Source organism: Pelodiscus sinensis, chromosome 31 (assembly GCF_049634645.1).
Source record: "Pelodiscus sinensis isolate JC-2024 chromosome 31, ASM4963464v1, whole genome shotgun sequence".
Taxonomy (NCBI): domain Eukaryota; kingdom Metazoa; phylum Chordata; order Testudines; family Trionychidae; genus Pelodiscus; species Pelodiscus sinensis.
Window position 1 is genome coordinate 14,148,561 of NC_134741.1, and position 70,573 is coordinate 14,219,133.

The following is a 70,573-nucleotide window of genomic DNA, read 5'->3' on the forward strand; positions in this document are numbered from 1 at the left end:
CCCTGGCTAATACCACTCCATGGACCCAGCCTCTATGACTTGATCTCACGTCCCTTTCAACTCTGTTCTAGTTCTAGCCTTCACAGCCTCCTGCAGCAAGGAGTTCCACAGGTTGACTCTTTGCTTTGTGAAGAACAACTTTCTGTTACTAGTTTGAAGCCTGCTACCCATTCCATTCCTTTGGTGTCCTCTAGTCCTTCTTTATGGGAACTAATGAAGAACTTTTCTGTATGCACCCTCTCCACCCAACTCCTGCTTTTAGAGACCTCTATCCTGTCCCCCCACCGTCTCCTCTTTTCTAAGCTGAAAAGTCCCAGTTTCTTTAGCCTCTCTTCATATGGGACCTGTTCCCAACCCCTGATCATTTTAGTTGCCCTCCCCTTTCCCACCCTCTCTCTTCCCCTCTCCCACCTTCTTTTCCCAGTCTCCCAGTTTTGTTCAATAAAGAGAGTTTCTATTTTTAACCACACGTTTTCTTTATTTTGTACATCAGGAAGGGGGGCTAGGGAAGGGTAAGTGGAAGGAGGTGAGGGAGGAATGGGGTACGAGCCCCCAATTGGGAGGACTGGGCTGGCTCTGTGGGCTTCTGGGGATGGAAGCTCTCCTGCAGCCCCCCAATTGTCCCCTCTCCCCAGATGGCAGCCTGCGGCAAGTGCAGCCGGGCTGATGGCCGAGTGGTGTGATGTGCCCAGTGTGGGTACTCCGGGCACTCCAAGCCAGGACTGCTTTGCAAGCGGGGCACCCCTGAGAACTGTCTGTCCGGGGTGGGGGTCGGGACCCTTTAAGCGCAGCCCTCGGCTAGCCTGAGACAGCATCTCCACACTCTAAGTCCTCCTCTGATGCCCTGCCAGCACTGCTTCCGGCCATCTTTAAGCCCGGTTCAGGGTCCACTTAATGTGGACATGCTAGTTCGAATTAGCAAAACGCTAATTTGAACTAGTTTTTAGTTCTAGACGCGTTAGTGCGAATTAGCTTAGTTCGAATTAACTAATTCGAACTAAGTTAGTTCGAATTAGCGCTGTAGTGTAGACATACCCTATGGTATTAACTGATATATATTTATTTTTCCTGTATTTTGTATTTGTATTGTATTTGTAAGTATTTGTATTAATTTTATTCTTTCCAATGAAGATGATTCATTAAATGTATAACTAAATGTGATTTAAATTTTATACTTTTGTAAGACTTTTCATATACATAAATTCACAAATCAGAAAAAAATATTTTGTCAGATCATGAGTCCCCATGGTCAAATCCTTGGGGCAATCCTACTATGAGGTCCAAATCCATTCTGATTGGTAGCGGGTGGTGGGAGGAGTTCTTCTACACAGCTGAACCGCTATTTCGAAATAGCAGATGGCTTATTTCAAAATATGTAAATCTCATTCTATGAGGAATAGCACCTATTCTGAAATAGCTATTTTGGAATAGGCGCTACGTAGACAGGGAATAGGAGCTAATTCAAAATAGGGGGCCTCCAGCTCTTCCCAGGGTGCCCTGCTGGCCACTCTGGCACATATGCAAACCGCTAGTTCAAACTTAATTCGAACTTGCGGAGCTCTTAATTCAAACTAGGTAAACCTCATTCTATGAGGAGTAATGCCTAGTTTGAATTAAGGGCTGTGTAGACACTTAATTAGAACTAGTGGGAGGCTAGCCTTTCCCAGGTTCCCCCTGGTGGCCACTCTGGGCCAAACCAGGAAAACACCTCTCCTCTCCCCCAACCCCGGGGTCCTTAAAGGGGTAGACTCTGGCCAGACGGCACTTGCCAGAGAAAGCCGTGCCAGCAGTCTCTGCCCCTAATCCATGGCCCCACAATGAGCCAGGGAGCCAGTGCCAGCGAGCCGTCCCCCACCCAGTCCCCCAGCATCCAGGGGCCAGCCAGGGGCCGTAGACGACACGCGCCCTCCTGGACTAGTGCGGAGGTTATGGACCTCATTGAGGTTTGGGGGCACGCCCCCAACCTCCATGATCTCCGCACTAGGTGGAGGAATGCAGCCGCATAGCGGCTGCCATGGCCCAAAAGTGACACAGGCGCACCCAGGAGCAAGTGCTCCTGAAAGTAAAACAGTTGCGGCAGGCATACGCCAGGGCCACCAGGGGCGGCGCCGCAGAAGGGGCTGCCACCTGTCCCTACTTCCCCGCCCTCGACCGACTCTTGGGGGGTGGGGCGGTCCATGCCAGCCTGGATGGCAACGAGCCAGGATCAGAGGGCCCTGACCCGGGCGCACCAGAGGGGCCACCACCAGCTGCTCCAGCACCGGGGAGGCCTTACCAGGTAAGTGCCAGCACTGTCCCCTGCCTGGGGGGGAGGCGGGGAGGGAAACCAGGGACTGCGTGCATGGGCCATGCCTCCCACGGATCATGCAGCCACCTGTGCACATGCGAGCACGTGCCATGCCACCCTTGGGCAGGTGGCTCCAGCTGCGTGACACCCATTGGCTGTGGCCCAATAGGCACATGCATGTGTGAAGAGACCTGACATGCTCCCGACTCCGGGGTAGGACCCAGCAGGGTGCTCTCCCTTCACACGCCCCCTCTACACAGAGGCAGGGGACATCTCCCCCCCGCCCCGCCCTGGCCACACTATACACAGCATAGGAGCATGCGGTCTTGGGGCAGTCTTGGGGCAGCTCCCAGTCCTGGGGAGAGCCAGACATCCTGACCATGGCCTCTGTACAAGCACAACAGCTCTGACAGTGCAGGGCACAGTTGCCCTCACGTCGCGGGGGGAGGGGTCTAGGCATTATCCACTGTGTCCCCAGGGAGAACTGACCACTTCTCTTTTTTCTCTACAGCTGCACCAGCTGCTCGTGCAGGGCGCACCACCCTGCCCGGGACATGCTCCCACGCCCGCGGCCTGCTCCGGACCACCACCACGGAGCAGGAGTACTGGGACCAGCACCTGGGGTCCCTGCGAGCCCTGCACCGCATCATGGAGACCTGGATGCAGGCAAACCTGCAGCTCCACTGAGAGCAGCTGGCTGAGGACCGAGCCAGAAATGCAAACCTACGCTGCTGCAGAGCATGGTGCCCTGTGCCAGTCCTGTGCCTGCTGCCCCCCCAACAACTGTCCCTCCTCCCACTCCTGCCCCCCCACCTCACCTCATCCTCCTCAACCTCTACACCCTCCTCCTCAATGTCCACACACCCCACCTCAACCTCCGCACCCTACACCCCATGCCCGGGGATGCTGAGGCCCCCTCCCTCGCCATGCTGGGAGGCGGTTGGCCCAGTGAGACCCCCTTCCCTGATCCTTGAGTTTCCCCTCCCCCTCCTTCCCCTTGCTTCCCTGTTCCAGCTCCCTCCTTCCAGTTTTCCCCCTCCCCTCTCCCACCCTCTCTCTTCTCCTCTCCCACCTCCTTTTCCCAGTCTCCCCAGAGGTTAATCCCCCCCCCCAGTTTTTGTTAAATAAAGAGAGTTTCTATTTTTGAACACACGTGTCCTTTATTTTTTACATCAGGAAGCGGGGCTAGAGAGGGGTAAGTGGAAGGAGGTGAGGGAGGAATGGGACACGAGCCCCCTGATGGGGAGGACTGGGGTGGCTCTGCAGGCTTCTCGGGGTGGAAGCTCTCCTGCAGGGCCTCCTGGATCCTGACAGCCCCCCGATTGAGCCCCCCAGATGGCACCTGCGGCAAGTGCAGCCGGGCTGATGGCCAAGTGCTGTGATGTGTCGAGTGTGGGCACTCGGGGCACTCCAACACAGGACTGAAAGCAAGCGGGGAACCCTGAGAACTGTCTGTCCAGGGTGGGGGTCAGGTCCCTTTAAGCACAGCCCTCGGTTAGCTTGAGGCAGCAGCTCCACACTCTTAAGTCCTAACCTGATGCCGTGCCGGCACTGGTTCCGGCCAGCCTTAACTTCGGTTCAGGGTCCACTCAGTGTGGACATGCTATTTTGAATTAGCAAAACGCTAATTCGAATTAGTTTTTAGGTCTAGATGCACTAATTCGAATTATCTTAGTTCAAATTAACTAATTCGAATCAAGTTAGTTCGAATTAGTGCTGTAGTGTAGACATACCCCCTGACATCTGTTGGCAGACGAATACGGCAGTACAGACAGTCCAGGAAGTTTTTGGAGAATGTTGGGGATAACTTCTTGGTACAAGTGCTGCAGGATCCGACCAGAGGCTGTTCGCAGCTTGACCTGCTTCTCACAAACAGGGAGGAGCTAATAGGGGAAGTAGAGGTGGGTGACAACCTGGGAAGTAGTGATCACGAGATGGTAGATTTCAGGATCTTGACCAAAGGAAGAAAAGAGAGTAGTAAAATACACATCTTGAACTTCAGAAAAGCAGAGTTCGACTCCCTCAGAGACCTGATGGGCAGAATCCCCTGGGATGCTAACATGAAGGAGAAAGGAGGCCAGGAGAGCTGGCAGTAATTTAAAGAAGCCTTATTGAAGGCACAGAAAGAAACCATTCCAATGCGTAGCAAGAGAAGCAAATATGGTAGGAGACTGGATTGGCTTACCGGGGAAATCCTTGGTGAACTTAAGCAAAAAAAGGGAGCTTACAAAAGGTGAACACTTGGACAGATGACTAGGGAGGGGTATAAATGTATAGCTCGAGAATGCAGGGGAGTTATCAGGAAGGCGAAAGTGCAATTAGAATTGCAACTTGCAAGCAATGTGAAGGATAACAAGAAAGGTTTCTACAGGCATGTCAGCAAGAAGAAGGTGATCAGAGAGTGTGTGGGGCCGCTACTGGATGAGGGCAGTAATCTAGTCACAGATGATGTGGGGAAAGCTGAAGTACTTAATGCTTTCTTTGCCTCTGTCTTCACGGAAAAGGTCAGTTCCCAGACTAATGCACTAGGCAACACAGTATGGGAAGAAGGTGGACAGCCCTTGGTGGGTAAAGAACAGGTTAGGAACTATTTAGAAAAGCTAAACGTACACAAATCTATCAATCCGGATGTAATGCATCCAAGAGTACTGAAGGAGTTGGCAAATGTCATTGAGGAGCCTTTGGCCATTATCTCTGAAAACTCATGGAGATCGGGAAAGATCCCGGATGATTGGAAAAAGGCAAATGTAGTGCCCATCTTTAAAAAAGGGAAGAAGGAGAATCCAGGGAACTACAGACCTGTCAGTCTTACCGCAGTCCCTGGAAAAATCTTAGAGAGGATCTTCAAGGAATCCATTTTGAGGCAGTTGGAAGAGGGGAAAGTGATCAGGAATAGTCAGCATGGATTCATGAAGGGCAAATCGTGCCTGACCAATCTTATTAGCTTCTATGATGAGGTAACTGGCTCTGTGGAGATGGGAAAGTCAGTGGATGCGATATACCTTGACTTTAGCAAAGCTTTTGATATGGTCTCTCACAATATTCTTGCCAGCAAGTTAAGGGAGTATGGATTGGATAAATGGACTGTAAGATGGATAGAAAGCTGGCTAGAAGGTCAGGCCCAGTGGGTAGTGATCAACGGCTCGATGTCAGGTTGGCGGTTGGTTTCTAGTGGAGTGCCCCAAGGATCGGTTTTAGGATCAGTTTTGTTCAACATCTTTATTAATGAACTGGATGAGGTGATGGATTGCACCCTCAGCAAGTTTGCGGATGACACTAAGCTAGGTGGAAAGGTAGATACACTGGAGGGCAGGGATAGGGTCCAGAGTGACCTAGACAAATTGGAGGATTGGGCCAAAAGAAATCTGATGAGGTTCAACAAGGACAAGTGTAGAGTCCTGCACTTGAGACGGAAGAATCCCAAGCATTGTTACAGAGTGGGGACTGAATGGCTAAGTAGCAGTTGTGCAGAAAAGGACCTGGAAATTACAGTGGATGAGAAGCTGGATAAGAGTCAACAGTGTGCCCTTGTAGCCAAGAAGGCTAATGGCATATTAGGGTGCATTAAGAGGAGCATTGTCAGCAGATCCAGAGAAGTAATTATTCCCCTTTATTCGGCTCTGGTGAGGCCACATCTGGAGTATTGTGTCCAGTTCTGGGCCTCCAACTACAGGAAGGATGTGGACACATTAGAGAGGGTCCAGCGTAGGATGACCAAAATGATTAGGGGGCTGGAGCACATGACCTATGAGGAGTGAATGAAGGATATGGGTTTGTTTAGTCTCCAGAAGAGAATAGTGAGGAGGGATTTGATAGCAGACTTCAGCTTCCTGAAGGGAGGTTCCAAAGAGGCTGGAGAAAGGCTTTTCACAGTAGTGACAGATGGCAGAACAAGGAGCAATGGTCTCAAGTTACAGTGGGGAAGGTCTAGATTGGCTATTAGGAAAAACTATTTCACTAAGAAGGTGGTGAAGCACTGGAATGGGTTACCTAGGGAAGTGGTAGAATCTCTAAAAACCTAGAGGTTTTTAAATCTCAGCTTGACAAATCCCTGGCTCATTTAGTTGGGATTGGTCCTGCCTTGGGCAGGGGGCTGGATTCGATGACCTCCTGAAGTCTCCTCCAGCTCTATGATTCTATGAGCTGGTGGGAGCAGCTTGCACAGGGCCACTCTCTCTGTGCCCATCTGCATACTCTGGTGCAGAGCATGCTGCCTCCTTCTGCTCCAGCCTCTGCTGCCTCCCCAGTGATCGCTTTCCCTCCCACTCCCTCTCTCCCTCCCACTTCCCCCTCCACACCCTCCCTACACCCCCAGGGACATCGAGGCTCCCACACCCACAGGGCTGGAGCTGCTCTGACCCTGAGCCTCTCCTGGCCATCAGAGCTTTCTTGTGCAAAAGCACATGACAGTGTGGACGTACTCTTGTATAAGACCTTTTCCACAAGAACTCTTGAACAAAACAGTTTTTGGGCAAAAAGCCTGCAGTGTAGACATAGCCTTTGAGAAAAAGCTCCCAGGCCAGCTAAGAGCACAGGGGAGCAGACTGTTCAGCCTCTCGCAATCTCCATATAAGCCAGGAAAAGACAGTAGGGAGAGAGCATAGCTGCAAACAGAAATGGTGACATTAAAACAGGCAGAAAATAGAAGTGCAGCAAAGTAGCTGAAGCAGTAGCGAGGACACAGGCAAAGAACAGCGCTATTCCTCTTTCTTTCATAGTGTCTATGTCTACACTGCAGGCTTCTTGCACAAGAACTTTTTGAGCAAAAGTTCTTGTGCAAGAGCACGTCCACACTGCCATGTGCTTTTGTGCAAGAGACGTGCTTTTGTGCAAGAGCGCCCATGGCAGTGTGGATGCTCTATTGCACAAGAAAGCTCTGATGGCCATTTTAGCCATAGGGGTTTCTTGCACAAGAAACGTTCATTCCTGTTCCCATCCACAGTAGCCAAATTCCTTAGATTGAGAAAGTCAAGAAACACAAAGTGGAATTGAGCTAGAGAGGAAAAAAGGCAAAAAGCACCAATTCTCAAGGATTTGCAACAAGCTAGTCTCACACATTGAGATTTGAACTCAGATTGCAAGAGTCAAAGGCCTGAGTGCTGCCCTTTACACCATGGGACCCTCGCAGTGCCAGGATGCTGAGGCTCTCAGCTGGTAGCTCTGTGCTCCTTTCATCCCTTCAGCTGCTTCACTTCTCCACACCCTGCCCATCTTCCAAGAGAGGAACGCAAATGCAGACAAACAAAATTGCAAATGAAGCGCAAATGAAGCGCGGATTTGAATTTCCCGTGCTTCATTTCCATAATTGTGGACCACCGCTTTTCTAGAATAGCATATTTCGGGGAAACAAACATGGTCCCTGTGGGGTTATTTCAAGAAAAAACCCTTCCTTCAAAATAACTCTTACTCTTGATGTTATTCGGAAATAACAAAGAGCGCATCTTCAATGCGAGCTTTTATTTCACATAACATCAAGCTGGAGGACTTCTTACTCCAACATCCCTCATTTCACAAGGAGTAAGGGAAGCCAAAGGAGGAGGGTTTTCCTTCAGCTTATCCTAAATTGTGCTATGTTGACTTAATTGAAACACTGGAGGAACCTGAATTTAGCTTTAGCACTTCAGCATAGATGTGCCTTAAGGGACAAAGGTTTCTGCCAACCCTGGGATTGATGCAGGGAACCCTTTAAAGCATCCCAACTGGGCTATTTTGGCACATGTGCTTTTTATTCTGAGGCCGCCATTTCTCTCTCAGGGTGTTTTTCTCAGTAGCAGCACATAAGAAAGAAGCTATTGCAAGTGACCCTGTGAAGGATAAACTTAATTTGTTGTCAGTATGACCTCTGTGTGACCTGGATGCTAAGTCTGGTCTTTGTAAAGAGGTATGTGCTTGGACACAGGTATACAACCGGGAGGGGATAGGTGAAACTGGTTTGAACCTGTTGTAAGGCCTGAAAAGGGACTGTGAGGGGGAAGATAATGATTGGAGGAAATGTGATGCAAAGGGGCATGACCTGTTGTCAGCCGACGGTCAGGGCAGTGTGTGTGGGTGTGTCACATTATCGAATTTGGGGGAAGCTGCCAGATCGCTGCTGCACCCCTAGGTGAGGGTGTTGGCCCCAGAAATTGGTATAAAAGGGAGCCATGTGGGGTATTGAATGGGAGCTTATTGTTTGCTGATCTTATGTACGCTATTTATGTGAATGTATAATGTCTGTGTGTGTAGCTAGGAATCTGTAATCTGTGTGGAAGCTGAATATTTCTCTGAATGTGGTTAAGCATTGCTATGGACAGGCTGATTAGCCAGGCCCTGTGGGACAATGGCACTTGATGGGCCAAAGACACACCCAAAGAATGGGGGCTGTCACCTGAGAGCAGCCAGCAGGAAACACAGAGATTGGCCTCTGACCAGGTGACCTGCTGCATACAAGAAGAGGCCAGGAAGGAGGTATAAAGAGGCCATGCAGTCAATGCCATTTTGTTCTCAGCACTTCATCCCAGAGGCAGCACTGCAGGGATTGAAGAGCCCGGAAGACCTGTGAACCCATCCTGACCCTAGGATGTGCAACAAGAACTTTTAAACCAGCAGCTGTAACATCTCTGCTAGAGCCTGCATCGAGGACTGGGAGATTCGGTGCATGTAACGTACTATTCTTTAATAACCTTACTCTCATGCTTTTCTTTATTGTAATAATAAACCTTTAGATATAGATTCTAAAGGATTGGCCCAGCGTGATTTGTGGGTAAGGTCCAGAGGGTAAATTGACCAGGGATCTGTGGCTGGTTTCTTGGAACCGGACAGAACTTGTACGGGGTAGGTGGGATTGGGTGCTAGGACCCCCCCACCTGTGTATAGGCCCGGGGCCATCTGGGGCACGGATATTGCTGGGGTGTCGGAGGGGTTTTGCTCGGGAGGCTTCAGGCAGGCTGCTGAAGCGGTCTATGGGACTGGTTTGTGGCCTGTTTGGAGAGGTCACCAGTCTGGGGGCTGTAAGGAGCCCCGGATTTGAGCAATTCGCCCTGAGCGGATGCCCTCAGTTGTGCCCAGATACGGCCCGATCCGTCACAGGGTGTGTCTCCTAAGTCTTTAACTGCTAAGACACGAAGTCTCGTCGCAGTGGGCAGCCCAGAAGGCTGAAAGGAGTCCCGAGAGTTTAACGTCCGTGACTTTACTGCTAGGACCGAGGTCCCGTTGTAGAGGGTAGCCAAACAGGCTAACAGACGCCCCAGTGTGTAGGAAGAGCTTATTACACCTTAGATTTTAGCTGCTAGAACACAAAGTTCCTTCGCAGCGGGCAGCCTGGGAAGGCTGGAAAGGTGCCCCAACGGATTTTGTCACCTGGGAGTGACACAGATCCAAACGCCCAAGCTCTCCCTATGTCTGTCCCTTTATGACCGGCTGAAGTTCTTTTAAATTGTGCTTGGTTCTATTACAGCAACTGAAGGAGTCAGGTTAAAACTTAAACAGTTACAGGTTTATTAAAGGAACTTATAAATCATATGGTTACAATGGCTATTGCTCTATTTCTTAAATGCTAGCAAAATATAGATCTTAAAATGGTTACAGGAAAAAGGTAAAGATAGAAAATAGAAATAATGGTACCAAATGACAGCTTAATCTTTAAAGAGCTCTAACACTATGTATATACAGGCAGTCCCCGGGTTACGTACAAGATAGGGACTATAGGTTTGTTCTTAAGTTGAATTTCTATGTAAGTCGAAACTGGCTCCAGATTCAGCTGCTGCCACTGAAACTGACCAGGGACTGACTACAGGAAGCCAGAGGCAGAGTTGCTCTGCCCCCAGCTTCCTGGAATCAGCCTGATCAGCTTTAACAGCTGCTGAATCTGGAGCCTGGGACAGAACAGCTGGGGCGCTGCCCGGTAGGTTCCCACAGGACCAACCCGGCAGGACCCCAACTGCTCTACCCGAGGCATCCCGCAACAAAAGCCTGGTCTGCTGGGGGGGGGGGGGGCGCACTAGCTGCGCCCCCTCCCCCCCCAGCAGACCAGGGAGACCCGAGCAAAGCCGCCACCTGGGCAGCTTTGCTCGTTTGCCCGGGAGCAAAGCTGCCCAGACGGCGGGGGTCCTGCCGCCTGGGCGGCTTTGCTCCCGGGCAAACGAGCAAAGTCACCCAGGCGGCGGCTTTGCTCGGGTGTCCTTGGTCTGCTGTGGGGGTCCAGCGGCTTTGCTGGACCCCCCCAGCAGACATGGGAGCTCCGGGGCCAGAAAATCCCCATTCGTAAGTCGGGGACTGCCCGTATACTTAAACAAAGGACCACATCCAGGTACAATTTTTACCCCCTTCTGTGCCTCTCGACTCCAGCGTGTCAGGCCAGTGTCGGTCCCTCAATTCCTCGGAAGGACGAATACGAGGTGGGCGTCCCCTCTGGAACCTCGGGAGGTCAAACACCAAACCCGACCAGCAGATAGGTGGTAGATTGACACACAAAGCAAGTGTGCTGCTGGACTCATCTTTATACCCCTGGGGGCCCGTATTCTCTTTCTTATCTTAACAGGCCAAATTTTACTGGTCCGTTTTGTGGTGCCAGTTCTTACAAGCAGGTTACAAGTTAATTTACACTTGTAAGAGAGGAAGATAGCTAAATTAGGACTGCCGGATATTCTTGTTGGGCGGGAGATTCCTCCCCCGGTTATGTGTTCGTATCAGTATGGGTTAAGTCAAGGGCACGATGTACAGCCTTTTAATTTGACCATCCTCTTATCTCTGCTTACAGTTAGTCATGGTCACTGAGCCAGCATATCTAAACCTCTTGCTCCAAGGTTTTCAAAGGATATGCTGTTTTCCTGCTCTTATGTGCCCTGCATGGTTTCAAGCAGACAAAGATGGATGTAAAATGGGGGTTCACGTCTGGCTACACCTGTGTATGCATGCAACTATAAGTGGTCAGTGGGGAAAAGGTGATTTCCATGTAAGATAGTACAAAAGGCATTGCCTTTTGTTTGAGAAGTTGCAAAACTTTTCCTGAGAGTATCCTGGAGATTTTTGCCCTGGAATGCATTCCTGAATAAAGCTGGTTGCTTAAGAAGGGTGTCTGGAATGAATTGAGATGGGCTTGGACCCACATCTGAACCCTCGGATTAAAATTCTCCGTCACCTGCAAGGCAAGATGAGCTTTGCCTGCTCCCTAAGCCTGACTCCCTACTTTTCCCCCATTTCCTGTCTCCCTTCCTGGGCTGACCCAGTGGCCAAAAGGGACTGCAGCTGCCGATCATGGAAAAGTAGATGGGAGGCAAGGTGCTGGCAGCAAGGGATTCCAGCTGCCTCTTTGCCCTGGATCTGAGCACATCAGGCCAGCTGCCAATCATTTGGGGAGGGGAAGGAAGCAGGCAGGGCGGCCCACAAGGGAAGAGGCTCCGGTCACCTCTTTGCTGCCCCTCTCCAGGCTCGACCTGCAGGCTGACAGTCATTTGGAGACACAGGGGTGGGTAGGATAAGCCTTGGCAGAAGCTGCTCCCACTCTCAGCAATTGACTTGAACTGCAGAACCCATTTCCCTCACACCAATGTCACTGGGAGAGCTCCAGTCCCCTCAGCCTTGCCAGTGCCTCAAGTGAGTCTCTGTTTGCCCCCCTCCATCCCCATCAAGTCCCTGGAGGAGACCCAGTTCCCCTGCCGTAGCTTCCTGCTCCAGGGAGGGACATGGGTCTGGTGTCTAGCTCATCTTGCCTTGCAGGGCCACTTGCAATAGCTTCTCTCTTGTGTGCTGCTACTGGGAAAAACACCCTGAGAGAGAAATGGCGGCCTAAGAATAAAAAGCACATGTGCCAAAATAGCTCAGTTGGGAGTGCATTAGACTGAAGCTTTAAAGCAGTGGTTTTCAAACTTTTTGGGCTCCGGAGCCATTTACATGAGTAAAAATTTATGCGGAGCCCCAGCGGTCCACTGATTGTTTGTGTTGTACCTATCGAGGTTTCCAGTTTGTCATCCGCGCGGAGCCCCTGGAGATGTCTGACGGAGCCCTAGGGCTCTGTGGAGCACAGTTTGAGAAACACTGCTTTAAAGGGTAAAGATCTTACAGATAAAACATTAAAGTTTTTCATATTTTTCATTTTAAAAATATTTGAAACAGTTGTTCAATGTGCCCCAGGCCTGGAATTGTGCTGCAGCTGCCTCCCTCACTATGATCACTGGCTCCTTGTAGATGGGCCTTCTGTCTGGGTGCTGACAGGGGGGTGAGATGGTGGCGGGTAATGATGGGTAACAGGTGCCGAGGCTCATGCAGAGAAGCCAGCGCCTGCATCTTTGCAAGTGACCTCACTTTGGACACCTCAGCTTTTAGCAAACACTCCCCTCCTAACACCAGTGTTGGTGTTTGCTACGGAGGGGTCCACCCAGCTCCTGTCTGGGGAAGATGGCAATTTTGGGGGATTCTCGCCCAGTGATCAATCTCACAGCTGCCATTGCAAAAGGGAAGCATACTGGTTTTTTGCATTTGCTAGGAAGTATGCAAATTGTGACCCCCAGCTAGGGGGTCACAACCCCTGGAGTAGGAGACAAATGCCTTATCCATTAGGCCACTCACTAGGGCACCCAAGGCAAAAGCTACAGAGAGAAATTCTGTCTTTCAAAGACACCTTCCCCAACTTTTAGGTGCCTTATTGGAGCCCTTGGAAGGAGCCAGATACACAGGAAGGGCTGACCTCACCTCCGGCTCCCCCAAAGTTTGGGTCACCCCACACTAGCCATGGGTAAAACTTGATACCTTGACGTCTTGCCTCCCTCCCATAAAATGAGGTTTAAGGGTTATTTCAGAAGAAGGGTTTTCTCTCTAACTGCATCTTAACAGCGTATTTTATTTCGAAATAAGGTATTTCAAAATAGTGGCTATCCGCGATTATGCAAATGAAGCATGGGATATTTAAATCCCTGCTTCATTTCCAATTTTGGATGTCTACATTTGCATTCCTCTCTTGAAAGAGGAATGAAGTGTAGACATACCTCCAGAGACCAAGGGGTTTACAATCCAGATGATCAATGTTTGCCGCACTTCTCCCTCCCCCCAATCCAGCCAAACCTCAAGGCCAAATCTACAGTCACAGCAGCTGGGGGAGATGTGCATGTTAGAGGCTCTGCCCACTGAGCCGTAGCTTTGGCTACGTCTAGATTGCAGTCTTCTTGTACAAGAAGTTTTTTGTGGACAATGTCTTCCACAAAAACTTCTTGTTCAAGAGCACATCCACACTGAAAAAATGCATTGAAAAAGTAATGAGCTTTTGCACAAGACAGGGTCCACACTGCATGAACATTCTCTCAAAAGGAAACTCTGATATCTATTTACAGAATGGACTCTAGGGCACCTGCGCATTTTTTCATTGTCTCTTTTTGTGCAAAAAATCCCTGTTCTCTGTCCACACACGCCTTTTGGAGCAAGAGCTCTTGCTCAAAAAGGAGTTATTCCCCATAGAAAGAGAAATACCTATTGTGCAAAAACCTCTCTGTTCTTTTGATTCTTTTGCACAAAAATGTACTTGAGGTGTGGACATTCTGCAAGTTTTTGTGCAGAAACGTCTGTTTTTCCACAAAAACTCTGTAGTATAGACTAGTGTTTCTCAATTAGTGGTACAAATACCCTTAGGGGTACTCCAGAGAAATCTGGGGGGTACATCAACACAACTGAAACTTGGAAAAACTGAATTTTTGTTTTAAGTTTTAAAGAGCTTTATTATTTTTGGACTTTTTACACCCAAAAATTTCATTGCCTGCCCAGCTACAATTAAACAAATGTGTTGCAATGGTAGAAAAAAAAATTGTGCATCTGAAAACTGTAGGTCCTGGGGATATTTATATTTTTTTAAAAGGGGGGTACTGTATAAAAAAATGTTGAAAAACACTGTTGTAGACATAGCCTTTCTGTGCCCAGGGAGCCAGATGCAGCTGGGGGTGGAAGGCTGGAAGGGAATGGGGGAATGGCTGCACTTCAGGAGTCAAAGGTGTTGTCTGGAACCATAAAATAGAACAGTTTCATAAGCACTTCAGTGGAGGGCACCATGGCTTAGCTTGCTTAAAGCCCCTGCCTTATAAACAGAAGATCCTGGGTTCAACTCCTAGTGGTGCCTTGTTGTAGCCATTCCTCACATTGTTCTATATCCTTCTAGGACACAGGAGGAGGCCTCCCCTGGCCACTCATGGAACTGCTTGTTCAGGAAAAGGATGCTTGGAGGAGAGCATTGGAAAGAAGGAAACTACAAGCCTGGAGCAGGTACAGAGGCTTCTCTTACTGGCACTGGCAAGTCAGGGCTCTGAGTGCAATTGCTGGGATTGGAAAGCCAGTGCCACACGCAGCTGGGAGAAAAATCCCCAGAGAGGAGCCCCATGGCTCCAGATATGTACTGAAGAATGGTGGGAAGAGCAGACACATTGGCCAGGTATCACTGGGGGCTGCATCCCTCACCTCCACCGTATCTGGCAGGAGGCTTAGCCAGCTTAGCAATGGGGTCACTTTCTGGGACTTTCCTCCCAGATGCTCCACATGTTGCCATTGCCTGTCACAAGGGAAGGGAGAGAAAGTAACTCTCCATGGCTGCAGGAGCTGCACTCTCAGGATCTCTGGGTGCTGACATCCCCAGGGAATGACAAGGGTGCGTGGCACCGGCTCTCCTGTCCCAACAATTGCAGTCAGAGCCCCGCCTTACCAGTGCCAGGGGAGGCCTCTTTTGTGTCCCTGAAGGACATAGGAAAATGTGAGCCAAAACTACAACAAAGCTCGACTGAAGGTAAAGCTAACTCCAGCTACATATGGAGAAATGGTGGGGAGAACATTTGCCAGGCACCACTGGGGGCTGTATCTCCCATACTCTCCCACATCCTGACCCCTTACCCATAGCCCCCACCCATCAACACGCTTCCCCAACCCTCTGCACTGAGCCTCCAGCACTCTGCTCCATACTTTAACTTCTTACAGGTACTGTAAGAACCCCCTTCTGCCTTGAGTGTTTTTCCCACCCAAGGAGGGTGTCTTGCAGATCCAACAGTCTTACTTTCACCCATAGGAGCAGCTCCAGCATGCAGGGGGATTGGCATGAGCAGGACATTAGGGATTGGTAATGACATCATAACAGCCTTTTGCAGCAGCTCAGCTTATTGGCTAAAGAAGGTTGGAGGGGTGATGACCTCACAGAGAGTCCATGACAACAGCCAGGTGGGACAGACTGCAGGGAAAGAACAATCTCAGAGACCCCTGTGGTTTTGCTGCAGAGATTTCTAGCAGGCAGTGGCAGTCTTTTGACAGCATGACAATGCACCAGGTATTCCTTGGGTGAAGAACAGGTAATGTATATGCTGCGCTGTTGTAAAAGTCCCTATTTGCTATGTATACACAGGGAAGCTAGGGAACAAAGACAATATAAGTCATACAACTTCCTGCAATATTTTACAACTTTCATTTTAAGCTTCACTGAATCCTCCACAATAAAAATATAATGTACATAAGAATAAGAACAGGCATACTGGGTCAGACCAAAGGTCCATCCAGCCTAATATCCTGTCTGCTGACAGTGGCCAGTGCCAGCTGCCCCAGAGAGAGAGAACCGAACAGGTTATGATCAAGCGATCTCTCTCCTGCCATCCATCTCCAGCGTCTGACAACAGAGACTAGGGACACCATTTCTTACCCTACTGGCTAATAGGCATTAATGGACTTAACCTCCATTAATCTATCCAGCTCCCATTTAAACCTTGTTATAGTCCTAGCCTTCACAGCCTCCTCAGGCAAGGAGTTCCACAGGTTGACTCTGCACTGTGGGAAGAAAAACTTCCTTTTGTTTGTTTTAAACCTGCCACCCATTAATTTCATTCGGTGCCTCCTAGTTCTTATATTATGAGAACAAGTAAATAACTTTTCCTTATTCACTTTCTCCACACCACTTGTAATCTTATATACCTCTACCATATCCTCCCTTAGTCTCTTCTTTTCTAAGTTGAAAAGTCCTAGTCTCTTTAATCGCTCTTCATATAGGACCTGTTCCAAACCGCTAATTATTTTTGTTGCCCTTTTCTGAACCTTTTCTAATGCCAGTATATCTTTTTTGAGATAAAGAGACCACATCTGTACACAATATTCAAGTTGTGGGCGTATCATGGTTTTATAAAAGGCAATAATATATTCTCTGTCTTATTCTCTATCCCTTTTTTAATGATTCCTAATATCCTGTTTGTTTTTTTGACTGCCACTGCATGGATGTTTTCAGAGAACTATTCACAATGACCCCAAGATCTCTTTTTTGAGTAGTTGTAGCTAAATTAGCCCACAGCATATTGTATGAATAGTTGGGGTTATTTTTTCCAATGTGCATTACTTTACATTTATCCACATTAAATTTCATTTGCCATTTTGTTGTCCAATTGCTTAGGCTGCATCTAGACTGGCAAGCAGCTGCTTTTGCGGAAAAACTTGCCAGCTGTCTACACTGGCCACTTGTATTTCCGCAAGAACACTGACGATCTCATGTAAGATTGTCAGTGTTCTTGCGGAAATACTATGCTGCTCCCGTTCGGGCAAAAGCCCTCTTGCGCAAATCCTTTTGCACAAGAGGGCCAGTGTAGACAATGGCGAAAATGGCAATCAGGGCTTTCCTGCGCAAAACCAAGTCTAGATTGGCACGGACGCTTTTCCACAAAAAGTGCTTTTGCGGAAAAGCATCCGTGCCAATCTAGACGCTCTTTTCCGCAAATGCTTTTAATGGAAAAACTTTTCCATTAAAAGCATTCGCGGAAAATCACGCCAGTCTAGATGTAGCCTTAGTTTGGTGAGATCTTTTTGAAGTTCTTCACAGTCTGATTTGGTCTTAACTATCTTGAACAGTTTAGTATAGTCTACAAACTTTGCCACCTCGCTGTCTACCCCTTTCTCCAGATCATTTATGAATAAATTGAATAGGATTGGTCCTAGGACTGAACCTGGGGGAACACCACTAGTTACCCCTCTCCAGTCTGAAAATTTACCATTTATTCCTACTCTTTGTTTCCTGTCTTTTAACCAGTTCTCAATCCATGAAAGGAACTTCCCTCTTATGCCATGACAACTTAATTGACGTAAGAGCCTTTGGTGAGGGACCTTGTCAAAGGCTTTCTGGAAATTTAAGTACACTGTATCTACTGGATCCCCCTTGTCCACAACTTTGTTGACCCCTTCAAAGAAATCCAAGGCTATGTCTATACCTCAAGGTTTTTGAGCAAAAACCAGGGGAGCGTCCCACACCTCAAATGCATTTTTACACAAACAAACAAACAAACAAACAAACAAACAAACAAACAAACAAACAGTAAATCGACAGGACAGAGAGCTTTTGCCAGTAGAGTTATTACTCTCCCTAAGAGGAATAACTCCTTTTTGCGCTACAGTTCTTGCGCAACAAGGCATGTGTGGATGCTCTGAAGGGTTTTTTGCACAAGAACTGGCCTCCTAGGAAAAACACAGGTGGCCTCTTGGACACTCCGTAGCAGGCAATCACCACTCTATTGCTCCTGTCTTCTGGCCCTTCTTAAAGCTGCAGGCACCCTGCACAGCCATTGTGGCACGAAGTTTGCTCAGAGCAGATGCTTTCACTGAGCAGCTCTGAGCAACTCCAGAAGTCACAGCAGGACGGTGCCTGAGACACCCCTTTCCTCCGACCCTTCCAAGAAGCACCCACAGGGCTCCCCTTCCCCCCCCCCCAGGGCACAATGATACTCACAGCACATGCTGAGGGTGGCAACTTAAGTGTGGTTGCATGCAAATATATATAAATAGCTTCTTTCACACTGATGGGCACGAATACAATGATTAAGGCAAGATTACACAACACACATGCTCCATTTAAGTTAGTTCTACTTATAATAATAAAATGCAGCATTTACCTGATTTCCACTCATATGACAGGACTTTTAATGAGCAATGACAGCCCAGGAATTTAATTTCTAAAATGCACATCAACAGATCATTATATTGACTACATTTTTGTTTTAGCTCCCACCCACATGCTGTAAAAAAAAAAAAAAAAGGTCTGTGGGCTGTATATGGCCCCTGGGTCATGTGTTGAGTAGCCCTGGTGTAAGGTGTGAACCAGCAGAAGCAGACATGTGTCAGCAGCTTGTGTGTCTTCTTACTGGCCAGTGCAGCAAATACAACTGCTCTTTGTGACTACTTCAGTGCACTTTATTGTGGAGGACTCCCTGGCTTTAAACAATTCACACGGATTTGACCCTCTCAGCCCCCATAAACCATCTTATATTACAACAAGGTCTCTCATATCTTTGGGTTGTTCAATGTGACACATGTAGAGGAATAAGAGAGGCCAGAGAAATGCATCAACAAATAATAAAGTTCTAGGAGACATGACCAAAAAGGAAAGACTGAAAGAACTGGATTTGTTTAGTTTGGAAAAGAGAAGACTGAGAGGGGACACGATAGCAGTTTTCAAGTACCTGAAAGGCTGTTACAAGGAGGGAAAAATTGTTCTCCTAGATCTCTTATAATAGGAAAAGCAATGGGCTTAAATTGCAACCACGAGGGTTTAGGATGGACATTAGAAAAAACTTTTTCAGGGTGGTTAAATACTGGAATAAATTGCATAGGGAGGTTGTGCAATCTCCATCATTGGAAATAACTAAGAGCAAGTTAGATAGACATTATCAGAGATAACAGATGATGTTTGGACCTCCTGTGAGGGCAGGGGACTGGAGTTGATGACCTCTTGAGGTCTCTTCCAGTTCTAGTGTTCTTTGATTTTATGAGTCTTCTCTGTGGAGAATCATATATCATAATTGTTAAAATCTGAGTGCAAAATCAAGGTTTTCCCACAGTCAAAGGGTTTTTCCCATGTGAATTCTCCAATGTTTAATAAGGCTTCACCTCTCCCTGAAGCTTTTCCCACACTCAGAGCAATCAAAGGGTTTTACCCCTGAATGGATTCTCCTATGTGTAACAAGAATTGAACGCCTACTGAAGCTCTTCCCACAGTCAGAGCAGTTGAAAGGTCTCTCTCCTGTGTGAATTCTCACATGATTAATAAGATCTGAATGCCCACTGAAGCTTTTCCTGCAGTCAGAGCAGCTGAAGGGTTTTTCTCCTGTGTGCATTCTCCTATGTATATTAAGATGTGATTTCCAACTGAAGCTTTTCCCACAGTCAGAGCAGATGAAAGGTTTCTCCCGTGTGTAGATTCTCCTGTGTTTAACAAGGTCTGATCCCTCACTGAAGTTTTTCCCACTGTCAGAAGTGAAACATGGCTCTGCTGTGTGGGTTCTCTGATGTCTAGAAAGATGTGAGCGTCTACTAAAGTTTTTCCCACAGTCAGAGCAATAAAAGGGTTTCTCTCTTGTGTGGACTCTCTTATGTGTAACAAGATCTGAGCGCCTACTGAATCTCTTCCCACAGTCAGAACAATTGAAAGGTTTCTCTCCTGTGTGGATTCTTGCATGATTAATAAGACGTGATTTCCAACTGAAGCTTTTCCTGCAGTCAGAACAGATGAAAGGTTTCTCCCCTGTATGGACTCTCTTATGTATAACAAGATTTGAGCGCCTACTGAAGCTTCTCCCACAGTCAGAGCAGTTGAAAGGTTTCTCTCTGCTGTGGATTCTTTGATGTTCAATAAGAGTGGCACAGTCATTGGATGTGGAGGATGCTTGTTCATGGAGGATTTTTTGTTGAACAGTTTCTATGTTTCTTTTCACCCCTATGCTCCTGTGACTGAACTTATCCTGTCCCTTCTCTCGATGGTTTCCCTGCTGCCTATATGGGCTACACTGACTCTCACAGGTCTCTCCCTGCTCAGGTATCTGGGAGACATGCCCTTCAGATCTTCCCAATAACATCTCATGTGGAGCCATTTGCTCCAGTGCTTCCTGCTGAAGACTCTTCTCGTTGTTCTCACTCAGTGTCCCATCACCTGCTGGGACAGCAAGAGAATCCAGACAGGAATCATTCCCTGTGCTGAGCTGAAAAGAAAACTCTGAACAGGGAATAGAGAAGGGGGAACATGCCCAAATAATCTTAGAAAGTTCAGTAATCATGAGCTGAGCCCATCCTCCTTCCCCATAACCTCTTCCTGAAGGAGAGATTCCAACCTTTGTCCCCACTCTGACTAGAGTTGAAGACAGGCTGATGGGTAAGACTTGATGAAAATGAAAAAGTGATATCTGCTATGAGCACACAGAGATTGGTTTCTGAGACAGTCTAGCTGATTGCTCACCTGTGTGGGTGTCACTAATGATCTCTCCTTCCTCACAGGCCTGAAGATCTAGGATCCACAGCTCTTCCCTTGGCTCCACCCAGGAGATCACATGAGCACTGAAGACTGGAAATCCTGCTTGGGGAGCAATTAACCAAGTGTGGATTTTATTCATTAAGGTCTGTGCTATTATTGTGTACAGACCCTTCCCCACCTTGCAAAGACTGGCTGGTACAAGATCCCAGGACACACTCCCCTGCAGTAAAGGTGCATCACCCTCTGCCTGAGGGATGACCCAACTTATTCCCTGGGGGAGCTGAGTGCTTGTAGCCAGACAGGAACCCCCTTGTAACATCCATTTTTGCTTGCCTGGAGCATACAGGGCACACAGAGCAGAAGGCCCAGGCTGTGTGACCATGAATGGCTATAAACAGAGATATGCCAATTGCTGACCAAGAGGCTGCCAAGGAGTGCCCTTGACTTAACCCATATTGATACGAACACACATCCATCCGCGGGGGGAGGAATCTCTTGCCCAGTAAAAAAATGTCTAGTGCTCACAATTTAGTTATCTCTCTTGCAAGTGTAAATTAACTTGAAACTTGCTTGTAAGAACTGGCGCCACAAAACGGACCAGTAGAATTCGGCATCTTAGATAAGAAAGAGAATACGGGCCCCCAGGGGTATAAAGATAGGTCCAGCAGCGCATTCTCTTTGAGTGTCAATCTACCATCTATCTGCTGGTCGGGTTTGGTGTTTGATCTCCCGAGGTTCCAAGGGGACGCCCACCTCGTATTCGTCTTTCCTAGGAATTGAGAGACCGGCCCTGGCCTGACACGCTGGAGTCGAGAGGCACAGAAAGGGGTAAAAATTGTACCTAGATGTGGTCCTTTGTTTAAGTATATATATACATAGACTTAGAGCTCTTTAAAGATTAAGCTGTCACTTGGTACCATTATTTCTATTTTCTATCTTTATTTTCTTTGTAACCATTTTTAAAATCTGTATTTGTTAGCATTTAAGAAATAGAGCAATAGCCATTGTAACCATATGCTTTTATAAGTCTTTTAATAAACCTGTAACTGTTTAAGCTTTAACCTGACTCCTTCAGTTGCTGTAACAGAACCAAGCACAATTTAAAAGAACTTCAGCCGGTCATAAAGGGACAGACATAAGGAGAGCTTGGGCGTTTGGATCTGTGTCACTCCCAGGTGACAAGATCCGTTGGGGCACCTTTCCAGCCCTTCCCAGGCTGCCCGCTGCGAAGGAACCCCTGTGTTCTAGCAGTTAAAATCTAAGGTGTAATAAGCTCTTTCTATATAACGGGGCGTCTGTTGGCCTGCTGGCCACCCTCTGCGACGGGACCCCGGTCCTAGCAGTAAAGACACGGACGTTAAACCTTTTCTCGGAAGCATACACACACACACTGCCCTGACCGTCGGCTGACAGAATTGGCGTAGTCGGCAGGATTGTGCTATTGGTTCAAATACAGCAGCATGAAGCCAGTCACGATTGACATGGATTTTAGCTGTATAGAAAAGGAGTTTGCCCGAGAGGGATGGGGCAACCCTAAGTGGGATAAAGAGATGTTAAGGAAAGGCGCTTGCATCTGGCTGTTAAAGGGTGTGTGGCAAGCAGCCTGCTCTAGCTACTGGAACTTAGAAACAGAGCTGATAAAGGTGCAGAGAGAGAGATACAAACTCTGGGAGCAATGCCAGAACCTGGATACCCGGGTGCGAACCCTAAATAAGGACATGGAGCACCTACAGGAACGGCTCCTCTTGAAGCTAGAGAGGGGAAGGAGAAAGTAATTAATGGAGAAAAATGAGCTTTTGGAGCTGGCTTTAAAACTTTGCTAGCTCAAACCCCCGCTCTCCCGCCTTCCACTGTAACCAAGATAAAACAGTACCGCATTCCAGCCGAAGCTATGGCTCCGGTCTGTGAACTAATTAAAGATCTGGAAAAACGGGGAATCTTAATTTGTACCTACTCCCCGTATAATTTGCTCAGGAAGCATCCTCGATAGGAATGAACCCCCATCCACAAGGAAGCTCTGAGACAGCTGATAACGAGATACGCACTTATCAGTCTATAGGTTCGATTTACCCTAATGGGTCCCATTTCATTTGTACCTTACTGTGGGAAACACAGAGATGTCCTATGCCTTATGGCAAGAAGGAGAAACTGTACCCCGCCGCCCCATACAGTTTGGCTCGAAGTTATGGCAGAGGTCATAGTTAAATTACACGCTTTATGAAAAGTGCTTCTGGCAGCCTACACAGCACTAAGAGAAACAAAGGAGCTAACCCAAGCTCAAGCCATAACACTTCACACTCCTCTCCCAATCATTAAGCCCATATTGAAAGGAAAGGAGTTGCCACCGGGAATAGCCCAAAGGAAAATTAAGGATTCTACTGAAACTTAATTAGTTAACTGCATAAAAGAATGAGCTCTATATATTGTAACTTTATTTTGTGGGTTTCAAATGAACTAGTTTTATTTTGTTTTAGATTATGTCCTCTTGCTTAAAATTGCAAACAGACAAAGCACAAATTAGTTAGTGCTTGCGTTAGGCATTCAACTTTTAAGGTTAAATTTGCTCTCTAAGAAAACCAAGTTATTGTTTTAAGAATCCAAACTCTGAAACTTCACTGTGTCTATGTTCAAGGCTGAGTTGATAACACTTTTAGCTTGCTCTCAGATCCAAGGTTGTAAGTGGGTGCAGACTGCCTGTCTGTTCTGACGAGGTTTGAAACCAACTGTCCCTCATAAGTAAGCCTGGAACATTGTACATATGGTTCTTTTCAGGAAAATAAAAGCTTTTTGCTTGCAGGAACAGTAACTGGCCAACCAACACCTTGTGCTAAGGAGAAGCATTATAGCTTCACACATTAAGCCTGATCTGTGGTACAAGAGAGAAACTGAGGCATGCCACCGTTGGGGAGGGCTAGCAACTCTAGAGGTAATTCAAGGGAGTGGAAGGTCACGAGTACCGATGAAGCGCCCTTGTTCTCGTAAAGTTATAGCTCACTCGCCCATAGAAGTGGTAAGGAACTAGCTGTAACCGATTCCCCTAGCAGATCTTAGGCAGTATTTTAAGTTATAATAGGCCACCCCGATGGGGGTAGAGATGTTTTCTTGTCTTTCAGATCATCAGAAAGCGCTGGTGCCAGCTGAAGAAAAACAACAAACAACAACGACAAAAAACCATGGTTCTGTGTCATGACACAATAAGTTTGTGTTCTGTCCAAGTTTGTCTTGTGTGTCTTAATTGTAATACGTATTGCAAATATTGTTGTGTGTAGGATAGTGTTTTAATGAAAAGATACTTTGAGTAAAGCAGAAGCATGAATTTAAACCAACAAAATTAATAATTGGGCCCAATCAATTGGCAACTTTAAAATTCAGTGAAAGAATAATAGTTTGGAAATTGTTTAGGCTAGGAGAATGTTAACAATGTCTCCACAGGTGAATAAAGAAGAAACTGGAAAGAAGCAAGGAGTGCATCACGTGAACAGAAAGACTGGGAGTGGGGTAACAGCCCTCTCCCCCACCAGATTAGTTTTGCTTTAATAGCTCTAGAGCGCCAGAGATAATAAGAAATCTATAAGAAACAACACAGGCAAGTGGGACATCAGCATATTTAAGTAAAGATGCCCACAACAATGAGGAAACTAGTAACCTCACCATTGCAATAACAGCTACTTGCCCTGCTACTTACTGGTGCCTGATGCCTTAAAAGGCCTCAAGAATTATAGAATTGCATGGGTTAACAATTAAATATCTGTGAACCATGCTTGGTCCTTTAAAAGAAACAGTGACTCTAGTCAACGTAACCTCCTTCAAGTCACATACATAGAACAAATACACAGTCCTCTGAGTTAAAGTTTGTATAGAATACAGGCTGGTAGATGCAGTAATATCCAGTGCCTGTAAAGGCCTACACACCAGCCAAGCCAACCAAGTGATCCTAGATAGTTTGAAGGATCTGTCCAGCTCTGTGTCCACTTCACTAGATCTAACCAGATATTTGGACCAGAGACTGATTAGATTGTTAATTAATGGAACTAAATTAAAGAATTAGAAGGCCAGTATTGAAGAATAAGATAGCTTTGACCACCCAGCCCTGATGGTGGTGAGTCCCCATCTCCCCCGTGCCTACCCATGGGAGTGGGGAAGTAAAGAATCCATGAGGACCCAAAGGCCCACAGATGGCAAATAGGAAAACAGATTAGATACTGTGGTGCAAAGATTAAACAATCGGCAGACCCCTACAGGCAGTCCGATCAGTAAGAGATTTCTTCCCTACAGGGAGAACCTCTCCTAGCCACACTGTGCCACTCAAAGATTCTAAATATGCACCTGAAGACACTGTAGTAATCAAACACCCCAGTTTAAGAATGCAAACCTACGTACTGCACTCCTACAAAGGAAAAGGAGTCTAGACCACTGCAGACGCTGGGCTAACACCAATAACCATTACTGAGGCTTGGATTGTATCCAAGACCAGCGAACTTTTTTGTTTTATTACAGGAAACTGAGGCAATGGCCCTGAACAGTGCTCCAGTGGGATGTATCCCTCCCAGCGCTGGTGTGGATCCGGGAAACCATCATGAACTTTTTGTATATATACCGCTTGCTGTTGCAGTGCTTGCAATCGCTGTTGTTATAGACTGAACTATAGAAAAAGAAACCTAAGCTGAAGCAAGACATGGTACTCCAACTCGCCATGGTCTTCTTCCTCATCCCAACTGCTACTGCTGTACCAGAACACCTTACTTAACTCCTCTACTGGACTGAGAATCGAGTTTGTCCCTCTCAGCCCAAAACAACTGATGGAACAAGAGTGACATCTTCCAATGGAGACCGGTATGGTTCGATAACAGCGACCACCGCAATCCTCAAAATAACTTTGGGGGGAGGCAAAGGAAGTGGCAATGGATGGTATGGGGTAAGACATGCTGTAACTAAGAATGTAAACATCTCATGGCTAACTTGGTTAGCCCAACAGCTGAGATTTTCCCTAACTCCTTTTTTTACACTCTGTTATAACCACTGCTCTAACCACTGTAATTTTTGTAATCATTTTCTGCATAGCTCTATGTATTGTGCAATGCCTAGTTAATGCAGCTATCTTTTCTGTGCACATTCGATATACAGCACTAGGAAAGGACCCTCGCCAATTCCTAGATCCTGAACCTTCTATTCCGGCCATCGGGCACTTCTAGATTCCCCCAAGGTGGGCAAGAGGTGCTGGTATCACCGCCATCTTGTATCCTGGGATGTGGTGTGTCGTATCAGGGGGTGGAATGTAGCCAGACAGGAACCCCCTTGTAACATCCATTTTTGCTTGCCTGGAGCATACAGGGCACACAGAGCAGAAGGCCCAGGCTGTGTGACCATGAATGGCTATAAACAGAGATATGCCAATTGCTGACCAAGAGGCTGCCAAGGAGTGCCCTTGACTTAACCCATATTGATACGAACACACATCCATCCGCGGGGGGAGGAATCTCTCGCCCAGTAAAAAAATGTCTAGTGCTCACAATTTAGTTATCTCTCTTGCAAGTGTAAATTAACTTGAAACTTGCTTGTAAGAACTGGCGCCACAAAACGGACCAGTAGAATTCGGCATCTTAGATAAGAAAGAGAATACGGGCCCCCAGGGGTATAAAGATAGGTCCAGCAGCGCATTCTCTTTGAGTGTCAATCTACCATCTATCTGCTGGTCGGGTTTGGTGTTTGATCTCCCGAGGTTCCAAGGGGACGCCCACCTCGTATTCGTCTTTCCTAGGAATTGAGAGACCGGCCCTGGCCTGACACGCTGGAGTCGAGAGGCACAGAAAGGGGTAAAAATTGTACCTAGATGTGGTCCTTTGTTTAAGTATATATATACATAGACTTAGAGCTCTTTAAAGATTAAGCTGTCACTTGGTACCATTATTTCTATTTTCTATCTTTATTTTCTTTGTAACCATTTTTAAAATCTGTATTTGTTAGCATTTAAGAAATAGAGCAATAGCCATTGTAACCATATGCTTTTATAAGTCTTTTAATAAACCTGTAACTGTTTAAGCTTTAACCTGACTCCTTCAGTTGCTGTAACAGAACCAAGCACAATTTAAAAGAACTTCAGCCGGTCATAAAGGGACAGACATAAGGAGAGCTTGGGCGTTTGGATCTGTGTCACTCCCAGGTGACAAGATCCGTTGGGGCACCTTTCCAGCCTTTCCCAGGCTGCCCGCTGCGAAGGAACCCCTGTGTTCTAGCAGTTAAAATCTAAGGTGTAATAAGCTCTTTCTATATAACGGGGCGTCTGTTGGCCTGCTGGCCACCCTCTGCGACGGGACCCCGGTCCTAGCAGTAAAGACACGGACGTTAAACCTTTTCTCGGAAGCATACACACACACACTGCCCTGACCGTCGGCTGACAGTGCTCCTCTGTACCCTTGAGAACAGTGGTTCTCAAAGTATGGTCCATGGACCCCTAGTGGTCTGTGACCATTTTACAGGTGAGCCAGAATTATGGCCAATGGGAGCAGTGGGGGGGGGGGGTGGTGAGGTGCCTTGGAATGGCAGAAAGTATGGAGACAAGTAAGTGACTTCTCCTCAGATCCCGCATCCCCTATCCCTCTCAGGCACTCCCCTCCCAAAGTCCCTCCATGCCCAACCTGCTCCTGCCCCCATTCTTCTGGCAAGAACGCCTACCCTCAGCCCACTTATATACCCTACCTCCTACCCAGACCCTCATTCCCAGCACACTCCTACACCCAACCTCCCACCCAAACTACACTCTTCTACACTCATTTTGTCATCACAGGTGGTTGGCTTGTGGTCCGTAGAAAGGGCTGCATTGAGCAGTGTGGGCCATGATCTAAAAAGGTTGAGAACCACAGCTCCGGGGTACAACTAAGTCTCCTTCATGGCCCATTCCATCCCCTCACCCACTCCAGGCCAGGCTAGAAACATGCTGCTCAAGAACCATAGGCAGGGCTTAGACTGCAGCGGCCACATGGCAAGTCATTAGAACTTGGAAAGGACCCAGCAGCTCCCCAGCTGTAGCTCCGCAAAGGCTCTGTCCACAAAGCTCCTGGCTGGGGGGCATGGCTCAGCTCACCCTGCTCATTGGCTTGGCTCAGATGCTCTACCTGAACCAGGAGGAAGCAGAGTAAATTACCTGAGCAATGAGGCAAATCCTTGGCTGGCTACTTCAGACCCTGCCTACACTCCACACTCCTAATCCCTGCCTGTGGCTGGGTGGGCCCTGACACTGCCCACAATAGCTGCTTTTTCCATCGCGGGCATAGCAGTGTCTGGTTGTGCTGCTGCTTCGGGGGAAAGGGGAGTGTCTTGGGGCGATAGCTGCATTGTTCCTGTAGCTCAGCTCCCCCTCTTCTGCCTTGATTCTACTCTGCCACCACCAGCCTCTTTGTGTGGATTCTGGATTCCAGCCTTCCTTGTGGCCAGCCTGGCCTTTCATTTGTTGTCCCCCTTGGCTGCACAGAATCTACCGTTCAACTTTTCCCACCCTGGGGGCGCAGTCCTCACACAATCAGCCAGACCCCTTCTTGGACCTTCCTCTAGTGCTGGGAAGATCCCCTGTGATCTTATAAGATTAAAATATGACCATGTAGGTCATATTGCTACCACTATTAGCACAATTTTGTTGTAATTGTGTAAGTGTATCATGTGCAGTGTCAATGGGAACATTCTGACGTGATTATTGTGATTATCCTGTCTGCATGTGGACATGATTTTTGTACCCCACGTTATGAATACTGGCCATATTTCAAATATAGTCACTGCTATGGAAACATCTAAAATGTCATTTCCATCCAGTCTAGCCAGCACACTGTGAGTGGAACATTCAGAGACATGGTCCATCAACAAAACATGCAGACCCTGGAAAGCTCATCTGCCCCTCTCGCCCCTCCCCCCCCCCCCCGGACAGACTTTCCCATGGACGTTTCAGCCAGACGGTGGGCAATGCCTGCCATGGTTCATCAGAGCAGACAAGGGCATGTGACCAGCTCATGTGACACTAAACTCCATCTGGCCCCTGTGCGTTTCTACTCTCAGTGCTGGGGGCTTTGCTTGGAACAATGAGTCCCCTCTACCTGTGCTTCCTGGAAGCTGTGCACACCCAGGAGAGATTCACACGCTGCCCAGCAGAGTGTGCTCAGGTGCCCCTTCCCCACCTTGCACTCTCCTGCAGCTGCTCCTGGGAGGGAACTTCCTGCTAACTGCATAGCGTGCGGGGAGGTCAGTGCTGATCTCAGGGTGTCCCCTAAGCCTATACCCCAACTCCACAGAGCAGGGCAGAGGGAACACAGACTGGCTCAGGAGAACTCCAAGCTGCTTCAGTCTGAATGGTGACAGCCTGACTTTCTCAGAAGCAGTGCTCTGCTTGTGAGATGCACCCAGCAGCCAGCTCACACAGTCTGTCTTACACACAAACTCTCCATCCCCCTGTAACTCATCTCCACCGAGGAGGCCTGAGGGACAGAACCTGGTTTGGGGAGACCTTTGCCATGGTTGGAGGTCTGCTTTGAAGGAGGAGCCCCTTTCTTACAGGTCACTGCTGAATCTGAGATTTCCACAGCAGCCAGATCAGTCTGTCTCTCATGCACACACATAAATACACACTCTATGACATGCACACACCGAGAGAAGCATGCACACAATTCTCCTTCTGCTGCTCATATTACCCCCCCCCCCCCCCCGTGCAGAGCAGGGGATGGGAGACAACAAGGCTCAAGGACAAAGCAGGACAGCTTGAAGTGTCTTAAAGAGACAGTGCATGGGATTTCCCAGAAACTTCCCCTGTAGCAGCCAGAACATGCACAGTATCTGTTCCTCCCTTACGCACCCATGCACACACAGTCTTGGTGTCACATACTTGGTTGGAAAGTAAACAATCTCTGTGTCTCCCACAGATACACACTCTCTTTCACACTCACCTCGCTGCACATAACTGTATTAATATTGTTGTTACTGCTTGGCACTACCTGCAATGCATCTCTGTCATTTCATTCTTTCCAAGTGTGTATGTTAATGATCTGACTGGTCTATGCATTTAATACTTTTTCCTTCTCTTGCACTTACATTTAACTCTGAGTACAAGAGCCCCACTCAGCAGCCAAAAGGGAATTTTTTCTGAGATTTTTTTTTTAGTTGCATATTCATTACTTGAATAATGAACATGCAAATTTAACGTTACTGGGCCACCAAAAGTTTGTGTCTGGGTTTGGTGGTCCTCAGTGAGAGACAGGTTGGGAACCACTGCCTTAGAGGGAACGCCAGCAGGAAGGAAGAAGACGCTGACGGAACAGCAGCAGCAGAGCAATCCAGCAAAGAAGGGGCTGCCCAGAAAAGCAGCAACTGTAGAAGCAGCCCAGCAGGGTTCCAGAGCTGCCTTCGACATTGGCAGCTTCTATGAGAAGCAGCCTCACCAAGCAGCAAACCCAGCAACCCCACAGGCTTCTCTCTGTGCCCCACAGAGCAGCAGGGATCTCAGCAGCAGCTTGCCATGAACTCGCCTGGGGGCTCTGGGCTCCCTGCATTCCCCAACTCCCTCTAGCAACCGACACAGCAGAAGCCCCATTCCACTGGTGGACCAGACGGATTGCTAAGGAAAGGGAAAGAAAGGTGAGGAACAACTGGACAGTGGCAGATTGAGGAGGGGCAAGTAGAGGTAAGACCACAAGACTATGAAAGTGGCCCCAGGGGATTCATCTGCCTCCACTGCTGCCCAGTTTTCTGATACCACCAGCAGCTTGCTGGGCTCCCTCTGAGATGTCTCCTCTGAAATCTGAGAGCTGTAGTGATCTCCTCAGCTCCTGAAAGCTGGTCTTTGCAACCAGATATGCCCCATGGCCCGAGGGTGGAGATCTCCAGCCTGAATTCCTCTTGTTCACTCCCATCCTTGTGGCACAGGGTGCCCCTGAGGCTGGTCTTGGCTGGTGTTACCAAAGTTAGTGTCCTTCTGGACAATGCTTGGCAGTACTGGGTGGACCCCAGTGTGCTTACCCAGTATATAGCTGACACAACATGTCCCCCAGGAGATAAAGGCTGTCCTGTCGCCCACCTCTGTGCCTGTATCACCTGGCTCGCTGGAGTTTAATGTCAGGCCCCTGCTGCCTCAGCTTCCACCCATCGCTCTGAGCCTCCCGTTTCAGCTGCCTCATACTGAGGGGCAGTGTTCTGGATGTTGACTGAGCTGGTACCTTTGTCAGGGTGGGACAAGTCTCACTGTACCTATGCCTGGGGAGCTGGGACACTAGCGCCCTGCTCCTTCAACAATAAACTTGGCTGAGAGCCTTAGCCCCTGAATGGAGACTGGTGTCTTTCTACAGCAACAACCCTGAGCTGTGGGGCATGGACAAGCTGAACGCTCAGGCCAGTGCAGCACAAGGATGCCCCACAGGCACTAACACCAGCCAGACCCAGACCTAACTGCTGATGGTGCCTGGCCCCTTCCACTAACACCTGTGGCCAAGGCATAACATGGGCAAGATGATGGGAAGCACATTGAGACCTTGGCTGTGGGAAGAGCAGCACCATTGTTATGTCCTTGAACCTGCTCCTCTGGGAGGGGATGTGGAGGGGACAGTCTCTCACCCAGAAGCCGGGATTATTGGGGCTGATACTCCTGACACTGGAGGGCACAGGACATTGAGGGGCCTGAACCAAATCCAACCCACCCAGCTTCTGATACCCGAGGGGACAGGAATCCTTACCCAGCCAGCTCACAGCCTCATAATTCTCCTGCATCACATCCCAGTAGAGGGCTCTCTGACCCGGGTCCAGCAGAGCCCATTCCTTCTCTGAGAAATACACAGCCACCTCCTCAAAGGTCACCGGCTCCACCACAGCCATTTTCTTTCCCTGGCTCTGCAAGTCAGGGGCTGAGCTGGAGACAGACATGGGTGTTCTGCAGCCTGGCAGGAAGAGAAGGGCAATTGGAGACATTTCAGAAGGGGCTTTAACCCTTTCCACACCCCCATTCTTACCAGACTCTGTCACTGGTGACACACATGCTAGAATATGCCACTGTGGGCAAAAGTTTGAGTCTAGATATTCCATAAACAGCACACACAAGTTAGATCCCAAATCCACATTCATTTCTCTCTGGAACTGGCTTGAGTCACATTACTATGCCTGAAACACTGGAATTCAGTTCTCAGCACCCAATGTTTCTGATAACAAGCCACATATTCACCTGCCTGAACACGGACGTAGGTTAAATTTAAGCTGCTGTATTTAAAACCTTTAGTCTTCATTCATTGATTTGCAGCACAAACTTTGGTTCTTATCTGACAAACTTTTTAAAACTTCTTCACAACAGAGAGTAAGTGAAGTTAATATGAGTATTCAGGTGCTTATTAAACACATGAGCTTAATGTTTGCAGGATGAGATCTTAAAATTCATGGATTCATGGGATCAGAAGATATTCTTAGTTATGCAGTCTGACCTCTTGTGGCCCAAACCATTACACTTAGTCCAGTTACCCAGGCACAAAGCTCTGCTTCCCCATAGCGTGTTGTCTAGAAAGTCACCCAGTCATTTGAAGACATCAGGAGATGGAGAATCCACCAGTTCTTTGCTCATTTGTTTCAGCAGCTAGTCCTCTTCCCTATCATACATTTGTGCCTCTTTTCTAGTCAAATTGTCCGGCTTCAGCTTTCAGTTATTGGCTCTCACTGAGACGTACCCACTAGACCAGTGGTGGGCAATAAATTTTGATGGGGGGGCCAGTCCAAGATTTTGGAAAATGGTTGAGAGTTGCACTCTTACATTACATCAATGGAGGAAATGCAGGCTCTGGGATGGACACAGAGCAGGAGTGTGGGTAAGAGATTGGGATGCAAGAGGGAGAGAGGAGTCTGGGAGGGAGTTTGGGTGAAGGAGGAAGGTGTGACCTGCGGCACTGGATTAGCCAACTACTCGTTAGATATTTAAAGTAAAAGTTAATTTAGAGAAGTGGCTGAGTAGATAAATAAGGGGCTGTGGGTTTCTGACCGCTGAGAGCTCTTGTATATACAGATGCAGGAAGAGGACAGAGTTTGGGTATGTGGGGAGGGGGCAGGAATGGGGGGCAGAGATTAGGAGGGGAAGGGAGAGGTTGGGGTGCCAGAGGCAAGCTCTGGCTGGGAGACTTACCTGAGTGACTCTTGGCCAGCAGCCAAGCACCTTTCTCAGGCAGGCTGCCCGATCCTCACACAGACTGCAGGGCTATATGCGTGTGTGAATAATTATGAGCTGGAGGGGAAGGGGCATGGTGCTTCATTTCTGCCCAGAAACCGGTCAATGAGATTGTCCTGGCCACACTGGAAGCAGTGCCTGAAGCCTTCCCCTCTCCCCTCCGGGCTCACAGTTGCTTTGTGAGTGGCTTGCAGATGGGGCATGGCAAGCACAGAACCAGCCCACGGTTCTCCCAGCATTGTGGGCCGGATCTGGCCCATGGGCTGTATTTCGCCCAGACCTGCACTAGACTGAAGAGCCGTTGGGAATCCAACAGTTTCTCGCCATGAATAAACTGATACAGTGGAAGCACTCAGCTCTCAGACTTTCAGCCTATTGATTGTTTGAAACCAACCCCATATTAAAACTGACAGCAGTGAAAACTGAGTCCGAAGGTGCCGTCCGTTGTGTGCTTTAACTCCACACCATTAGCATCACACTTCATAGACCAGTGTTTCTCAAAGTGGTCTGCAGGTCCCCAATTCACTGCCTCTGGGTATCCTCACTGATCAGTGGGTTAGATTTAGGGCTGCGTGTGCCACGGTTGCTGGGTCTGGTTGGTAACTTTAATGACAATCCCATGAAGATATTTTCATGGGAATTTTCTCATAATTTAAAGACACTTTCCTCCTACAAACTCACCTTGTCTGAAAGCTCCCAGGGATTTTCCTCTTGCTCTCTTCAGTGCAAAGGGCAGAGTGTCTGGTAGGAAAAGGGAGAAGAGAGGTGAGATTACAGACTCTCCTATTTATAACAATGTCCCCACTCTGAACTCTGCATTTCTAGTGTATAAAAGACCAAACAGAGACATACTCAGGTGTCTAATATGAAAAGGTCTGAAACCTTCTGTTTCCTCTCTCCCTCAGGCACTTCCCAGCAATGGAGCCAACATCCCTGCAGACTCACTCCCGTCCCAGGTGAGACAAGCTGTAAATGAGATTTACTTTTCTCTCCTCATCTCCTCCCACTTGGTTTCGCTCAGTCACTGAGAGTATTAGCCTCATCATAACCTAGAGCTGTGGTGGCAGAAGGCGTTACCATGAAAGTAACTTTACTCATTTTGATCCCTTTCACACTAACAGGAGGTTCAAAGTTTGAAAACTCCTGACTATTTCCTAGCAGTTCTGTCTATTCGCTCAGTGTCTCTAAGAAGAGCAGCATGATGGGGCCGTCATTCTTCATGTGGGAATTAAGGCAGGGGAAGGCTGGAGTCAGAGGCCAGATTCAATAGTTTCAGATACTTAAATCACTTTCCCCTTCTCCATCCCTTCTAGGTACCTGTGAACTGCCTCAAAGTCTCTGACAACGCAATTGTTTTCTGGGAGAAACTGCTGACTTGTTCTTCCAATTCAGGAGAAATTTCCTCTGGTGGCTGGAATTGCCCCATCTCACACCTGGACAGAAACAATGCCATGTGATTGTATTTCATTTACTGATGATAAGTTCTGGCTAGTGAGTCCCAGCTTTAACAGTCCTGCAGTTAGAATCCCTCCAATTGTCCCAGCCTGACAGCAGGGGCAACACAGCGGGCAGCAGGGAGAACTTATTGGAAAATTTGTGACATCTGACTCTATGGCTATGTCTACACTGGCACGATCTTGCACCAGAGCTATGCAAATGAGGCTAAACGTGGAATATCACCGAGCCCCATCTGCAAATCTAATGAGCCACCATTTTTGCGGAAGAGGCTTTTGCACAAGAAGGAGCTGTCCCTTCTTGCGCATGAAAAACCCTCTTACGCAATGCTGTTATTCCTGAAAATAATCAGCGTAACAGCATTGCGCAAGAGGGTTTTTCTCTGTGGTTACTAAGCAGAGGTGTCTCTTCCAACATCTCCTTTGGCCTCCATGTCCCTCTGAAAGGGATGTGCCCATGTCTGTTATGGGCAGCATGTTCTGTTATTTATGGGCACTGGGATTTCATACAGAGAGCAGCAGGACTCAGCACCGGCCTGACAGAGATACCCAGGGGCTAGGTCTACACTGGCATGATTTTCTGGAAATGCTTTTAATGGAAAAGTTTTTTGTTAAAAGCATTTTCGGAAAAGCGCGACTAGATTAGCAGGATGCTTTTGTGCAAAAGCACTTTTTGTGGAAAAGCATCCGTGGCCAATCTAGATGCGCTTTTCCGCAAAAAAGCCCCGATCGCCATTTTCGCTATCAGGGCTTTTTTGCGGGAAACAAATCTCTGCTGTCTACACTGGCCCTTTTGTGCAGAAGTTTTTCGGAAAAAGACTTTTGCCCGAACGGGAGCAGCATAATATTTCCACAAAAGCACTGACAATCTTACATGAGATCGTCAGTGCTTTTGCGGAAATTCAAGCAGCCAGTGTAGACAGCTGGCAAGTTTTTCCGCAAAAGCAGACGATTTTGCGGAGAAACTTGCCAGTCTAGACACAGCCAGGGAGAAAAAAAGAAGCAAAGATAATGCACAAAGTGAGCAGACTCAGCAGACAGCCCTTCACAGGGACAGTCAGCTTCCTTAGGAGGATTTCTGGGAAAGTCACAGGGACTGGACATTAATTCATTCACTGACATGGAAGCTCAGAACCTGTCCACACATGGATCTAAACTCAGCAATCCATGATCCAGGAGAAACACAAACAAGCCCAACCTCACCAAGGCCACACAGGAGTCTGCCTCCTAACACAGCCCTCTCACTGCCAGTTCATAGCCACAGTCACCTACCAGACACTCCTGGCTTCTCCCCGCTCTCATCATTTTCCTTCCTAGCAGATTTTCTCCCTCTTCCCTCAGAGTCTTCAAATGGGCCTCCAATTTTTCCTGAAGAAATAAGCACCAGGGCAAACCCCATGAGACACTAGGAGCCCATTTCTCTGCCTTTAAGTTACACCGTCCCAGTTTTGTGAAGCTCTGTCCCTGTCTGGCAGGTACTCAGCCCTGGATGTGGCTTTGTCCACAGAAAAAGAGACAGGAGGAGATTGAGGATGCAGCAGGATGCCTGTGAGGGTGGGAGATGGATCAGTGATGGCACCTTCATAAAGAATGATGCAGGTGGAGATTAGGGAGGTAAAAAGGGTTACAAATACTAATCATGTAACAGATTACAATCAGTTACAATATTTTTAACCTGCTGACAGGCAGGGCCAGTAGCCGACCCAGGCTCTCCTGGGGGCAGAGCTCTCTCCCATGGTCTGCCGGAGGTGGCCACAAGGACTGCCAGCAGGTGGGGACTCCCAGCAGCTGCAGACTGACATTAGCTGCCAGGGGCAAATGGGAACTGCCAGGGGCAACGCGGAGTTTAACTGCTAACTGCACCGATAAGCATTAGCTCATGAGTTAACCAATTTGAACTCTTGCTACAACCCATTGAATCCCAGTGGTGCCTGGCATGGACAGCCCTGCTGTGGGTGGACTCAAGGCACTCAGGGTCCAACACAGCATCCAGACCAGCAACCTTCTCTAGTGTCATCTGCATCATCTGAGTTTAACCTCTCATGGAGCAGCCCAGGAGTTCAGCATCCCAGTGGGAAGCCTCCTCTCCCTACTAGGCCTGGGGCTTTATCAAAACATCTTTCCCTCCTAAGGGTCACACTTCATCACTGTTCAGTGATGCTGAGAGGCAGGAGAATATAGCCTAATGGTTAAGGCCTTGCACTGAGCCTGGAAAGACCGGGGTTCTCGGATAAACCCTATGATTGACTTACTTGGTGACCATGAGCAAATTGCTACCGCACTTTTCCTTCCCACCGTTTGTCTAACTAGACTGTGACCTGCTTTGGGCAGGGACTGTCTCTTGCTGGGTGTTGTTCAGGGCCCAAATGCCATTGTGGATCCATAAGGCAAATGCAAATTACTACTGCTTCTCAACCCATCAGTAACAGCTTGTAATCTCCTCTTCTCCAATTCCAAGGCAGCTCACTCCTATACACTGGCCTGCAGCTCCTGTGATTGAAAACTCTCTGATTGTTAACATCTCCTATTGTGCAGATATTCCTCCTGGCACCAGTGAGGGCTGAGTCTCAGGATTCAGAAATTCAGAGAAACATTTCCCACATCAGGTATCTGTAAAGACTTCATGTAAGTTGCCACAAAGCCAGAACATTTACTTTTTACAGCATCTCTTGTACCATGAAGGATTTACAGAGCTGTGTCACACCTGTGCCAGTCAGTGAAATTAGCCTAGAATTAAAACCCAACATTATTTCCCATTACACTGGAAAGCAACTCTGTACCTTGTACTCCTGGGCAGCTTCCTGTATGGGCACCACTGTGTGAGCCTGGGATCTGTCACACACCACACAGATGGGAATTTGATCCTCTTCACAGAGCAGCTTTAGAGCCTTCTGGTGCTCCCCATACACCCCGTCCCATCTTGCTCTCTTTGCTGCCTGGAAACTCAGCAGCTTGGCTAGTTCTACCATTTTTGCCAGCTGCCTGTTGGGCTGGAGGAGTCCCTGCTGCTCAGTGTCTCTGCACTGAGAGCTGAGAGGGGTCTGGCAGAAATTGTGCCCACACTTCAGAGTGACAGGGGCTGTGAAATCCTCCAGGCAGATAGGACGCGTTGTTTCTTTCCAGAGACTTTGCACAGGGCTCTCTGCAGCCATGACTACCTCTGGGCTGGGGAACAGGAGTAGTTTCACTATCCTAAGCTCAGCAATGTAGGGGCAGGTCCAGAGGGTGCATACTGTGGAGGCAGGAAAAGGGAATAAGGGAATTTGTGTGCAGCCATCTTGGTCTTGTTAACAAGAGAGCAAGAGTCAGGCTAAGTCTGTGGCCTGACAACGCGAGATCTGTAATTAGACGCTGCCTTCGCCTCTCGCCTCCATACGGAGATAAGGATAGAATGCTGACTCTGGTAGGGACCTTGAGATAAGGAGCATCTGGGTGGAACTAAATAACTGTTAGCCATTGGTGTTTGTAATGGGAAGGAGACTAATTGTTATTGTTATTATATTTAATAGACAGTATATAAACTGCTTCATAATTGCTTGTATTCGAAGATCTGCCTCAGAGGGGGGGGCTTCCCCCCCCCTCCCCCGTCCGAACCAGTTTTTCCCTTGCTGCAGCTCGTAATAAAACTGCCTCTGGCTACTTGTTGCTTACAAACGCAGAGTGAGGACAATGTTTTCTTCCACAATTTGGTGCCGTGACTCGGATGGCAACGCCTGATTGAAGACAGCGACAGTGGCTGCAGACCATCCCCCTTCATCCCCATGGCGCCAAACGAGAGGTAAGAGACCTTTTGAAATCTCTACTGGGGTATGGAGGAGGACTGCCTGTAGGGTCATCTGCTTCTTGTGGGCTCACGCCATCCGAACTTCTTGAATCTGCAACAAGGTCAGACGCAAAACGGTTCCGGGGAGGTTGTTTTGTTATCCCCGAGTAGGCTTAAGTTTACGCAATGCTGGGAACTGCTGTGGTATTGGTGGTGCCGCCCCGGGTACGGGAAGAAGGTTGTATTGCGTCCGGACATAAGGCACCTAGGTTTATGCAGTGCTGGGAACTGCTGTGGTTCTGGGGGGAAACGTGTTGTTTGCCGCCCCTGGGGGAACAGTGTTGTTTGCCGCCCCAAATATGGACGAGGTCCATAATGAGAGATGCATCTAAAAGTGGGAAAATTTCTGTGTGAAAAGCATGCTGAGTGTGAATGTAATGAGTGGAGTGTGAATGCCGCTGCCCAGGTCTCTGAAAAGTAAGCTGATTCCAGCCGCACCAGGGCTCTCCCACAAGGGAGTTGTGAACGCAAGGGGGGTCAGCCGAACCTCGAGACCGAGCAGATATGTGAGGGAGTGACGACTCACCTTATTTCATGAGCTGCTGATAAGGTCTGACACTCTAGACCCAGCAGACCCCTTCTTTGGAGTGTGTCGATTTAGTTTCCTATAAGCCACTGAACAGACGGGGACTGGACAGGATGCTCCCCTTGAATGACTAAAATGGATGGGAGTCAGTCTAAGCATACCCCCCCAGACTGCTGAAAGGCACCCCTGCGTACTACATGTACGTGCATCATGGTCCAAGGACCTGTAAGCATTTGACAGATTGACAGAGAAAGAAATTAAAGCCCTGAGGGATGAGATTGAAACTCAGAAAAGCAAAAATCCACCCACGCAAGTGCACAGCCTCTCCCAAGCTTTGGGGGGAATTTGGCCCAACATTACCCCCTCTACTCCTCTCTATGCCCAGCCCTATATGGGCCCTTATCACACATTACTGAAGATAGAGAGGAGGCACAGAAGATAATTGAAAGGTATCAGATCTTCCCTTTGGAAGAACAGGCTCTAGTTACAAATCTGTCCGATCCAAAGCAAAACACTGAGTTTTGGAATAGACTTGACAGCTTGTGGGAAGTATTCCTCCAAATTCTCAAGGAAGGAATGCCTGCTGACCATCAAGCCATATTGGCCCTAGGCATTTTGGTTGGAAACATATACACAGAACACAACGCAAGAGTAGGAAAGGGCTGCCAAGCAACTTTAGGAGATTCTCAAGCCCTTGTTAGCGAATAGATAACTACAGCCTCTCCGGCTGGAATCACAGGCTACCCAAGGATGTTTCTCAATGCACAAGTGGGGGCCGTCCAGAAAAAAAAACAGTTAAAATCTTTCCCTCACACAGTTATAATTAGCTTGAGGGCGTGGGAGGACGTAACCTAAAAGCCACCCTAAAAGCCAACTAGTGGGAATTGAATTTGAAGATGTAATCACTAGAAGCTAAATCTGCCCTAACAAGGAGACAGAAAAGAAAAGTTTTTGCTTGCTGGAACAATAACTAACCAACACCTTGTGCTAAGGAGAAGCATTATAGCTTCACACATTAAGCCTAATCTGTGGTACAAGAGGGAAACTGAGGCATGCCACTGTTGGGGAGGGCTAGCAACTCTAGAGGTAATTCGAGGGAGTGGAAGGTCACGAGTACCGATGAAGCGCCCTTGTTCTCGTAAAGTTATAGCTCACTCGCCCATGGAAGTGGTAAGGAACTAGCTGTAACCGATTCCCCTAACAGATCTTAGGCAGTATTTTAAGTTATAATGGACCACCCCGACGGGGGTAGAAATGTTTTTTTGTCTTTCAGATCATCAGAAAGCACTGGTGCCAGCTGAAGAAAAACAACAAACAACAACGACAAAAAATCATGGTTCTGTGTCATGACACAATAAGTTTGTGTTCTGTCCAAGTTTGTCTTGTGTGTCTTAATTGTAATACGTATTGCAAATATTGTTGTGTGTAGGATATTGTTTTAATGAAAGGATAATTTGAGAAAAGCAGAAGCATTAATTTAAACCATCAAAATTAATAATTGGGCCCAATCAATTGGCAACTTTAAAATTCAGTGAAAGGATAATAGTTTGGAAATTGTTTAGGCTAGGAGAATGTTAACAATGTCTCCACAGGTGAACAAAAAAGGAACTGGAAGGAAGCAAGGAGTGCAGCACGTGAACAGAAGGACTGGGAGTGGGTTACCAGCCCTCTTCCCCCACCGGATTGGTTTTGCTTTAATGGCTACACAAATGAAATATTTAGCTTCTGCAAATTTGCACACCAACCATAAAAGTGGTTTGGCCAGAGATAATAAGAAATCTATAAGTAACAACACGGGCAAGTGGGACATCAGCATATTTAAGTAAAGATGCCCACAACAATGAGGAAACTAGTAACCTCACCATTGCAATAACAGCTACTTGCCCTGCTACTCGTTGGTGCCTGATGCCTTAAAAGGCCTCAAGAATTATGGAATTGCATGGGTTCCTATTAACAATTAAATATCTGTGAACCATGCTTGGTCCTATAAGAGAAACAGTGACTCTAGTCAATGTAACCTCCTTCAAGTCACATACATAGAACAAATACACACTAATAGCAATGGGGAATTCATGGCCTTGGGCCACCCCTCATTCACATTTATTTTGTTTATTGTAACAACATGAACACTACAAGGACAAAGAATACACAGTCCTCTGAGTTAAAGTTTGTATGGAATATTGTGGGAAAGAAGCTAAACACTAACATTAGGCTACTGAAGTTGGACCTACTGACTCCCACTGGGGCTTACCACTTAAAGCCCAGACAAAGGTAACCCCTGAGGCATGGCTGTTATTTGTTAAACAATGGCCATTGCTAACTTGCCCTCATTTGGATATTATTAACCAGGTTCTTAAGGACAAAATAGAGCCTCCCAATTGTGCATCATGTCCTGAACAGACCTGTCCCAGAACTAGGACAACTGTCACTGGTCCTTACCTTGGTGATGTTCCACACTGGTATAGACCAGCTGTGTGCTAGACTGGCTAATCAAATTGGCAAGTGCCTGATTAGGCAATGAAGGGGCTTAGCGGATACCATCGCAGATTGGTTTGGGCCTGAAAACTCTGTCAGCAACACTTATGTCATAGCCCAGAAATTGTATGAGAATCCAGGCTGGTAGATGCAGTAATATCCAGTACCTGTAAAGGCCTAGACACCAGCCAAGCCAACCGATTGATCCTGAATAGTTTGAAGGATCTGTCCAGCTCTGTGTCCATTTCACTAAACCTAACCATATATTTGGACCAGAGATTAATTGGATTGTTAATTAATGGAACTAAATTAAAGGTATTAGAAGGCCAGTATTGAAGAATAGGATAGCTTTGACCACCCAGCCCTTAGGGTGGTGAGTCCCCATCTCCCCCGTGCCTACCCATGGGAGTGGAGAAGTAGAGAATCCATGAGGACCCAAAGGCCCACCTGGACAGGGCATAGTATAACAGTTTGTTTTTGGCCCCTCTGGGGATTCCTCACTCAGATCAGATCAGAATGGTAACCTCCCTGCCTGTACCAAAGCAGGAGCATATAGATAGATCGAGGGCATCACTTATTCTGAAGGTGTGGGAGCCTCCCTATGCCCAGGGATTGTTGCACCCACTTTGATAAGGAAATTTTATGTACCTGCCCATTTAACATCATGACGAATCTGCCTAGGTTTGATGTGGTTGTCTCAGAGAAACAAAAACATCAAGCTGGTCCAAATAAACGGTACCTACTGGTGTTTGACTACCCAGACAGATCACTCCATCCTGCCCCTCTACATATCCGTCTGTGTGTATAACAGCCCCTCGCCGGATGATCCTTACCGTTGATGGAATGCGGCTCTATCACACTTCGGCAGTGATGAGTAACCTAACACGAGATTCTGAGTGGCACGGCGGAAGTAAGTACCTAGAGGAGGGTTTACTGGCCCTGCAGGCAAAGATCGAGGAGTTGGTGGCCAATGCCCAAAGATATGTCGGGGCTGGCCGTCTGAGGTACACACAGATAGGGAAACACCGTGGACCATGCCAAACACCTACCTCTGCAGCACTCAACCAGGCAGTAGAGGTCAAACCTATAATCATGGGCAGCGCCAGTAACATTGAAATAGCGATGAAATATCTTAAAGATGGAGTTGAATAGTGTGTGTCAAATTATGTGGGAAGTTTCGATTATAACATTTATAACAGTGCTGGTGCTGTACTCGTACTTCCAGAGTAAATTAAAACCCCTTAAATTGTATTTAACCTGGTGGGTTAAGGAGAACCCCAAAGTCAAGAGAAAGGAACTATAGGAGTAAACTGAGGCAGTCCATGGTATCTTGCTGAGAACTGACAAACTCAAAGTATTAGGCCAGATTGGGAAGTAAAACAGTTCAACAGTTACTGTGACCCTGGTTCCCCTGGCAACCACATTCCAAAAGAGCCTCACTTTGATAAGGCTGGTACCAAACAACCAAACAACCACGCTGGATTGTTTTTACAATTTGCTTTATTCCTAGGAAATAACCTTGGTTCCAAAGGAGCTAGCTGGCTTTTAGCTCAGAGAATAGAGACTCATATGTCCATCAGTGAAAGACTGCTCTAGAAAGACCTTTACCAAGTTTTGCTAACCACCAACACTGCTGTGAAGTGCCAAGAACTGACTGTTGGCCAATGCTTCTCGCTGCAAAAAGATCCCTCCATCTCGAAATGATCCTACCCCGATTGCTGATAAGCCTCTCTCTTCTGGTCCTGCTTTCCTACCTGCTGGACACCAGAAGAACCAAAATATTACAGGGTGATGTGCTGGTAACCTCTCCCCTGCATGATGCTGAACCACGACTGTTTCAAGAAAAAAAAAAGAGGAAAAGTTCACTCCTCTGACACCAGCAAAGCCCAAAGATTTGTGACTACAAAAGGACATTAAGAACTGACCTTGGTGAAAGAAGCAAAGTATTGTATATTGCCAAGGAGAAACTTGTGGGAGTGGTTTTGGTTTCTCCCTTTGATCTGGACTCTGTGCTTATGGACAGGTACTATCAGCATGTACCTGCCCTCCCTAATTTGGTTACTAATTATATGTTGAATGATGTTACTAAAATTATAGAACAGCCCCATCATAGAATTATATTGGGGATATTAATGATTATATTGCTTTTGCTTATTAAAAGTTTCATATTTGATTGTTGTTGTAAGGGATGTGGTGGTAGAGATAGCTTTTGTGTTTGTGCTAATTGTGTAATGTTTAATGAAGGTAAAGGTTTGGAGGGATAGTTGTGCTGTGGGCACAATAGGGGGGATTGTGGAGGCAGGAAAAGGGAATAAGGGAATTTGTATGCAGTCATCTTGGTCTTGTTAACAAGAGAGCAAGAGTCAGGCTAAGTCTGTGGCCTGACAACGCGAGATCTGTAATTAGACGCTGCCTTCGCCTCTCGCCTCCATACGGAGATAAGGATAGAATGCTGACTCTGGTAGGGACCTTGAGATAAGGAGCATCTGGGTGGAACTAAATAACTGTTAGTCATTGGTGTTTGTAATGGGAAGGAGACTAATTGTTATTGTTATGATATTTAATAGACAGTATATAAACTGCTTCATAATTGCTTGTATTCGAAGATCTGCCTCGGAGGGGGGGGGGGGCTTCCCCCCCGTCCGAACCAGTTTTTCCCTTGCTGCAGCTCGTAATAAAACTGCCTCTGGCTACTTGTTGCTTACAAACTCAGAGTGAGGACAATGTTTTCTTCCACAATACGTGATGTACCAGCACTGATAAAAAAAAATTAAAAACCCCAAACGCTTTGCTCACCCATTGCCCATGCCAGGGCCTCTATTGGGTACCCTCAGTCAACTGCCCCACCCAGAACTCCATCTCTGCGCCATTCATGTCAGGGCCCCTCCTTATCCTGTGTTCAAATCATTCCCCCACATACTCTGCAGTCCTCTCTCACACTTCTGTGTGCCCCAGTTCATATCCAGCTCTCAGCTACCCCTCTGCCCCACCAAGGGTGAACATCAGGAAGCACCAACAACCTCTCTCTCCTGCCCCACCAAACCATGTGCCCATATACCTGTGGGACCTGTTCGCTGGGCATGTCCCTCCACATCCCACCCGTCAGGAGGCACGGAAGGGGCAGATTCTGCGGCTATGGAAACACCAGGCTGGGTAGGAGTCACTGATGCACTGTTAGATTGAAATTTCTTTTTCAGTAATTCTTGAGTTCACTTTTCACAATGGCACAAAAATGAGCATTTTTGTCCCTTTGTTACCAATCTGACTTTTCACAGGTGCAGGGAATGGGGGTGTAGTAAAATATAGTAAAGACTATGTGTGCTTCTTCCCCCTTCCATTACTTAAGCTTGAAACAGCACATATCATTTAGCTAATTGCGCATGTTTTAGAAGCTGTAGTAAAAAGGGGAACTAGCTGTTTAGACCCATTTCTCAAGGACTGGAGTACACGTATTACTTGAGTTAGGGAAATTTGCTAATTGCTATTGCTTAAGTAAGCTATACTGGTGGTTGTTACTGAATGGAATAGAGTTGAAATATGCTAACCAATAACGCGGCAACACGAAGCTAAGGTAACAAATCAAGACGTGCCAAGTTAGATAAGAAAGTTAAAGAAAGTATAAAAAGGATGCTTAGCCAACGCTCAGGGTCGGCTCTGCTTTGAACATTGAGTTCCTTAGCCGTACCTTGGTTGCAACCAATAAACTTGAGTTGGACCCAGCCTGAAAGTGTGACTCTCTTCTTGGGGTAAATCAGACTAGCCTCCAAGGGGACGAAACCATCAATTTATGCAACAGGGGGGAGGGGGAGAAGATAGGTCACTGGCAAGTCAGACTACAATCCATGTCAGCAGGATTCCAAAAGTTAAGTCTTTATCGCCAGACTAGCACCATCACCTCTCAAAAGATGCAAAGTCTCCGGCCTTAAACGGAACAAATAAGATTTCAGGCAGCGTTATTGCTGCACATGGTGTTTCAAAGAGGCCCTGGCCTCAGGCTCCACCCGTTTTGTAGCTCCCCTCCCTCTTCCCCTGCAAGTGCCAGGTGAGCAGTGCAAGGGCAGATACATGGATGCTGCCCCCCCCCCCGCTGTGGGTCACGCTCAGCCTGCCCTTGTGACCGCAGCAAAGGGGGGGGGGGCAGCGACCAGGTGATTAGTGTATCGAGTATCCCGGCAGCATTTACTCCTCAGCCAGTCCCTCCCTCGGGGGGGGGGGGGGGGGGGGGGGAGCAGGCGCCGGTGCGGGCGGCCCCTCCGGCAGCCAGAGATTTGGGTAGCAAGGGAAACCCCCCCCCCCCCCCAGCGACGTGACCGCCCGGCCCCCCCCTCGATCCACCTCGCTCTGCTGCTCCGCTCGCCCTCCCGACACGGACCGGAAGCGGAAGCTCCCTGAGAATTCGCCCCGCAGGGTGGGCGGTGCGTGTGCAGTAAGCGGGGGGGCGCCCGACCCGCCGGACGCGGCTGCGGGCTCCGTTCAGGGGCCAAAGGCGGCGGCCGGGCGGGGTCTGAGCACTGGCGCGAACGGGAACGCGCGGGAAACCCGGAAGAGCCGGCGCGGACCAAGGCCTCCGGTTCCGGCCCTTCGCTGAGACTGGGGCTGCCCCCGCCCCCGCAGGAACCGGCTCCCGCCACTTGAGCAGCAGCCGCCGCTGGACCCAGAGCCGCTCGCCGAGTTCCAGCCCCGGTCCGCGCCTGCGCGCAGAGTGAGAGCAGCGGCTACTGCGCATGCTCAGCTCGGGGGCTGCGCCCTAAGCAGCGAACTTGCGACCAGCTGCTGGTGCTGCTCCGGGCCGGTGTGTGCGGGGCGCGGCTGCGCGGGGCCGACCCGTCCGCGGTGTTTGCAAACGTCCCGTGGGGCGGGGGCGGGTGTTTCGGGGGCATCTCAGGGTCCTTGCCAGGGCTGGGATCTGACGGGCAGTACATGCCCAGGGACTGAGCAGGGAGGCGTTTCCCTGCGGGGCCCCGCGCTGTTGCCATCCGGCACTGACTGCGCTTCCAGTAGCAATGGCTAGTCCATGGGAGCAGGTGCTAGGCAGCAGCTGGTGACTTGTTTCCTCCCTGCCTGCCCATCACCTTTTGCATCCTCCCTCTCTTGCTGTCTCCACCCTGCCTCTTCAAGCCCCCTGCTCCTGCATCTCTCCCTGTGGGGCATGGCCCTGCCCATGTTCTGCCCCAGGGAAATGTGATTCCAGGTACCAGCAGAGGGGGGTGTCCTCCCTCCTTGCCAGAGTGGGCTCAGAGGAGAGCACCAGAGTTAGCTCTAGGGATGTAATAGTCTAGTCTATTATCAGTTAATTGATTAACCAAAAGCGTATAGGTTAATGCAGTGGTCTCCAACCTTTTTAACCACAAGATTGCTTTTTCAATTTAAGTGCAATGGGAGAGCTACCTCATACCCAAATACCAAAAACTCTGGTCATCTGAAGAAGTGGGCTGTGCTCATGAAATCTCATGATAGTCTATAAAGTGCTACCAGACCATTTGTTGTTTTTTAGGTTTACCAAATAGCCTTGCCCATCCGCCCCTTCTTTGAGATCCCCGCCTTGCTCCACTCCTTCTCCAAGACCTCACCCTGATCGCTCCCTCCCTTTTCCGCCCCTATCCTCACTCACTTTCATCTGGCTGGGGTAGAGGGTTGGGGTGCAGGCTCTGGTCTTGGGTCAAGGGGTTTGGAGTGCGGAAGGGGCTCTGGGCTTAGCCTAGGTTGGGAGATGGGGGTCCAGGAGGGGTTTCAGGATGCACAGTCTGGGAAGGAGTTTGGCTGCAGGCGGACTCACGTCTGGGGCAAGAGATTGAGTGTAGGAGGAGGCTCAGGACAGGGACAGAGATGCAGGAACCAGCATCTTAACTCAAGCACTGTTTAACTCAACACAGCTTCTGGGTGTTGGAACAGTGGGGTTAAGATAGGCTTACTCTTGCCCTGGCTCTGCACTACTCCTGAAAGCAGCTGGCATGGACAGCAATGGTTCCATGGTGCCATGTGCTGCCCCTCATCCACTGAGCCCATAGCTTCTACTGGCCATCATTCCCTGTTATTGATCAATGGAAGCTTCAGGAGTGATATCTGCAGGCCAGGACAGCTGTGGAGAACCCTACTCTGCCACTATCAGGGGCTGCAGAGATATGCCAGCCACTTCCAGGACCAGCAGTTACCCCAGGAATAATGACTCCAGCCATGATAGGTTCAGCATTTTAGAACTCACCACTTAAAGAATTAAATTTAAGCATAAAAGAGAAATGAAAATGATGAAATGCACAGACCAGTCAAGAAGCAAAAGTAGCACACTTTGCAAGCAGTGTGCAAAAAGTAACAACCACCCCCAAGTATGTTTTGGGTCAGGAGATGAGAATGCAGGACAGTGTGGCTGAGTCTAGACTGGCAAGTTTTTCCACAAAAGCAGCTGCTTTTGCAGAAAAACTTTCCAGCTGTCTACACTGGCTGCTTGAATTTCCGCAAGAACACTGACTTCCTACTGTCTGTAATCAGCGCTTCTTGCGGAAATACTATGCTGCTCCCGTTCGGGCAAAAGTCCTTTTGCGCAAAAGGGCCAGTGTAGACAGCTCAGATTTGTTTTGCGCAAAAAAGCCCCGATCGTGAAAATGGCGATCGGGGCTTTTTTGCGGAAAAGCGTGTCTAGATTGACACGGACGCTTTTCCGCAAAAAGAGGGAAGGGGGATGCGAAGGGGAGGGAGGGATGTGACTATGGGAGCAAGAGCAGACTGGCTGAGGAAGGGGGAGACAGGGGTTGTACAGAAGGAGATGGGGGAGAGACAATGGCACCTCCCCCACCTCATGAGGCAGGAAGAGAGAGGGCAAAGGTGACTGGTGATAGTAATAGGTGGCACCCACTCCTGTGCTCCTGATAATATTTCAGTTACTAAATAGGGAGCCCCAAATGCCCCCTGCACCTGTGGGTACCCCTCCCTGCACCAGTCACCCACTCAATAACGAGAGGGGAATTCTTTTTCTGAATTTTTTTTTTATGTTGTAGATTTTGGCAAAGTCTTATCCATTATGGACTGGCAGCATTTCATTTGCATATTTGTTATTGCAAAGAAAATGTTGCTTGTCTGCCAGAAGTTTGTCAATGGCTTTACCGGTCCACAGTATAAAAAATGGTTGGGAACCACTGGTCTAGTGGATACGGCTCAATGTGAAAGCTGAAGCCAGACAACTTCAGGCTCGACAACAGGCACAAATGTTTGCTAGGGATGATCGCTCGTCACAGGAAGTGGTGGATTCTCCATCTCTTGATGTTTTCAACTCAATACTGGATGACTTTCTAGAACACATGGGCTGTGTCTAGACTGGCAAGTTTTTCTGTAAAAGCAACTGCTTTTGTGGAAAAACTTGCCAGCTGTCTACACTGGCCGCTTGAATTTCCGCAAGAACACTGACTTCCTACTGTCTGAAATCAGTGCTTCTTGCGAAAATACTATGCTGCTCCCATTCGGGCAAAAGTCCTTTTGCGCAAAAGCTTTTGCGCCAAAGGGCCAGTGTAGACAGCTCTGATTTGTTTTGCGCGAAAAAGCCCCGATTGTGAAAATGGGGATCAGGGCTTTTTTGCGCAAAAGCGTGTCTAGATTGGCACGGACGCTTTTCTGCAAAAAGTGCTTTTGCGGAAAAGCGTCCATGCCAATCTAGACGCTCTTTTCCGCAAATGCTTTTAATGGAAAACTTTTCCGTTAAAAGCATTTCCGGAAAATCATGCCAGTCTAGACGTAGCTATGGGCTGCGTCTAGACTGGCAAGTTTTTCCACAAAAGCAGCTGCTTCTGCGGAAAAACTTGCCAGCTCTCTACACTGGCCACTTGAATTTGCGCAAGAACACTGACAATCTAATGTAAGATTATCAGTGTTCTTGCGCAAATACTATGATGCTCCCGCTCAGGGATAAGCCCTCTTGCAGAAATGCTTTTGCACCAGAGGGCCAGTGTAGACAGGTAAAAACTGTTTTGCGCAAAAAAGCCCCGATGGCAAAACCGCTTCTAGATTGGCACGGACGCTTTTCCGCCAAAAGTGCTTTTGCGGAAAAGCGTCCATGCCAATCTAGACGCTCTTTTCCGCAAATGCTTTTAACAGAAAAATTTTTCCGTTAAAAGCATTTGCGGAAAATCATGCCAGTCTAGACGCAGCCATGCTGTAGGGAAACAGAGCTGTGTGCCTGGATAACTAGGGTAAGAGTAATGGCTTGTGCCACAGAGGGGGGTCAGACTGCATTGCTAACATTCCTCTTGGTTACTATGAATCTATGAATCTTAGGGTCTCATCCTGCAAAAACTCACCACACATGCTTAATAATAAACATTTGACTGGTATTAATGTAATTTCATCTCTGTTATGAGGCGGGCTTATAAAGTCTCTGTTGGTTTAGTCCTTATGAGAGGATCTGAGTTTGGTGCTATAAATAAATGGAGGGAAAGAGGTACTTTAGCTAGAAACTAAATTTAGACACCTGCAGCCATGCTCAGGCAGCATAATTAGTCGCTTATTTCTGGAAAACACTGGGTGCTCAGAACTGAATCCCATTGATATAGGTGAAGTAGTGCTGAAACTCAAGCCAGGTACAGAGAGAAATGAATATGGATTTGTGATCTAATTTGTCTTGCTATTTATGGAATAGCTAGACTCAAACTTTTGCTCACAATGGCAGAGTCTAGCATGTGTGTCAGCAGGGACAGAATCAGGGCAGAATAGGGATGTGAAAAGGATTTAAGCCCCCTCTGAAATGTCTCCAATTGCCCTTCTTCCCCCGACAGGCTGCAGAACACCCATGTCTGTCTTCAGCTCAGCCACTGGCCTGCAGAGCCAGGGAAAGGAAATTGCTGTGGCAGAGCCAGTGAGCTTTGAGGAGGTGGCTGTGTATTTCTCTGAGGAGGAATGGGCTCTGCTGGACCCGGGTCAGAGAGCCCTCTACTGGGATGTGATGCAGGAGAATTATGAGACTGTGAGCTGGCTGGGTAAGGATTCCTGTCTCCGCGGGTATCAGAAGCTGGTTCAGGGTCTCTCATTGTCCCCTGCCTCCCAGTGTCAAGAGTATCAGCCCCAGTAATCCTGGCTCCTGGGTGAGAGACTGTCCCTTCCATGCCCTCACCCAGAGGAAGCAGGTTGAGGGACATAACAATGGTGCTGCTCTTCCTACAGCCAAGGTCTCAAAAGTGCTTCCCTACCATCTTGCCCATGTTGTGCCTTGGCCAGAGGTGTGAATGGAAGGGCCCAGGTAGGAACAGCAGGTACCAGAGTTGTGGGGGTGGGTGCAGCTGCTGTTAATGCCTGCAGGGTCCCCTCATGACAGTGTGCTGAGTCCCTGGAATGAAGGCACAGACTCAGAGTCCTTTCCTGCTTCTGGTAGATTCTTTCAGCCCAGTGGGGCACCAAAGACAGGCCCAACTGTGCACAAGAGGAAGGCTGGGAAACCACACAAAGGTTGCTGCTGGCAAAGTAGAACCAAGGCTGCAGAGAGGGAACTGAACTGCAGCAACACCCTCCAATGCCAGAGAAGTAACACAGCCAGTCTCCACCCTGGCCAGCCACAGGAACAGCCTGGCACTGCCCTGGGTGGCCATGGGAGCAACGGTTGTTGTGGGCAGCTAGCAGGACCCACCCTGGCACAGACAATCGGGATCAGGAGTGTGGAGCATAGGCAGGTCCTGACGCAACCAGCTAAGGATTCACTTAGCTGCACAGACAACTTCCTCGTTTAAGTAGAGCATCTGAGCCAAAGAGCCTGGTGAGCTGAGCTCCCCAGCCAGGAGCTTTGTAGAACAGATCCCTTGGGGCTCTAGAGCTCTGCTGGGCCCTTTTTCTCCAAGTCTTAGTGATCCGCCATGTGGCAACTGCAGTCTGAGCCCTGTCTGTGGGCTTCAGTGTCAGACTTGCCAGCCCTCACTAGAGCTGTGCTTCTGAGCAGTGTGTTCCTGTCCTGCCCTCGGGTGGGAGGATGGAACAGGTCATCGGAGAGACTTAGCTGTACCCTAGAGAGTGCTGAAGTGCACTCAGCTCCCCTGGGGAATGAGCTGGGCCATTCCTAAGGCGGGGGGGGAGGGGGTGGGAGATGCACTTTTACTGCAAGTGAGTGTGTCCTGGGATCTTGTACAAGCCAGAGTCCAGTCTCTGCAAGGTGAGGAAGTGGGCGACTCCAAGCATAGCTCTGGAAGCAGTAATAGCACAGACCTTAATGAACAAGATCAGCACTTGGTTAATTGCTCCCCATGGAGGATTTCCAGTCTCCAAAGCTTGTGATCTCCTGGCTGGAGCAAAGAGAGGAGCTGCGGGTCCCAGATCTCCAGGGCTGTGAGGAAAGGGAGATCCTCAGACACACCCATACAGGTGAGCAATCAGCTAAACTGACTCAGAAACTAATTTCTGTGTCCTTGTAGCTGGTGTCACTTGTGCATTTCCATCAAGTCTCATTCAACCTGTCTTCAACTCCAATCTGAGGGTGCTGGGCAGGGGGGAAGGGTTATAGAGAAGGAGGGTGAACTCAACTCATGACTATTCAACCTTTCCAGCCATTCTTTGGGCATGTGTCAAGGCTCCTTCCCTATTCTGGCCCAATAAATGCAGAAGTGGGGGCCCACAAAAGTACCCCAAAACCTTATATTTCCAGGCTTTGGTATAATACTTCGCCCCCCCCCCCCAAAAAAAATCTTAAAAACCTAGATTTTGGGGGTAAAAAATCTGCCACCACCCAAGTAGTGATAAGGAAACCAGGGAGAAACCACTTCAGAAATCTCGGCCCCAAAAGTAAAAACCAGGACACAAAAATCAACCAATACCAGGTTAATAAAAAGAAAAGAGAACTTTTATTGTCACCACAATATTCCTGTTGCAAGCATAATGATTAGATGGAAAAGTCACTAATTAATATACTCATGGGGGAAACCCCCCTCCCCATGGGTTGAGAGCTTAGTTACAAAGGAGAGGAAAACCCATTTTTAAATGCACAGACATCAGATTCCCATTCCCAAACCATAAAACAATAAAACCTAATGGATTTATCTAAACTTTACCCTACTTACAGATAGTAAAGAGTCTTTTCTTGGAGGGAGACATAGTGTCTGTCCCCCTCAGTAGCTGGAGGGAAATTGCTCAGGGACAAATGAGGGAGAAACCAAACTTTCCTTTGTCCTAGTTTGAAATTTCTACCTTGTCAGCCGATGGTCAGGGCAGTGTGTGCGTGTGTGTTACACCCAAGTCTTTAACTGCTGAGACACAAAGTCTCGTTGCAGCGGGCAGACTAGGAGGCTGGAGGGCGCCCCGAAAAATAGTTTAACGTCCGTGACTTTACTGCTAGGACCGAGGTCCCGTCGCAGAGGGTAGCCAAACAGGCTAACAGACGCCCCAGTGTGTACAGGAAGAGCTTATTACACTTCAGATTTTAGCTGCTAGAATTTGTAATTCCTTCGCAGCGGGCAGCCCAGGAAAGGCTGAGAAGTGCCCCAGTGGACCCTGTCACCTGGGAGTGACACAGATCCAAACGCCCAAGCTCTTCCTATAACTGTCCCTTTATGACCGGCTGAAGTTTTTTTGTTTGTGTTCAGTTCGGGTACAGCAGCACGGGTTTAAGTCAGAAGCTTGACACTCACTGGCTTATTTATAGGAGAAAGAAAGAGAAAAGAAATAAAGAAACTTGGTTCAGTGTATATATATATATATATATATATATATATATATATATATATATATATATATATATATATATATATAATGTATTTATAAGTGAATGAGGGCACCCCACTTATTCCCAAAGTTTATAGCTAAATCACCTTACCAAAGGCAGTTTACAATAGAAATGAAGCAGTTTGACTTAAGAAAACTATAATAAAGTAACTAACTTACAACAGAGAGACAATTAGAGTGTACACATAAAGAAAACACATTGCAGGTACAATTCTCACCCCTGCGTTCCAGACTTGGCGTGGCCAGCGTTTTTTTCTCAATCCCTCGGGAAGAAGTAGGGCGAGGTTGGGCGTCCCACGGACCTCGGGAGACAATCAATACCTGCCAGCAGGTGTAGGTGATTGGAGCTCAAATTGGGTGGGCAACTCAACCCTCTTTATACCCCTTCGGTTACATGGGCTTCTTCCTGGTCTCAAGTGGCCAATTAGGAAAAAAATGGCTTTGAATGCCAAGTTTCCCACAAAGGGTGCAAAGCATAATTCACACCTGGGAAGATGCAGACAATGGGCACCTCTGGTATGTGATGGGCGAAGATTCCTCTTCTGAGACAGTGCAGGCATGTCAATTACTGATACTAGCCATCACGGCGACGGGAGGCCTCCCAGGCGTCAGCTAGCCCATTTACTGTCTGGTTTCTGTTTATGGTAGAGTCAGGGACAGGCACCACACCTGCGTTCCCAGGGCATTAAAGGCTGACTGCCTTTCTCTTGCTCTCTGGGGGAGGGGGAAATAAGATGGGGTTCGTGGAAAAACAAGATGGGGTTTGTGTTTGGCTACATACCTACATTCCTATTGGCCAACTCTACCTGGGTTAGGTGTAGTTAACCCTAGTCCCCAGGCTGCAGGCCATCTCTCATGATCATGACAGCGTATTTCTCCTTTTCTACTTCTCTTTGAGAGTTTCCTTTCAGCTCAGCACAGGTAATGACATTGGTTTGGATTCTCTCTATGTCCCAGCAGGTGATGGGAAGCTGACTGAGAACAGTAATAGGAGTCTTCAGCAGGAAGAACCAAAGCGAATGGCTCCATGTGGGAAGTTATTGGGAAGATCTGAAGAGCATGTTTCTCAGAATCCTGAGCAGGGAGAGACCTGTGAGAGTCAGTGTAGCCTACAAAGGCAGCCAGGAAACCATCCAGGAGAGGGACAGGGTAAATCTAGTTATAGGAGCAGTGGGGTGAAAGCAAACACAGAAACTGTTCAACAGAAAATCCCACATCAACAGTCACCCTGCGCTTGCAGTGACTGTGCAATTCTTATTAAATATGAAAGAGCTCACACAGGAGAGAAACGTTTCAGGTGCTCAGACTGTGGGAAAAACTTCAGTCAGAGTTCAAGCCTTGTTAGACACAGGAGGACCCATACAGGAAAGAAACCTTTCAACTGCTCTGACTGCGGGAAAAACTTCAGTCGGAGTTCAAACCTTGTTGCACATAGGAGAACCCACACAGGAGAGAAGCCTTTCAGATGCTACTGTGGGAAACGCTTCAGTCGGAGTTCAAACCTTGTTGCACATAGAAGAACCCACACAGGAGAGAAACCTTTCAGCTGTTCTGACTGTGGGAAAAGCTTCAAGGAGAGGTCGGACCTTGTTAAACATGAAAGAACCCACACAGGGGAGAAACCCTTCACCTGCTCTGACTGTGGGAAAAGCTTCAGTCAGAGCTCAAATCTGGTTGCACATAGAAGAACCCACACAGGAGAGAAACCCTTGAGCTGCACTGACTGTGGGAAATGCTTCAGTCGGCGCTCATACCTTATGGATCACCAGATAATACATACAGGAGAGAGACCGCATAACTTCTCAGATTATGGAAAAGGCTTCAAACACAGGTCAGACACTATTAAACATAAAAGAGCCCACACAGTGGAGAAACCCTTCACCATCTCTTATTGCAGAAAAAGCTTCAAGGAGAGGTCAGACTTTGTTAAACATGAAAGAACCCAAATGGGGGAGAAACTCTTCAGTTGCTCAGACTGTGGGAAATGCTTCAGTCGAAGTTCCAACCTTGTTGTACATAGGAGAACCCACACAGGAGAGAAACCTTTCAGCTGTTCAGACTGTGGGAAAAGCTTCAGTCGGAGTTCAAACCTTGTTGTACATAGGAGAACCCACACAGGAGAGAAACCTTTCAGCTGTTCTGACTGTGGGAAATGCTTCAGTCGGCGCTCATGCCTTATAGATCACCACACAATACATACAGGAGAGAGACCCCATAGCTGCGCCAATTGCGGAAAAGGCTTCAAACACAGATCAGATGTAATTAAACATAAGAGAGCCCACACAGGAGAGAAACCCTTCAGCTGCTCAGACTGTGGGAAAAGCTTCAGTCGGAGGTCAAATCTTGTTGTACATAGGAGAACTCACACAGGAGAGAAACCCTTCAGATGCTCTGACTGTGGGAAAAGCTTCAGTCGGCATTCAAACCTTGTTGCACATAGGAGAACCCACACAGGAGAGAAACCTTTCAGATGCTCTGACTGTGGGAAAAGTTTCAGTCAGAGTTCAAACCTTGTTGCGCATAGGAGAACCCACACTGAATAGAAACCCTTCACCTGCTTTGACTGTGGGAAAAACTTAAGTCACAGCTCAAATCTTGTTATCCGGAGCCCCTCCTACCAGATCTGTGCCACTGAAGCAGCTGTTTAATAGGCTTCTCCAAAGTCCTTAGATTGAGAAAGTCAAGATGCACAAAATGGAATTGAGCCAGAGGGGAAAGAAGGCAAAAGCAATGATTCCCAAGGATCTACAACAAACCAACATCTCACCAGCATGTCCCACTGAAAGCTGAACTCAGATTGCAGGGTTCAAAGTCTTGGAACCGAGAGGCGGGGTTTTCTCTGAGTACCTGTGAGTCTCGGCTGGAAGAGATAAATAAGCTATTTGGAAATAGGTAATCCTCATGTGATCCCTCCCCTGTCACCCACCTCCAGAGAAGCAGAGGCTAGGGACACGATTCCTACTCATCATGGATAATATGGACCTAACCTCTATGAAGTCATCTAGCCCTTTATTGAACCCCATTAAAATCCTAGACTTCACCACAACCTTTGGCAAGGTGTTCCACAGGTTAACTGTGCACTGAGTGAAGAAAAACTTCCTTTTGTTTGTTTCAGACTTGCTGCCTATTAATTTCATGTGGTGAGCTGTAGTTTTTATATTGTGGGAATAAGTAAATAACTTTTCCTTATTCACTTTGTCCAAACCAGTCATGATTTTATAGACCTTGACCATATCTCCCTTTAGTCTCTTTTCCAAGCTGAAAAGTTCAAGTCTTTTTAATCTCTTTTCATATGGGACTCGTTTCAAACCCCTAATCATTTTTGTTGCCCTTTTCTGAACCTTTTCCAATGCCAATATATCTTTTCTGAGATGAGGCGACCACATCTGTATGCAGTATTCAAGATGTGGGAGTACTATGGTTTTACATAGAGGCATTAAGATATTTTGTGTCTTATTCTCTATCCTTTTTTTTAATAATTCCTAACCTATTTGCTTTTTTGACTGCTGCTGCACACTGAGTGGATATTTCAGAGAACTATCCACAATGACTCCAGAATCTCTCTCTTGAGTAGTTGTAGCTAAACTAGTCCCCATCTAGTATATGTATGTATAGTTGGGATTCATTTTTCCAATGTGGATTACCTTACATTTATCCACATTAAATTTCATATGCCATTTTGTTGCCCAATCACTTAGTTTGGTGAGATCTTTTTCAAGCTCTTCACAGTCTGTTTTGGTCTTAGCTATCTTCAGCAGTTTGGTATCATCTGCAAATTTTGCCACCTCACTGTTTACCCCTTTCTCTAGATCAGTGGTCACAACCAGTAGATGGGGATCTACCAGTAGATCTTGGAGCCTCTGACAGGTTTGGCCAGGAAGTTATCAAGTGCTGGCATGTCAGTTGCCCCTCCCGCAGGGTCATGCTGCTCCTGCCCTCTTCTTTGGAGCTGCCTCCCTGGCAGCTTCCCACTTGCTGTGCAGGTTTTGGAAGTGAGAAGAGGGAGCATGCTGATATCAGGGTGTCCCTCCTCCCCCCACTTCTGTACTTTTATCTCCACACAGACAGAAGGGAACAGAGGGAGCTTGACAATGCAAATATGTCAATCTCCCCCAACATATACATGGAGGTTGTTACTTCTGTTACTGCTTTCAAAGTGGGTTATTTTAGGGGTTTGACTGATCTGTGCATTCCATAACTTTCATTTCTCTCAAACTTACATTTAATTCTTTGAGGAGTGTGTTCTAAAATGCCTAACCTGTTGTGGCTGAAGTAATTATCCCTGTGGGAATTGTGCTCCTGGAGGTGGCTGGCATGTCCCTGCAGCCCCTGAGAAAGTCAGAGCAGGGGGTCCCCACATGCTGCCTTGCCTGTGGACACCACACCTGCAGCTGCCATTGATCAATGATGAAGAACAGTGGCTAGTGAAGGGTATGGGGCTGGAGTCTATAGATAAGGGTCAGTGCATGGAGCCACTGCTGCACTTGCCAGCTGCTTCCAGGAGTGGTGCAGGGCCAGGGCAGGAGTAGGCCTGCCTTGGCTCCATTGCTCCATCCCTGGGGCAGCTGTTTAGTTGCTCCCAGTGTGGGTGGGGCTTGGGGCTGCCTCCCTGGCCTCCCTAGGAGGATGCTCTGTCTCCTAAGCCACTCCAGAACCCACCCCACCTCCTGGGCATCCCTTATCCTGCCTTCCTAATGCAGGTCAGCTCCATCCCTGGGGCAACTGATGTTGGCTGCCAGGTTGCTGCTTAAGTGGGTGGAGGGGGGGACTCAAGTCCAACCATCCTGTGCTCTAGCTCCAGAGGCTGATGCCCTATCCCCAGATTCACTGGAGATCTCACCCCACTGACTTACCCTTCAGCTGGTCCTTTATCCTGCTTTCCAAATTCAGGAACCTGGTCCATCCTGGGGCAACTCATGTTGGCTGCTCCCAGGGTGGAGACAGGATTCAAGGCCCCAGTTGTGTACTCCCCAGGCAAATGCCACATCCTGTAGGCCACTCCAGAATCCAACCCCTTCCTTGCTACCTTCAGAGGGTCCCTTAACCTGTTTTGACAGCCTCCTGTAGTCCTCTCCCTGTTCCAACTTGCTCTCCCCAAAATCCAGCCACTCTGGGGCAGAAAGCTGCTGGGATTCAGCCTTCCCTTGCCTGGCAGTGACAGAAGCCACAGAGAGAGGCCCCAAGCTGACAGACTTGTCCCTCCAAGCTGTCTTCCCTCTCCTGGCTGAGGCAGAGCAGGAGAAGAGAGGCAGGGTTGGTTGGCTCCTAGGTGGGGGAGCAGGGCAAGCAAGGCCCTTGCAGGACACACAGCTGGGCTCTCCACAGAGGAGCCAAACAAGGGCTGAGCCTGAAGGACAAAGGCTTCTGCTAAAGTTGAGAACTGGGTCAGGAACCTTTAGGTTTTCAGGCTAACATTCTCCCAACTGCTCCCCTGCCCCTGCGGCCGCCACTTTTCCATCAGGGATGGTCAGGAGGAAATGGGAGATTCACCCTATGAAGGGGGGCCTGCCTTCCATCCACTCTCCAAAGCTCGGCAGCCAGCATATCATGCTGGGATTGGTAGCCAATCAGTAAAGAGGTGACTGAACTCTCCACTATAGTCCCCTGTAGGCTGCTCACCCAGTCCTGCAGGAAGAATTTAAAACCCACCCACCTCATTAGCGTGCAGCAGTGTGCCTGCAGCCCTGCACGAATTAGGTATTTCCTCCAGAGCGTGCCAGCTGCTGTAGCTAGAAGTGGCCTAAAGATGGTGTCTGACTGGATCAGGAGATTGAGGGGTCGAATCCCTTCGCACTGGTAATGGCTTTGCTGTGTCTGGGCCTGTGGGCCTGCTGTCTTCAGCCTGGAAACCTCCTCTCAGCTCCTCTGACCATTGGTCTGGGTCCAGCTGGGCTCTGGGAAGGAGTTGCTGGGCAGGCGGGAGCCCTGGCTGCTCCCACTGAAGCCTTTGCCATTCTGGCCTTGCCAGCAAGAGAAGGGGGCGAGTGTGTGGGGCAGGCCAGTGTGTGGCACAGTTTCTCTTCCCAAATGTGCCCCTGGGTTTGAGGGGGCTTATTTAATAGCATGTCTGGAGCCCTGAGTGCTTCTCTGCTTCTCAATTGTGGGGGAGAAAGCTCTTGGGGCAACATCTCCTGCCACACTGAGCCCCTTGAGGGGGAGTGGCGAGGGGGTCTGCCCCTGCTTTCCTACCATCTCAAGCTGGAGTGTCAGCAGCCACCTACATGCTCGTTGGTGGGGGCCTTTGCTGAGCATTTGGGGAGCCAGAGGGCAGGGAGCAATCTGGCCAGGGGGCCTCTGTGGCTCTGCAGCCACGCATAGGCCTGGCCCTGCCCCCCTCTTACCCTACCTCGGTTGCTCTGTGGCTTCTGAGCTTTCCCTTGGAGCTCTCAGCACCATCCACCCTGCTCAAGGTGCTCAGAGGAGGAAAGACTCCACCAGCCAGACCTGGGCCTGGGTCCTGAGGGCATAATAAGCCACATTATAAATCACCCCTGCAGCCACAGCAACAGTAGAAGTTCCTCTGCCTCTGCAGCATGTCTAGGGGGAGAAATCACCTTCCAAAGTTAACAGTGAAGAGAGCCAAAGTCCCGTTGTCCCTGGTGCTGGCAGGGGAAGTTCTCCAGAGACTGGTTGGTCACTGCCCAGACCCAGGGAGCAGTGAATTGTCCCTGCAGGTGCAGCTTGGGCAGAGAGAGGCACAGATTTAAACAGAAAATGGACACTTGTATTTGCATGTCTCCTGCCTGATAAGAAACACCAAGTCCCACTCTGAGCGATACCACTGGGTGAAGGTGGGGCTCCAAGACAAGGGGGAAGATCCATTGCTGGAGAAATAAGAATAGATAGATATAGTGATAAATCGATAGGGAGGTGCGTGTGGGACTAGATAGATAGATCAATACTAGCATCCACTCTACAATTGTTATTTGGACAGAAAGTCAAAATAACGGATGGCTTTTTCCAATGGTGCTAAACCTCATTCCATAAGGAATAAGCTCTTTTCTGAAAAAGCTTTTTTTTGGAGGAAGTTGTATGTGGAGGCGGTATAGGGAGTTTTGTCAAAAAAGAGGTGTCCACACTCATTGAAATGCTATAGTTCCTGTTCCCTAGCAGCTCTTAGAGCTGCAGACACAGGGGACAGGGCTTGTGGCAGGAAGTCAGCCCTCAGAGCTTCCAGCCACAGTGCAGCACACATTGCCTGTCATCTGGGCATTAAATCCCAACAATAAGTCCACCAAGAACCTCCTGCCTGTCCCAGGGAGCACACAGTGCTCCCAGGAGTCTGCCAGGTGCCATAGCTCTGCTCCAGATGCAGGAATGTGGACATACATGGCTGGATGGCTGAGAGCCTGGCCACAAAGGGCCACACAAGAACCCTGGAGCAGGTTCAGAACAAAGTGAAAGCGCTCTGGCAAGCCTACACCATGGTGAAGGAGTGCAGCTCACACTCTAGGGCAGGACCCCACTTCTGTCTAGGATTTTGATGACCTGGGGGACATGCAGCCCCTTCACCTGTCGGTGGTGGACTAGGGACTAGAGATGCCTGTTGTTGCCTGTCTGGGGGTCACAGCCCACGAGGAGGAGAAAACAGAAAGCACGGTGACCACCATCATCCTGCAGCCGGTACCCCTTGGCCTGGATTCTCCCAGGCATCCTCCAAGGCCAGGAAGGAATCATCAGGTGAGTGCTCTTAGTTTTTCACACACACTAGATGGGAGTGGTGGGCGCTGAGATACTGTGGTATAATCGTCACTTGGGCTGGCCATCTCACTGCAGTGTGTGCACATGAATGCATGTGCAACACCAGTCTGCACCATGCAGTCCCGGGAGACAGCACCAGAGCACCCCTAGGCTCCTGCTCACAGGCTCTGGGGAGGCCACCTACACGTCTGACCCTCTCACCACAAGCCACTGCTGGAAGGAGGCGGGGGACAAGGGCACACTCATGCATGCACACAGACTCTGGAGTGCCACACGTGACACGTAGGCAGGATTGCATGCTCAAGGCAGCACCGCTCCCAGGGACAGGACTGCCAGGTGCAGGAGTGTGTGTGCAGCCCCAGTAGAAGCCCAGGCAGCTTGAGGCCCCTCTTCTGCCCATTGGATCCCAGCATGGCTGTTCATTTCCCATTGCCTGCTTGTGCGTGGGTTGGGGGTGGGAAGCATGGTCCCATGGGGGCCTCTGGGCCCCTGTGAAGAAAGGCCCACTGTCCAGGCCACACATGGCCTTGCTCCCAGGACATCACCGTCCTCTGGCCCAGGAACTGTTGCTCTCAGCTCACACATGAAGGCAAGGCCTCAAGGACAGTGTCTCCAGAGATGAGTGACCACCTCTCTTCTCCCCAACTGGACCAGCTGTGACTATGGGCATTCAATACCACCCAAGCCAGCTGCTTGACCCCAGGGAAGCCACAGGCACTGGAGGGTCCATGAGGACCTGATGAGGGAGCACATCGCCATCCCGTGGAACACGCAGCAGATGTTGGCCTAGAAAGCCTGCGATGATGTGCAATGGCAGGCCCAGATGTGGACTGAGCTGCTGCATTAGGGATGCAACATGTGTTCAACCATCTAGGAGCTCCTGACCTATCCAGCAACAGTCCCTGTTCCAATCCCTGCCCCAGTCCTGACTCTCCCTCCCATGCCTGACCCTGCTTCAGCTCCCACCAACCTATCCCTCTATTCTCCCTGGACACCCCACCAAAGTCAAAGAGGTCCCCACGCATGAGGCGTAGGAAGCACTTGTGTTACACACCACTCAGCCCCAGCCCTGAGCCTTCCCCCCCAGGTTATCTGTCTCCCCCCTTTCCAGGTTCTCATCCCCCCTCCTCCTGTTACTTCTAACCCAAATTTGTTTTTCAAAACAAAACAGATGTTTTTATTGTGTCTGCAGGGAAAAGGGCTGGAGGGGAGAAGGGAGAGGTGCTGTGGGAAAGGCATAGAGAGACAAGGCAAGGCCCTGTGGAGAGTTACTGGGATCCCTGAAAGAAACTCTCCCTCAATACCTCCCAGATGTGCACCCTTACCTGATGGGCCTGCTGGACGGCAGCTGCTCAAAAGCCCATCCCTCCCAGCCAGCCTCTGCCCTCCCCCCACCCCGGAAGAAAGGCCTCCCCCTTCCTCTCCTCACTCTTGTGGAACAAGCGGAGTTCACCTGGGGGATGTTCTGCTCCCCCACATTCAGGCAGGTCAGGAGGCACCTGAATCTTGCCTTCAAGCGGACAAGCCACATTCAGTCTGCATGCGGGCCCTTCCCAGGCGGCCATTGAACTGGTGCCTGCTGGGGTCAAGGTGGCCAGCGTAGGGCTTCATAAGCCATGCCATGAGGGAGTAGGCTGCATTCCCCACAACGCACAGTGACATTTCAACATCCCCAACCCTGATGTTGCGCTCAGGGAAGAAAGTGCCAGCCTCCAGCTTCTGGGAGAGGCTGGAGTTGCGGAAGACGTGGGCGTCATGTGCCTTCCCCCAAAAGCCTACAAAGATGCTGCAGTGGTTGACCAGGGCCTTCAGGACCATAGAAAAGTATCCCTTCTGGTTTATGTACTGCAGTGCATGGTGGTCAGGAGCCCAGATAGGGATGTGGGTTCTCCCTGCAGTTGGGGAAGCCCAGGGTGGTAATTCCAGCAATGATGGGGTCCAAGTTGCCCAAGGGGGTGTCCCTGCCCAGCAGAACGTTGTTAATGGCCCTCACCACCTGAAGGAGACAAACAAAGAAACAATACAGAGAATCAAAGGGGGTGCCTGACCCCTTGGGTAGTCCCCTCCCTCTCCCTTCCCATAAACACCCAAGGAGCCACCCCCCTTTGGAACCCTCCCCAGCAGGGCTGTGTGAAGGCAGGACTGCAGAACCCCCCAGGGACAGGGCTTCCCCCCGCCACCTCCTGCACTCCCAATCTCCCCTTTCCCTAGGGTCCCTCTTTTCAGTACTCCCCCCTCCAAAGACTGCAGCCTGAGATCACCAGGAGGGCCCCAACAGTCGACTTCCCCACACCAAACTGGTTGCCCACGGACCGGTAAGTGTTCAGTGTGGAGAGCTTCCAGGCTGCAATGGCAACCTGCTTCTCCAGGTGAATGGTGGGTCACATCTGGGTGTCCCATCTTCTGAGGGCAGGGGCAAGCCAGGCACACAGCTCCAGGAATGTCTCCTTCCTCATATGGAAGTTGTGGAGCCACTGCTGGTCATCACACTGCTCCATCACCAGCCGGTCCCACCAGTTGGAACTGGTATCCAGCTTCCAGAACCGTCTCTCCACTGTTGGGGGCATAAAGGGGAAGAGTTGCAAGGGCCTTGCTCCTGCACACAGGCAGAGGTTCTCAATGATGAGCTCGGAGTCGAGCTCATGCAGGGCCATGAAGGCAGCCTGCAGAAACTGCCGCACAGGAGTTGTCACGTGGCTGAATTGGAGGGAAGCAGCCAGATCGCTGCTGCACCCCTAGGTGGGGGTGTTGGCCCCAGAAATTGGTATGGGGGGAGCCATGTGGGGTATTGAATGGGAGCTTATTGTTTGTTAATCTTATGTACACTATTTATGTGAGTATATAATGTCTGTGTGTGTAGGTAGGAATCTGTAATCTGTGTGGAAGCTGAATATTTCTGTGAATGTGGTTAAGCATGGCTATGGACAGGCTGAGTAGCAAAGCCCTGTGGAACAATGACTCTCAATAGGCTATGGACACACCCAAAGAATGGGATTTGTCACCTGAGGGCAGCCAGCAGGAAACATAGAGATTGGCCTCTGACCAGGTGACTTGCGGCATACAAGAAGAGGCCAGGAAGGGAATAAAAGGGGCCATGTGGTCGAGGCCATTTTGTTCTCAGCTCAGCACTTCATCCCAGAGGCAGCATTGCAGGGATTGAAGAGCCCGGAAGACCTGTGAACCCATCCTGATCTCAGGATGTGCAATAAGAACTTTTAAACCAGCAGCTGCAACACCTCTGCTAGAGCCTGCATCGAGAACTGGGAGATTCGGTGCATGTAACGTACTGTACTTTAATAACCTTACTCTCATGCTTTTCTTTCTTGTGTTAATAAACCTTTAGTTTAGATTCTAAAGGATTGGCCCAGCGTGATTTGTGGGTAAGATCCAGAGGGTAAATTGACCAGGGATCTGTGGCTGGTTTCTTGGAACCGGACAGGACTTGTTCGGGGTAGGTGGGATTGGGTGCTAGGACCCCCCACCCGTGTATAGGCCCGGGGCCATCTGGGGCACGGATATTGCTGGGGTGTCGGAGGGGTTTTGCTCGGGAGGCTTCAGGCAGGCAGCTGAAGCGCTCTGTGAGACTGGTTTGTGGCCTGTTTGGAGAGGTCGCCAGTCAAGGGGGCTGTAAGAAGCCCCGGATTTGAGCAATTCGCCCTGAGCGGACGCCCTAAGCTGTGCCCAGACACGGCCCGGTCTGTCACAGGAGTGTGGCACCATCGCATGCCCAGGGGCAGCTCCAGCTCCAGCTCCATGGCAGGGAGTACTGTATTTTCCAAAAGCAGAATGTCACACTCCCACCCCCACCCCTGGGGTATGTGGGATCGGGGCACCCACGTTAATGGTGCGGAGGCCCCGATTCCAGGTTTAATCTGGGCTTGTAAATCCTAGGGGATAGGTGTGCTCATATAAAAGGGTCGAGCCTGAAGTAGGGTGGTCCTCTCCCCCCATGAGCCAACTGTCCCCGCACAGCAGCTATGGGTGACGGGGTATAGTCTGCGCCTGCTTTGGGGCATCTCTTCCCTTCCCCCCCCCCCCATCACTAGCAAGAGTTCAATAGGAAGAAAATCCCTCCCGAAGAACGATCTTCACCATCTTTGCGGTATTTAGTTTAGGTGGGGTAGGGGAACTTGGGCCCTCCTCCGCTCCCGAACTCTGGCCCCAGGACCCTAGGGTGAGGCCACACCAACCTCACCCGAATGGTGATTTGTACGTGATTCACTCACCACCCCTCTCTGGGTGTTTGCTGTCTGTGTTGGCAGCCCTGTCCTGGGACTGCTTTCTATGACTTTCAGATGCTCCTCCACTGGGTGTTCCCCACAGGGGTTGGAAGAGTCCGTTCCGCCAATCGTGGGTGTTGTTCCTGCCCAGAAGCCTGGGTCCTGGTCTCGGCCACGCTGGCTGCTGTCATCCCGGCCTTCGCATCTCTGCCCTCTTTGGCCTCGGCTCCCGTGCTCCCGGCAGCTTCTGCTCCTGGCTGTTTCCCAGCTGGCCCCAGCATCTCTGGTGGCTTCTGCTCCGGCCCTGGCATCTCTGGTGGCTTCTGCTCTGGCCCTGGTGTCCCTGGCCGCTTCCACCTTGGCTCTGGCATCTCTGGCCGCTTCCGTCCCGGCCAGCTGCCGCTTTTAAATGCAGTGCGCAGCTCAGGGCACCAGCGCGGCAATGCCGGGGGGGGGGGGGGGGGGGAGGCCGCACCAGTCTATACCTGGGCCTGGTGCCTCAGGTGTGCTCTGGCCCGTGGGAGGGGACGGATTCACCCCGTCACACAGGGCAATGAGAGCACGCAGAGAAAATGCTTTGTTGTCCCTTAGGCTAGGTCTAGACTACACTCTTGTACTGGAAAAAGCTACACAAATTGCTTTTTCCAATAGCTTTTCCAGAAGAGGCTTTTCTGCCATTTGGCCCTGTCTAGATAGGGCCAAATGGTGGGAAATCCTGCTCTTTCGGAGGAGCCCTTAGTCCTTATAGAATGAGGTATACAGGGCTCCCTGAAAGAGCATGTCTGCTTTTCCACAAAAAAAGGTGGAAGAGCAAACATGTTCCCTGAACGCAGCAGAATTTTTCTGGGATACAAATGGTATCCCAGAAAAACCCACCAGTCTAGATGTACCCTAAGAAAGGTAGGCAAGCAAGCAGAAGAATCTAATAAACGGCTGTCCAGAGGGGTCCCTTTAAGCTCGCGTCTCAGATAGCCTTAGGCAGCAGCTCCAGGAAGCAAATGCTGACCTAATGCCCTGTGTGAACTAGTTCCAGGTGGCCTTAAATGTGAGATAGCGTCCAATCAGTGTGGACACTTTTTTTTAAATAGCAAATCACTATTTTGTTGCACTTTTTGTGTGTAGATGCTCTATTTCAAAATAAGTTTTTCTGGAAGATATCTTCTGGAAAAGCTTATTTCGAAAGAAGCTTGAAGTATAGACATACCCTATGACACAGACCACTGTGCCTCCTGGGGTTGGACCTATCCCATGCTGTTCCCAAGTCCCTCCCAAATGTACCACAGCTTAGAAAGACTCACTGACACTAGGCAATAACTCAGGGTCGGAGCTGTCTTCTTCCACCCGTCTCCCTTGTTGTTAATTGTCCAGTTCAGTTGGAGGAGAATCAGAGACAAACTCCTGTCCTCTTCATGGCCCCTGTGACATTTGCCTCCCCATCTGGGATTTTAGCACAAGATTCTTTACCACTGCTACCAATCTCTGGGATGGACTCTGCCATATTAAAAAGGGCATTTCCCAAAATGAATGGTACAATATTCTCAGGAATTGAATGGATATTGCAGTTTTTAAAGGTGATAAAATGTGCAGTGAGACCACTAGGCGCATCATATAAGTGGGACACAGTCAGTGCCATCCTTGGGATTTTGGGAAGGAGGGTCCTGTAGCACTGGGGTGCTTACTCTTGAAGTCAAGTACAGCGAATTCATGCAGCCTCTCTCTCCTGTAGAGCAGCCCTTTGAGTTTCTGTCTGGGCTTCTATGGTTAAATCATGAGCTTTCCTCTGAGTTTCTAAGGCTAAATCACATGCAGCTTTTTATTCAGGCTGTTTCAGTTCCATGGCCCTTTGATGGGCTTTTTCTTCTCTGTCTCTCTCAAGTTGCTGTAGTTTCAGGGTTCACTCATGAATAGCTTTATCCCCAGCAATTTGGGCTTCTATCTCAAGCCTCTCTAACTCAGTGATAGAAATGTAGCCGTGTTAGTCTGGGGTAGTTGAAGCAAAATGCAGGACAATGTAGCACTTTAAAGACTAACAAGATGGTTTATTAGATGATGAGCTTTCGTGGGCCAGACCCACTTCCACTTTTATTTGATCTGAGGAAGTGGGTCTGGCCCACGAAAGCTCATCATCTAATAAACCATCTTGTTAGTCTTTAAAGTGCTACATTGTCCTCTCTAACTCAGTTTGTCTCTTATGGTCTGCCTCCCTGTCTGCTTCTTGGATTCTGTGCAGCTTCAGTTCCTTCTGAACCTCACTCATTTTGCTAATTTTCCTGGCTCTATTTCCCTTATCCAAAATAAGCCAACAAAAATAACAAATCAATAACCACTTTTTCTGTCTTCCAAAAACCACAATTAGGCTACGTCTAGACTGCAGGGTTTGGGTTTTTTTGTAAAAAGATACACAATTTGCGAACCACAATTTGCATTTTCTGCTTTTTTTTTTGTGGAAGAGGCTTTTCTTTAATTTGTCCCATCTACATGGGGCCAAATTTCAGAAAAAAGAGAGTTACTCACCTGGTGCAGTAACGTCTGTTCTTCGAGATGTGTGTCCCCGTGGGTGCTCCACTCGAGGTGCTGGGCTCGTCCCAGCGCCGCAAACCGGAGGAATTTTCACTAGCAGTAGCCCCCTACTGGACCGCGCATGCGCGAGTGCCCCTTCGCGCCTTTCATCTGAGCGCGGTCCGGTCTTGTCAGTTTCCTCCCAACCGGAAGCATCTGAAAGACATAAATAGAGGCTCCGAAGCAGGGAGGAGGGTGGGACGTGGAGCACCCACGGGGACACACATCTCGAAGAACAGACGTTACTGCACCAGGTGAGTACCTCTCTTTTCTTCATCGAGTAGTGTCCCCGAGGGTGCTCCACTCGAGGTGAGTACACAGCAGTGGTCCAACGTGACATGAGTGCTTCGGACCTATCGCCTTCGGGCTGTAGACAAGACAGCCTGAGCTACCCTCGAATCGGAGGTAAGTATGTTCGCAAGGGCATAGTGTTTAGCGAATGTGAGGGTGGACGACCAGGTTGCTGCACTGCATATGTCCTGCAATGGTACTCCATGAAGATAGGCAATGGATGTTGCTATGCCCCGGGTGGAATGAGCGCGAAGACCGCTCGGAAGAGATTTGTTGCGCAAGGCGTAACATTGTGTGATGCAAGCACCGACTAAACGGGAAATTCGCTGTGCCGAAAGTAGTTTGCCCTTGGAGCGTTCGGCTGTAGAAAGGAAAAGCCGTTGAGATTTTCTAAAGACTTGAGTTCTGTCAAGGTAAAAGGCCAGTGCTCGCCTGACATCTAGGGTGTGTAGACGTGCTTCTTCCAATGAGGAGTGAGGCTTTGGGTAGAAAGTCGGTAGGATTATGGGCTCATTTATATGGAAAGCTGAGTTGACCTTTGGCAAAAACGCTGGTTGGACACGCAGTACTGCCGCATGACTGAAGAATTGCGTATACGGCGGATCAGCGGAAAGAGCTGCTAATTCGCTTACTTGACGCGCCGACGTGATGGCAAGTAGAAACACAGTTTTCATCGTGAGCATCCGTAGACCACACGTTGCAAGCGGCTCAAAGGGTGTGTGAGTCAGAGTGTCCAATACTAGAGGCAAGTCCCAAGGCTCTGGTGGGATCCTGTGGGCCGGATACAAGTTGCCTAACCCCTTCAGAAATCTCTTGGTGATAGGGTGGGCGAACACTGAATAGCCATCAACGGGAAGACGGAAGGCTGAAATTGCTGCTAGATGCACCCTTAGAGAAGAAATAGTTAGTCCCGTCGTCTTTAGATGCATCACATAATCCAGTATCTGTTGTATAGACGACGAGTGAGGGTCAAGATCCTTTGCCAAACACCACGAATGGAAACGGCGCCATTTATAGAGATAGGATTTATGCGTTGTACTGTGTCTACTGTTAACCAACACGCGTCTCACTTCTTCGGAACATGAGAGTTCCGAAGCTTGGAGCCAACTAGGAGCCATGCTGTGAGGTGCATGCGGTCGATGGCTGGGTGAAGAACCGTGCCGTGTTTCTGGGATAGCAAGTTGGACAGCTGCGGTAGTCGTCGTGGATAGGCCGCTGACATTCTCGACAGCTGTGTTAACCAAATCTGCCTGGGCCAGAAAGGTGCTATCAGAATCACGGTTGTGCCGCCCAGTGCTATCTTCTCCAAAACCCTTGGAATGAGTGGAAGAGGAGGAAAGGCATATAGCAATTGGTGACGATCCCAGTCCAGAAGGAAGGCATCCCCGAGAGAGTTCGTGCCGATGCCTGCTCGTGAGCAATACTGAGGACATTTCCTGTTGTGTCGAGTGGCGAACAAGTCCACCATGGGAAAACCCCATTGCAAGAAGATGTCACGGAGCACTTCGGGATGCAATTCCCACTCGTGCTGTGAGAGGAAGTGCCTGCTCAGAGTATCGGCAATTACATTGTCCTTGCCAGGAAGGTATGCTGCAGTTATGGTGATACCTTGTTGAATAGCCCAATTCCACAGGCGGACAGCCTCCGCACACAGGGAGCGGGAGCGACCCCCCCGCTTGTTGATGTAATACACCGTGCATATGTTGTCGGTGAGAATCTGTATGGAGTGTCCTCGGATGATGGGCAGAAAGTGCTTGCAGGCCTTGAAGACTGCTCTTAGTTCGAGAAAATTTATATGCTGTAGTGATTCCTGGGGCGTCCAGAGACCCTGCGCACGGAGCTCCCGAAGGTGGGCGCCCGAGCCGAGCAGAGAGGCATCTGTAGTGATTTGTAGAGATGGTTTTCGGGCATGAAAGGGGACCCCTGTTAGCATGTTGTAGGGGTTGTCCCACCATGCCAGGGAAGTCCGCACCTGACTGGGCAGAGAAACCACCCTGTTTGTACTGCGCACCTGGGGCGTGTACACAGTGAACAGCCAATGTTGAAGACTTCTCATATGGAGTCTGGCATGCGGAACCACATATGTGGTGGCTGCCATGTGTCCCAATAGTTGAGACAGGTAAGTATTTGGGACTTTGGGGAAATTGATATTGATTGTACCAGGTCTTGTATGAGTTGAAACCTCTTCACGGGCAAGTATGCCCTCGCGGTTAGGGAGTCGAGTCTTGCGCTGATAAACTCCAGGTCGCGAGTAGGTGTTAGGAAGGACTTCTCGATATTGATTATGAGCCTGAGGGCTGTGAACAAAGTGGTAGTTATAAACACTGCCCTCGTAGCCTCGTCGAGTGTGGGAGCCTTTAGCAGGCAATCGTCCAGGTATGGAAAGATTGTAATATCGAGGCGTCGCAGGTAGGCCGCCACTACCGCAAGGGTCTTGGAGAAAACCCGTGGGGCTGCCGATAGTCCGAAAGGCAGCACGCGATATTGATAGTGGTTGGACCCCACTGTGAACCGAAGGAATCTTCTGTGCGCCGGGTGTATCGTTATATGGAAGTAGGTGTCCTGAAGATCGAGGGACGCGAACCAATCCCCTTTGTCGAGAGCCAGGATGATCAAAGATAACGTGACCATCTTGAATTTTTGCCTTTTCAGATGACGGTTGAGCCGACGTAGGTCCAGGATAGGCCTCCAACCCCCTGATTTCTTCTGGGTGAGGAAATAGTGAGAGTAGAACCCTCTCCCCAAAAAAGGTGTCGGCACCCTTTCTACTGCCCCTAATATGAGAAGACGTGACACCTCTTGATGTAGAAGAGTCTCGTGAGAGGGGTCCCTGAAAAGGGACGGGGCAGGAGGGGAGGGAGGGGGAAGAGAGGTGAAGGGGATGACATATCCTGAAGTGATTACATCGTGAACCCACTGGTCAGTGGATATGAGAGCCCAACGATGCTGATAAGGCCTGAGACGATGATGGAATACGCCTTTTGTGATGTCCTGAGTCTCTGTTAACGGGGTGGTCCGAAGTCCCTTGATCAACCCATCAAACCTGCTGTCGGCCCTGCTGCTGGACAGGCGTCTTGTTGGGTTGCTGGCGATGCTTCTGGGGCCGTTGTCTTGGCCTCTGTTGCTCATATGGCCTGGCGCGTGGCGTCGCATAGGAGAATGGTCTTTGTCTATTGTA

General features: G+C 49.0%; 2 protein-coding genes and 1 long non-coding RNA gene across 4 annotated transcripts; 2 read left to right on the forward strand and 1 right to left on the reverse strand.

Moving 5' to 3' along the window:
- The first annotated feature begins 15,455 nt into the window (after positions 1-15,455).
- LOC142821458 (uncharacterized) lies at positions 15,456-37,900 on the forward strand. Of its 2 annotated transcripts, XR_012898239.1 has the most exons (7): positions 15,456-15,576; positions 20,519-20,638; positions 29,960-30,107; positions 33,570-33,620; positions 33,978-34,117; positions 36,654-36,743; positions 37,778-37,900. It is a non-coding gene; the product is annotated as an uncharacterized LOC142821458 (long non-coding RNA). The 2 variants fall into 2 exon arrangements; XR_012898240.1 differs by lacking the exon at positions 29,960-30,107.
- LOC112544415 (uncharacterized) lies at positions 17,025-34,121 on the reverse strand. Its single transcript, XM_075912423.1, has 4 exons — positions 33,982-34,121; positions 31,199-33,405; positions 20,481-20,597; positions 17,025-20,177 (listed from the first exon to the last, which is right to left on the reverse strand). The coding sequence occupies exons 2-4, from the start codon at positions 31,581-31,583 to the stop codon at positions 19,135-19,137; spliced, it is 1,545 nt and encodes a 514-aa protein (XP_075768538.1). The 5' UTR covers positions 31,584-33,405; positions 33,982-34,121; the 3' UTR covers positions 17,025-19,134.
- A 7,381-nt stretch (positions 37,901-45,281) lies between the features above and the next one.
- Positions 45,282-55,813, forward strand: LOC142821442 (uncharacterized). The gene is made up of 3 exons (XM_075912410.1): positions 45,282-45,357; positions 49,702-49,902; positions 53,582-55,813. The coding sequence occupies exons 2-3, from the start codon at positions 49,716-49,718 to the stop codon at positions 55,165-55,167; spliced, it is 1,773 nt and encodes a 590-aa protein (XP_075768525.1). The 5' UTR covers positions 45,282-45,357; positions 49,702-49,715; the 3' UTR covers positions 55,168-55,813.
- The last annotated feature ends 14,760 nt before the right edge of the window (positions 55,814-70,573 follow it).

What these genes read in the sequence shown, in the direction of transcription:
- LOC112544415 (XM_075912423.1), bottom strand. Translation starts at nt 31,583, where the DNA reads ATGAATGTGGATTTGGGATCTAACTTGTGTGTGCTGTTTATGGAATAT. An exon ending in TGAGGCTGTGAGCTGGCTGG is followed by an intron (nt 20,598 to 31,198) that starts GTAAGGATTCCT and finishes TTGCTCCCCAAG; the next exon opens with CAGGATTTCCAGTCTTCAGT. An exon ending in CATTAGTGACACCCACACAG is followed by an intron (nt 20,178 to 20,480) that starts GTGAGCAATCAG and finishes CTGTCCCAGCAG; the next exon opens with GTGATGGGACACTGAGTGAG.
- LOC142821442 (XM_075912410.1), top strand. Translation starts at nt 49,716, where the DNA reads ATGTCTGTCTTCAGCTCAGCCACTGGCCTGCAGAGCCAGGGAAAGGAA. An exon ending in TGAGACTGTGAGCTGGCTGG is followed by an intron (nt 49,903 to 53,581) that starts GTAAGGATTCCT and finishes TCTATGTCCCAG; the next exon opens with CAGGTGATGGGAAGCTGACT.